The 65,049-nt window shown below is 42.8% G+C and overlaps 1 protein-coding gene across 1 annotated transcript; it reads right to left on the minus strand.

Moving 5' to 3' along the window:
* Nucleotides 1–23,392: 23,392 nt before the first annotated feature.
* LOC311126321 (zinc finger MYM-type protein 4-like) lies at nucleotides 23,393–58,271 on the minus strand. Its single transcript, XM_084158506.1, has 28 exons — nucleotides 57,857–58,271; nucleotides 55,799–57,527; nucleotides 55,379–55,528; nucleotides 55,118–55,179; nucleotides 54,710–54,871; nucleotides 52,704–52,755; nucleotides 51,646–51,910; nucleotides 51,311–51,500; nucleotides 50,835–51,038; nucleotides 50,422–50,572; nucleotides 50,129–50,244; nucleotides 49,743–49,919; nucleotides 49,404–49,554; nucleotides 46,867–47,039; nucleotides 46,331–46,481; nucleotides 42,227–42,361; nucleotides 41,899–41,936; nucleotides 36,089–36,224; nucleotides 35,191–35,303; nucleotides 32,464–32,665; nucleotides 29,903–30,112; nucleotides 29,425–29,549; nucleotides 29,085–29,262; nucleotides 28,676–28,827; nucleotides 28,497–28,611; nucleotides 28,008–28,265; nucleotides 25,327–25,456; nucleotides 23,393–25,127 (listed from the first exon to the last, which is right to left on the minus strand). The coding sequence occupies exons 1-28, from the start codon at nucleotides 57,887–57,889 to the stop codon at nucleotides 24,893–24,895; spliced, it is 5,793 nt and encodes a 1,930-aa protein (XP_084014632.1). The 5' UTR covers nucleotides 57,890–58,271; the 3' UTR covers nucleotides 23,393–24,892.
* Nucleotides 58,272–65,049: the final 6,778 nt, after the last annotated feature.

Below are 65,049 nucleotides of genomic sequence, written 5' to 3' on the forward strand. Positions count from 1 at the left end.
TCTTATGGCTTGGGGGTAGAAGCTGTTGAGAAGTCTTTTGGACCTAGACTTGGCACTCCGGTACCGCTTGCCGTGCGGTAGCAGAGAGAACAGTCTATGACTAGGGTGGCTGGAGTCTTTGACAATTTTGAGGGCCTTCCTCTGACACCGCCTGGTATAGAGGTCCTGGATGGCAGGAAGCTTGGCCCCAGTGATGTACTGGGCCGTACGCACTACCCTCTGTACATTATATTCTTAGATACAATAATACAAAATTGGGAAACAGGACCACCTATTTATTTTTATTTTTTTGTGTGACTATTTTTCGGGGGGCTTTCGATTCATTTCTGCAGCACAATTAACAACCATGGCTATAAATGTTAAAAAGCCCACCTTACTGAAGCACATATTCTTCCCATCACTCTCTCTTGATCTCTGCCTATTCACGGGAATGCTCTCAGGATCCCTCACCCTGTACCCATCTTCCTCTACCACTCTCTTCACTGCTTAGGCATACAACACTTTCTGTACTATTCTTTCCCTGGCAAACTCAATCTGCCTTTCTCTCACCGGACACCTCCGATCTCCAGCCCCATGATCACTCAAATAATGACCACCATTGATTTCAATAAATATTTCCTCATTTTTTACGTGGTTGAGTCATATTTCTTTGCATACTTTCTGTTGAAGCTTGCATCGATGTATGCTTCAAAATATGTACAAACGGAGTACGCATTTGAGAAGTGCCCTCCATGCTCCGTTTCGCATACTTTGATTTGGACTAATACTCTGACCCTCCCGTGCTCCAATTTGCATGCTCGGAGCACGGTAATATGCATTTTGAGAAACACCCTCAGTGTACGTTTTCTTCATGTTTTGATGATTTCATGTCTAACATACAATACAAATAAGTAGAAAGTCTTATAGGTTGTCAGTTTAATTAATTCCCTCTCTGTCTCCTCAGCTGGTGACCCTGATTCTAAGGAGGGGTCAAAGGTCAGAGCAGGTGGATGTGACCCTGTCAGAGTGGTTCTGGTGACTCTCTGTGTTCTTCTGATGGGTGCTGTCATTGGACTTGGGTTCCTGTGTGAGTGACCTAGATAGTGGAGGTGGCTAATCTAAAGCAGACTCTATAACGGAGACAGAGTCATAGAGGCTCTTGTCCAGAGCTATGAATATAGAGAAATATCTAGGCACATTTTTTGCACAAGAGCTGGAAAACCCCCAAAGTACTGCTTCAAATGGATAAATGTTTTATGCCAGGTCATTGTCTAATTTCTGTAACAATGTAATTGATAGAAGATCCCGTAGAAAAATTTTGGTGAATAAAATCAATAGCTATTTGTAATACTTTTCACAATCAACTAGTATTACATTATTAAGCAGAAGAATGTTGGGGTCAGATTCCTGCAGTTTAAAATGTATGTATTTTTGCAATCAGATATCACAACCCACAAACCAAAAACACAGAGCTCCAAATTCTGCAAGCGGCTTACGATTGAAATCTCACAGGTTTGGAGAAAGATTTGACAGCCGGTAAGTTTAAGTTGACACATAAAAAACGTTCACAGCGGTTTTCTAATTTAACTGTTGTTTATATGCAGATGGATGTAGGGAACTTGAGTCAGAGTTGTTATCTTTTGGCAACTAGCTTTAACGATCAAAAACAGAGAGCTTCAAGAACTGCAAGTCAAGAACAAAGATCTTCAGGAGAAGGAACGTGCAGGTGAGCGTTGACACATATACAGTGAGGGAAAAAAGTATTTGATCCCCTGCTGATTTTGTACATTTGCCCACTGACAAAGAAATGATCAGTCTATAATTTTAATGGTAGGTTTATTTGAACAGTGAGAGACAGAATAACAACAAAAAAATCCAGAAAAACGCAATTCAAAAATGTTATAAATGTATTTGCATTTTAATGAGGGAAATAAGCATTTGACCACCTCTCAATCAGAAAGATTTCTGGCTCCCAGGTGTCTTTTATACAGGTAACGAGCTGAGATTAGGAGCACACTCTTAAAGGGAGTGCTCCTAATCTCAGTTTGTTAGCTGTATAAAAGACACCTGGGAGCCAGAAATCTTTCTGATTGAGAGGTGGTCAAATACTTATTTCCCTCATTAAAATGCTAATCAATTTATAACATTTTTGACATGCGTTTATTTCTGGATTTTTTTGGTAACACACTACGCTGTGAAGGACTGAAATCCTGCAGCGCCCGCAAGGTCCCCCTGCTCAAGAAAGCACATATACATGCCCGTCTGAAGTTTGCCAATGAACATCTGAATGATTCAGAGGAGAACTGGGTGAAAGTGTTGTGGTCAGATGAGACCAAAATTGAGCTCTTTGGCATCAACTCAACTCGCAGTGTTTGGAGGAGGAGGAATGCTGCCTATGACCCCAAGAACACCATCCCCACCGTCAACAATGGAGGTGGAAACATTATGCTTTGGGGGTGTTTTTCTGCTAAGGGGACAGGACAACTTCACCGCATCAAAGGGACGATGGACGGGGCCATGTACCGTCAAATCTTGGGTGAGAACCTCCTTCCCTCAGCCAGGGCATTTAAAATGGGTCGTGGATGGGTATTCCAGCATGACAATGACCCAAAACACACGGCAAAGGCAACAAAGGAGTGGCTCAAGAAGAAGCACATCCAGTTTGATTTCTATTTTGCCATATATTTTTAACTGTGCTGTTTCACAAATGTTCTGAAACTACAGTATATACATTTTACGGACACAGTATATTTTACATTAGTTATCTTGTTGTTTTTAATCCCACCCTTCAGCTCCACTCAACCCCTCCCATCTATCGCTTAACACCATCCATTTTCTATTTCTATTCGCCATGTATTTTTCAACTGTGCTGTGATGTTTCACAATAGTTCTGAACCTTTCTATTCTCATAGTTTCTACAGATTGTAAATTAAAGATAAACCTTTTTGCTAAAAGTATTATTATATTATTGATCGATTGACTATGACTTTTCAAATCACCTAGTAGTGCTATTTGCAGAGTTAGCTCCAGGTAAATGTTGCACTTCTTCAACCATTCCTGGACCTGCGACCAAAAACAAGCTACATATGGACAGTACAAATACAAATTATCTAATTATTCTGTATCTTCGCGGCAAAATCTGCAGAGCTGGGATGGTTGTATCCCCCATATATATAACATTCTATTGGTTGCAAGAATTTTGTATAATAAGTTCAATTGAAAAACTTTGAACCGGGCGTTGTTTTGAGTATCAGCTCATAAATCATGTGCCATGGAATCGGTACATCGAAAATCTCTTTCCAACTATTTTGCAATCTATATTGCACAGCTGTCAATTGTTTGGTCCTTAAATGAAACTGGTATACTTTTTTATTTAGCAACATTTTCTTTAACCAATTTTGGTCTTTAATGCAGGGCCAACAGACAAGCTCCTTACTTTTCCCCCTTCCTCTTGCCTCTTCCATTTTTGCGGTAATGCTGCAATTAGTTGGTTGTAATTTTGGGTAGAGCAGACATTTCCATATATTTTTGTTAGCTGCATGTGTGACATAACTCCACCAGTCCTATTTATGATATCATTTACAAAGATTATACCTTTTTTTTCTTTTTTTTCTTCAAGAAATAATGGTTTTTAATCAATTAGCATATTTGAGTTTAACCACAATATTTGTTGTATTATTTGTTCTGTCTTTTCCTGGTGGAATATTCTGAAATTGCAATCAACTTTCTATGGCTTGTTTTAAAAATAGCAATATTTTGGAGATGATTTCATTTTCAAATAACCGAAAGTGAGAGGTTGTAATCTGAATAAAGGGAAAAAGCCATTCTTAAACATGGAGTGAGATATTATTACTAAACTGCTAGAGAACCAGTTCGGATTAAAATTTAACTTTTGTATGACTGACTCCTTTAGTAAGAGGTCTAATGCTTTAATATTTAATTATTTATGCCCTCTGAATATTCATTATATAAATAGGCCTTTTTAATTTTGTTTGGCTTGCCGTTCCAAATCAATTGGAATATTTTTTGCTCATATAATTTAAAAAACAGGTCGCTAGGTGTAGGCAAGACCAAAAGCAAATAGGTACAGTGCCTTGCAAAAGTATTCATCCCCCTTGGCGTTGTTCCTATTTTGTTGCATTATAACCTGTAATTTAAATGGATTTTTATTTGGATTTCATGTAATGGACATACACAAAATAGTCCAAATTGGTGAAGTGAAATGAAAAAAATAACTTGTTTCAAAAAATTCTAAAAGATAAATAACGGAAAACCCCTTTGCTATGAAGCCCCTAAATAAAATCTGGTGCAACCAATTACCTTCAGAAGTCACATAATTAGTTAAATAAAGTCCACCTGTGTGCAATCTAAGTGTCACATGATCTGTCACATGATCTCAGTATATATACACCTATTCTGAAAGGCCCCAGAGTCTGTAACACCACTAAACAAGGGGCACCACCAAGCAAGCGGCACCATGAAGACCAAGGAGCTCTCCAAACAGGTCAGGGACAAAGTTGTGGAGAAGTACAGATCAGGGTTGGGTTATAAAAAAATATCAGAAACTTTGAACATCCCACGGAGCACCATTAAATCCATTATTAAAAAATGGAAAGAATACGGCACCACATCAAAACTGCCATGAGAGGGCCGCCCACCAAAACACACGGACCAGGCAAGGAGGGCATTAATCAGAGAGGCAACAAAGAGACCAAAGATAACCCTGAAGGAGCTGCAAAGCTCCACAGCAGAGATTGGAGTATCTGTCCATAGGACCACTTTAAGCCGTACACTCCACAGAGCTGGGCTTTATGGAAGAGTGGCCAGAAAAAAGCCATTGCTTGAAGACGTTTGGTGTTCGCCAAAAGGCATGTGGGAGACTCCCCAAACATATGGAAGAAGGTACTCTGGTCAGATGAGACTAAAATTAAGCTTTTGGCCATCAAGGAAAACGCTATGTCTGGCGCAAATCCAACACCTCTCATCACCTCGAGAACACCATCCCCAAAGTGAAGCATGTTGGTGGCAGCGTCATGCTGTGGGGAAGTTTTTCCATCGGCAGGGACTGGGAAACTGGTCAGAATTGAAGAAATGATGGATGGTGCTAAATACAGGGAAATTCTTGTGGGAAACCTGTTTCAGTCTTCCAGAGATTTGAGACTGGGACGGAGGTTCACCTTCCAGCAGGACAATGACCCTAAGCATACTGCTAAAGCAACACTCGAGTGGTTTAAGGGGAAACATTTAAATGTCTCGGAATGGCCTAGTCAAAGCCCAGACCTCAATCCAATTGGGAATCTGTGGTATGACTTAAAGATTGCTGTACACCAGCGGAACCCATCCAACTTGAAGGAGCTGGAGCAGTTTTGCTTTGAAGAATGGGTAGAAGTCCCAGTGGCTAGATGTGCCAAGCTTATAGGGACATACCCCAAGAGACTTGCAGCTGTAATTGCTGCAAAAGGTGGCTCTACAAAGTATTGACGTTGGGGGGGTGAATAGTTATGCATGCTCAAGTTTCTTTTTTTCTTTTTTTTGGTCTTATTTCTTGTTTGTTTCACAATATAAAATATTTTGCATCTTCAAAGTGGTAGGCATGTTGTGTAAATCAAATGATACAAACCCCCAAAAAATCCATTTTAATTCCAGGTTGTAAGGCAACAGAATAGGAAAAATGCGAAGGGGGGTGAATAATTTCGCAAGCCACTGTAAACTGGGAAATGACTAAAGAGTTAATCAGGGTGATTTTTCCACAAAAAGACAGGTCTTTTCCTTTCCATGGTAGCAAAATCATATCTATTTTTGCTAACTTTCTATTAAAATGTATTGTAATAAGATCATTTCTTTATTTTGGGATATGTATACCAAGTATGTCCACATCACTGTCAGACCATTTTATTGGTAAACTCCACGGTAGTGTAAAAGTTGTATTTTTTAGAGGTTAGAAAAAGTATCTAGATCCTCAATGAGGCTGTGGAGGGATCCAAATTGTGGATTTAAAAGAAAGCATGAATCATCAGCGTACAATGATACCTTTGTTTTTAAGCCCTTGATTTCTAACCCCTTGATATTATTGTTGGATCTGATTTTAACAGCTAACATTTCGATAGCCATAATAAATACTGTAGATATACCGATAGTGGACAACCTTGTTTTACTCCACTTGACAGCTTAATACTTTCAGAGATGTAGCCATTATTTACTATTTTACACCTAGGGTTACTATACATAACTTTAACCCATTTTATAAGAGATTCTCCAAAATTGAAATATTCCATACATTTATATATAAATTCCAGTTGTACTTTATCAAAAGCCTTTTCAAAGTCAGCTATGAATACCAGGCCTGGTTTCCCAGATTTTTCATAGTGTTCTATTGTTTACGATCCTTGTCTTATATTATCTCCAATGTATCGTCCATGTAAAAAACCTGTCTGATTAGGAGGAATAATATCCGACAATACCTTTTTAATTCTATGCGCTATGCATTTTGCTAGAATATTTGCATCACAACACTGAAGTGTAAGGGGCCTCCAATTTTTTTAGTGGTCAGATCTTTATATTTACACTTGGATCCTGCTTCAGTAAAATGAAATCAGACCTTCTTGTTGAGTAGCTGATCATCTACCATTTTTGTAGGAGTGGTTAAAACATGCTAATAACGGTCCTCTGAGTATATAAAAAAATGTTTGGTATACCTCCACTGGTATGCCATCCAACCCTGGACTTTCCCCAGATTGAAATGCTTTTTAACTGCATCAAGAAGTTCCTCCTCTGTAATTTGGCCTTCACATGAGTCTTTCTGTACAGCTGTTAATTTTACATTATTAATAGAATAAAAATCCATACAGTTATCTTCGGTTAGTGGAGATGGAGGAGACTGAAATGAAAACATGTGCTTAAAGTACTTTGCTTCCTCTTTCCAAATATCGTTTGGTGAATCATGGGTGACTCCATCATTTGTCACAAGTTTCAGTAAATTATTTTTGGTAGCATTTGTATGTTGAAGATAAAGAAATAATTTGGTGCATTTTTCCCCATGTTCCATCCAGTTCTTTCTTGAATTAGTTCCTCCATTTCTTTTTGTTTTTCCTCTAACTTATTCTGTGCCTCTATGGTACAGTGTTTTATTGCTATCTATCTGTACTATTAGTCCTTCCATTTCTTTTGTTGATATGGACTCTTTTGACCTAAATGTATTTTGTATTAGAGATGAGTACTGAATAGCATGGCCTCTAAAGGCACATTTAAAAGTGTCCCATACAATAAGGGGATATGCTGTACCTATGTTATGTCGGGAAAAGTCCTTTATAAATTATTCTGTCCTAGTTAAAAACAAGTTATCATCCAATAGGCTTTGATAACATTTCCAAAATCCTCACCCACGTGGAAATTCTGTAAGAGTAATATACAGTGGGGAAAAAAAGTATTTAGTCAGCCACCAATTGTGCAAGTTCTCCCACTTAAAAAGATGAGAGAGGCCTGTAATTTTCATCATAGGTACACGTCAACTATGACAGACAAACTGAGAATTATTTTTCCAGAAAATCACATTGTAGGATTTTTTATGAATTTATTTGCAAAAAAGCTAGATTTCTGGCTCTGTAACACAGACCTGTAACTTCTTCTTTAAGAGGCTCCTCTGTCCTCCACTCGTTACTTGTATTAATGGCACCTGTTTGAACTTGTTATCAGTATAAAAGACACCTGTCCACAACCTCAAACAGTCACACTCCAAACTCCACTATGGCCAAGACCAAAGAGCTGTCAAAGGACACCAGAAACAAAATTGTAGACCTGCACCAGGCTGGGAAGACTGAATCTGCAATAGGTAAGCAGCTTGGTTTGAAGAAATCAACTGTGGGAGCAATTATTAGGAAATGGAAGACATACAAGACCACTGATAATCTCCCTCGATCTGGGGCGCCACGCAAGATCTCACCCCGTGGGGTCAAAATTATCACAAGAACGGTGAGCAAAAATCCCAGAACCACACGGGGGGACCTAGTGAATGACCTGCAGAGAGCTGGGACCAAAGTAACAAAGCCTACCATCAGTAACACACTACGCTGCCAGGGACTCAAATCCTTCAGTGCCAGACGTGTCCCCCTGCTTAAGCCAGTACATGTCCAGGCCCGTCTGAAGTTTGCTAGAGTGCATTTAGATGATCCAGAAGAGGATTGGGAGAATGTCATATGGTCAGATGAAACCAAAATATAACTTTTTGGTAAAAACTCAACTCGTTGTGTTTGGAGGACAAAGAATGCTGAGTTGCATCCAAAGAACACCATACCTACTGTGAAGCATGGGGTGGAAACATCATGCTTTGGGGCTGTTTTTCTGCAAAGGGACCAGGACGACTGATCCGTGTAAAGGAAAGAATGAATGGGGCCATGTATCGTGAGATTTTGAGTGAAAACCTCCTTCCATCAGCAAGGGCATTGAAGATGAAACGTGGCTGGGTCTTTCAGCATGACAATGATCCCAAACAAACCGCCCGGGCAACGAAGGAGTGGCTTCATAAGAAGCATTTCAAGGTCCTGGAGTGGCCTAGCCAGTCTCCAGATCTCAACCCCATAGAAAATCTTTGGAGGGAGTTGAAAGTCTGTGTTGCCCAGCGACAGCCCCAAAACATCACTGCTCTAGAGGAGATCTGCATGGAGGAATGGGCCAAAATACCAGCAACAGTGTGTGAAAACCTTGTGAAGACTTACAGAAAACATGTGACATGTGTCATTGCCAACAAAGGGTATATAACAAAGTATTGAGAAACGTTTGTTATTGACCAAATACTTATTTTCCACCATAATTTGCAAATAAATTCATTAAAAATCCTACAATGTGATTTTCTGGAACATTTTTTCTCATTTTTTCTGCCATAGTTGACGTGTACCTATGATGAAAATTACAGGCCTCTCTCATCTTTTTAAGTGGGAGAACTTGCACAATTGGTGGCTGACTAAATACTTTTTTTCCCCACTGTATATGCCAATTATCTGATCAACACTTTTTAAACTTTTGGTGCCAGCGAGAATGACATGAGAAAGTAGTCAAGACGACTCGCTTGATTGCTATCCTCAGCAATCTACACACAATACCCCATAATGACAAAGCATTTATTTATTTGTATTATTTAAAAAATAATTTTAAAAATACCTTATTTGCATAAGTATTCAGACCCTTTGCTATGAGACCCGAAATTCAGCTCAGGTGCATCCTTATTCCATTGATCATCCTTGAGCTGGTTCTACAACTTGATTGGAGTCCACCTGTGGTAAATTCAATTGATTGGACATGATTTGGAAAGGCACACACCTATCTATATAAGGTCCCACAGTTGACAGTGCATGTCAGAGCAAAAACCAAGCCATGAGGTCGAAGGAATTGCCCGTAGAGCTCAGAGACAGGATTGTGTCGAGGCACAGATCTGGGGAAAGGTACCATCATTCTTAAATGGAAGTAGTTTGGAACCACCAAGACTCTTCCTAGAGCTGGCCACCCAGCCAAACTGAGCAATCGGGGGAGAAGGGCCTTGGTCAGGGAGGTGACCAAGAACCCGATGGTCACTCTAACAGAGCTCTAGAGTCCCTCTGTAGAGATGGGAAAACCTTCCAGAAGGACAACCATCTCTGCAGCACTCCACCAAACAGGCTTTTATGGTAGAGTGGCCAGACGGAATCCACTCCTCAGTAAAAGGCACATGACAGCCCGCTTGGAGTTTGCCAAAAGGCACCTAAATAATCTCAGACCATGATAAACAAGATTCTCTGGTCTGATGAAAATCAAGATCGAACTCTTTGGCCTGAATGCCAAGCGTCATCTGGAGGAAACCTGGCACCATCCATACGGTGAAGCATGGTGGTGGCAGAATCATGCTGTGGGGATGTTTTTCAGCGGCAGACACTGGGAGACTAGTCAGGATTGAGGCAAAGTTGAACGGAGCAAAGTACAGAGAGATCCTTGATGATAACCTGCTCCACGGCACTCAGGACCTCAGACTGGGGCGAAGGTTCACCTTCCAACAGGACAACGCAGGAGTGGCTTCGGGACAAGTCTCTGAATCCTTGAGTGGCCCAGACAGAGCCCGGACTTGAACCCGATCAAACATCTCTGGAGAGACCTGAAAATAGCTGTGCAGCATCGCTCCCCATCCAACCTAACAGAGCTTGAGAGGATCTGCAGAGAAGAATGGGAGAAACTCCCCAAATACAGGTGTGCCAAGCTTGTAGCGTCATACCCAAGAATACTTGAGGCTGTAATCTCTGCCAAAGGTGCTTCAACAAAGTACTGAGTAAAGGGTCTGAATACATACAGTGGGGAAAAAAAGTATTTAGTCAGCCACCAATTGTGCAAGTTCTCCCACTTAAAAAGATGAGAGAGGCCTGTAATTTTCATCATAGGTACACGTCAACTATGACAGACAAAATGAGATTTTTTTTCTCCAGAATATCACATTGTAGGATTTTTAATGAATTTATTTGCAAATTATGGTGGAAAATAAGTATTTGGTCAATAACAAAAGTTTCTCAATACTTTGTTATATACCCTTTGTTGGCAATGACACAGGTCAAACGTTTTCTGTAAGTCTTCACAAGGTTTTCACACACTGTTGCTGGTATTTTGGCCCATTCCTCCATGCAGATCTCCTCTAGAGCAGTGATGTTTTGGGGCTGTTGCTGGGCAACACGGACTTTCAACTCCCTCCAAAGATTTTCTATGGGGTTGAGATCTGGAGACTGGCTAGGCCACTCCAGGACCTTGAAATGCTTCTTACGAAGCCACTCCTTCGTTGCCCGGGCGGTGTGTTTGGGATCATTGTCATGCTGAAAGACCCAGCCACGTTTCATCTTCAATGCCCTTAATGATGGAAGGAGGTTTTCACTCAAAATCTCACGATACATGGCCCCATTCATTCTTTCCTTTACACGGATCAGTCGTCCTGGTCCCTTTGCAGAAAAACAGCCGCAAAGCATGATGTTTCCACCCCCATGCTTCACAGTAGGTATGGTGTTCTTTGGATGCAACTCAGCATTCTTTGTCCTCCAAACACGACAAGTTGGGTTTTTACCAAAATGTTATATTTTGGTTTCATCTGACCATATGACATTCTCCCAATCCTCTTCTGGATCATCCAAATGCACTCTAGCAAACTTCAGACGGGCCTGGACATGTACTGGCTTAAGCAGGGGGACACGTCTGGCACTGCAGGATTTGAGTCCCTGGCGGCGTAGTGTGTTACTGATGGTAGGCTTTGTTACTTTGGTCCCAGCTCTCTGCAGGTCATTCACTAGGTCCCCCCTTGTGGTTCTGGGATTTTTGCTCACCGTTCTTGTGATAATTTTGACCCCACGGGGTGAGATCTTGCGTGGAGCCCCAGATCGAGGGAGATTATCAGTGGTCTTGTATGTCTTCCATTTCCTAATAATTGCTCCCACAGTTGATTTCTTCAAACCAAGCTGCTTACCTATTGCAGGTTCAGTCTTCCCAGCCTGGTGCAGGTCTACAATGTTGTTTCTGGTGTCCTTTGACAGCTCTTTGGTCTTGGCCATAGTGGAGTTTGGAGTGTGACTGTTTGAGGTTGTGGACAGGTGTCTTTTATACTGATAACAAGTTCAAACAGGTGCCATTAATACAGGTAACGAGTGGAGGACAGAGGAGCCTCTTAAAGAAGAAGTTACAGGTCTGTGAGAGCCAGAAATCTTGCTTGTTTGTAGGTGACCAAATACTTATTTTCCACCATAATTTGCAAATAAATTCATAAAAAATCCTACAATGTGATTTTCTGGATTTTCTTTTCTCAATTTGTCTGTCATAGTTGACGTGTACCTATGATGAAAATTACAGGCCTCTCTCATCTTTTTAAGTGGGAGAACTTGCACAATTGGTGGCTGACTAAATACTTTTTTTCCCCACTGTATGTAGATGTGATATTTCTGTTTTTTATTTTTTTTATAAATGAGCAAAAACCTGTTTTTGCTTTGTCATTATGGGGTATTGTGTTTAGATTGATGACGGAAAAAAAACAATTTAATCCGTTTTAGAATAAGCCTGTAACCTAACAGTCAAGGGGTCTGAATACTCTCCGAAGGCACTGTATCCACTAGTTCCAATATATCCATGGCATCTGTGATTTCCTTAAGTGCATGAGGGTGATAGTTTGTAGTGTGATTTCCTTTACGGTCCATTGAGGTATTTAAAACCGTAATAATATAGCCTTGTATTGCTTGTAGGTTTGATCAATTATTATATGTATTTTCAAAGAAGCATGGATCATCATTATTTGGACCGTATAGATTAATGAGCATATCTGTTTATGGTCCAATAACATACTTAAAATCATCCATCTACCTTGCAGATCTGTTTGGACAATTTGTACATTCGAATAAAAATTACTGTTAATTAATATCATCACCCCATTTTAGTTTCTTTGCCCATGGGAGAAGTATATTTCACCCCCCCCCCCCCCAGTCCTTTTTCCACACAATTTCATCTAAAATTGTTGAATCAGTTTCCTGTAAACAATATATATTATATTCCTTGTCTTTTAGCCAGGTAAACTCAAAACCACTTCAAATCAAGTTGTCAATTTAAGTGCCTTTCTATTTTGCCTTTAGTCGCAACTTATTTCGCAACAAAGCCTCCTTCACTCATGCTGCCAAACATGCCCTCGTAAAACTGACTATCCTACCGATCCTTGACTTCGGCGATGTCATTTACAAAATAGCCTCCAACACTCTACTCAGCAAATTGGATGTTGTCTATCACAGTGCCATCCGTTTTGTCTCCAAAGCCCCATATAATACCCACCACTGTGACCTGTACGCTCTTGTTGGCTGGTCCTCACTACATATTCGTCGCCAAACCCACTGGCTCCAGGCCATCTATAAATCACTGCTAGGCAAATCCCCACCTTATCTTAGCTCATTGGTCACCATAGCAACACCCACCCGTAGTCTGCGCTCCAGCGGGTATATCTCACTGGTCATCCCCAAAGCCAACACCTCCTTTGGCCGCAATTCCTTCCAGTTCTCTGCTGCCAATGACTGGAACAAATTGCAAAAATCTCTGAAGCTGGAGACACTTATCTCCCTCACTAACTTTAAGCATCAGTTGTCAGAGCACCTTACCGATCACTGCACCTGTACACAGCCCATCTGAAATTAGCCCGCCCAACTACCTCATCCCTATATTGTTATTTATTTTGCTCATCTGTACCCCAGTATCTCTATTTGCACATCATCTCTTGCACATCATTCCAGTGTTAATACTAAATTGTAATTATTTTGCACTATAGCCTATTTTATTGCCTTACCTCCATAACTTGCTAAATTTGCACACTGTATATTAATTGTATTTCTGTTGTATTTTTTTGATTTTTGTTTTGTTTTACCCCATATGTAACTCTGTGTTGTTATTTTTATCGCACTGCTTTGCTTTATCTTGGCCAGGTCGCAGTTGTAAATGAGAACTTGTTCTCAACTGGTTTACCTGGTTAAATAAAGGTGAAATAAATAAAATAAAAAAATAAAAAAAATAGTCCCTCAATATTCATTGATGCAACAATATAGCATACTTGAATAGTTGTGAGATAATCATACAGTATGTCTCATATCCATGTGGATTGTACACTATCAGTAACATAAAAAAAACAAAATGCATTTGACTATAGGTAGGCATAGAGATCAGTGTAATGTATGGGTCAATGAAAATGGCATTGGGTTATATCTGTTCATTCTCTCCACAGAGAATAAAGAGTGTCCTAAACCTAGAAACTGTGCTGAAGGCTGGGAGTATTATGGGGGGAAGTGCTATTACTTCTCCACTGATAAACTGACCTGGGCTCAGAGTCGGGATGCGTGTATCACCATCGGGGGACACCTTGTCATCATAGAGAGCCTCGAGGAGCAGGTATGACTCTATTATTGATTCTCTCAGTTGTTTTGAGGCACCTTTTTCCTTTCCTCTTCTAACATATAAATTACAATACATGTTGATATAATTCTTCAAACAATGTTTCTGGTGAAGATATTCTTAGATCAGCAAAGTGGTACAAAAATGCATATGGTGCCTAAAGACTAGTTCTGGATTGGGCTGACGGGTGGTATAAATGAGAATAAGTGGTTATGGGTGGACAATTCATCTCTAAGCACAAGGTTTGAATGTATGTTTAAATCAATATCATAATACACTCACCCTAGATGAAAACGTAGTATGATCATACCTCTTATTATGTATTATCATCCTTTAAACCCTAGATTCTGGTTTGGTGACCATGAGCCTGATGACTGGAAAGGAAAAGATGGAGAATATCCCGACGGTGAAGACTGTGCTAGAATGGGGGAACCAGGTGGTACTAAAGACGCTAACAGTTGGTTTGATGTCAACTGTAATTGGACTCACAGAAGACTATGTGAGACAAAATCCCACTTTTGAAACAGTACCTTTAAGAAACTCAAAAGTTCCTTAAATTTGTCTCTGAACAACACAAACGTATCTTTAAGTATTTTCTGCTGGCATTGATAAAAAGAAGTGAGGAGAAACTGTATTGTGAGTGGATTACAGTTGATTACTGCTGATATTCACATATCTTTTTTTGTACATACATTTTTTAAATGCTTTTCATGCTATGGTGTAAAACAAACCAAATCCCCAACTGAGTCTAATGAAAAACATGTCAGATATATTCAGTTCACGCCTCTTCACTTTTCAGTAGGCTTCAGGTATTGGATCTTAATTTGACCAGTATTGTCGCAGCAACAGGATTTGAACGTTTAGTCCATAATGTTGTGTAGTGTCTAAACAATTTATGACTTTGCTGACGTTTGCAAATGGTGTGTTAGAGGAAGTTGACTCAGCTTGCGGAAGCATCTGGAGAGCATTTCTATATGGGCACTCTAAAACAAAGGAAGTCTGTTATGTGGCGTCCTGGGATTGGTTTATGGGGAAACCACAAATATTATGTTACAGATTATAAATACCATGGTTGGGACAAAGGACGGGGAGGAAACAACATATTAGAGATTGGGTCAGTTGTTCTCCAGATGTCTGCAGAAGTCTGTAAATTGGCACTGAAATCTTCGATGTAATAAACTATTATAATCAAGGACGGTGTCAGCGGATTTCTTGTCCTCACAGCATAATTAGCATCGTTATTTAGATACCACAGTTGCTTGATTGGTGGTTAAGCTATTAGCTGGCCAAATTTAGGCTACATGAAAAGTGCAACACAAATCAAATCAAATCATATTTTATTGGTCACATGCGCCGAATACAACAGGTGCAGACATTACAGTGAAATGCTTACTTACAGCCCTTAACCAACAGTGCATTTATTTAAATAAAACAACAACAAAAAAAGTGTTGAGAAAAAAAAGAGCAGAAGTAAAATAAAGTGACAGTAGGGAGGCTATATATACAGGGGGGTACCGTTGCAGAGTCAATGTGCGGGGGCACCGGCTAGTTGAGGTAGTTGAGGTAATATGTACATGTGGGTAGAGTTAAAGTGACTATGCATAAATAATTAACAGAGTAGCAGCAGCGTAAAAAGGATGGGGTGGGGGGGCAGTGCAAATAGTCCGGGTAGCCATGATTAGCTGTTCAGGAGTCTTATGGCTTGGGGGTAGAAGCTGTTGAGAAGTCTTTTGGACCTAGACTTGGCACTCCGGTACCGCTTGCCATGCGGTAGCAGAGAGAACAGTCTATGACTAGGGTGGCTGGAGTCTTTGACAATTTTGAGGGCCTTCCTCTGACACCACCTGGTATAGAGGTCCTGGATGGCAGGAAGCTTGGCCCCAGTGATGTACTGGGCCGTACGCACTACCCTCTGTAGTGCCTTGCGGTCGGAGGCCAAGCAGTTGCCATACCAGGCGGTGATGCAACCAGTCAGGATGCTCTCGATGGTGCAGCTGTAGAATTTTTTGAGGATCTGAGGACCCATGCCAAATCTTTTCAGTCTCCTGAGGGGGAATAGGCTTTGTCGTGCCCTCTTCACGACTGTCTTGGTGTGTTTCGACCATGATAGTTCATTGGTGATGTGGACACCAAGGAACTTGAAGCTCTCAACCTGTTCCACTACAGCCCCGTCGATGAGAATGGGGGCGTGCTCAGTCCTCTTTTTTTTCCTGTAGTCCACAATCATCTCCTTTGTCTTGGTCACGTTGAGGGAGAGGTTGTTGTCCTGGCACCACACGGCCAGGTCTCTGACCTCCTCCCTATAGGCTGTCTCATCGTTGTCGGTGATCAGGCCTACCACTGTTGTGTCGTCGGCAAACTTAATGATGGTGTTGGAGTCGTGCCTGGCCATGCAGTCATGGGTGAACAGAGAGTACAGGAGGGGACTGAGCACGCACCCCTGAGGGGCCCCCGTGTTGAGGATCAGTGTGGCAGATGTGTTGTTACCTACCCTTACCACCTGGGGGCGGCCCGTCAGGAAGTCCAGGATCCAGTTGCAGAGGGAGGTGTTTAGTCCCAGGATCCTTATCTTAGTGATGAGCTTAGAGGGCACTATGGTGTTGAATGCTGAGCTGTAGTCAATGAATAGCATTCTCACGTAGGTGTTCCTCTTGTCCAGGTGGGAAAGGGCAGTGTGGAGTGCAATAGAGATTGCATCATCTGTGGATCTGTTGGGGCGGTATGCAAATTGGAGTGGGTCTAGGGTTTCTGGGATAATGCTGTTGATGTGAGCCATGACCAGCCTTTCAAAGCACTTCATGGCTACAGACGTCAGTGCTACGGGTCGGTAGTCATTTAGGCAGGTTATCTTAGAGTCCTTGGGCACGGGGACTATGGTGGTCTGCTTGAAACATGTTGGTATTACAGACTCAGTCAGGGACATGTTGAAAATGTCAGTGAAGACACTTGCCAGTTGGTCAGCACATGCTCGGAGTACACGTCCTGGTAATCCGTCTGGCTCTGCGGCCTTGTGAATGTTGACCTGCTTAAAAGTCTTACTCACATCGGCTACGGAGAGCGTGATCACATAGTCATCCGGAACAGCTGGTGCTCTCATGCATGCTTCAGTGTTGCTTGCCTCGAAGCGAGCATAGAAGTGGTTTAGCTCGTCTGGTAGGCTTGTGTCACTGGGCAGCTCGCGGCTGTGCTTCCCTTTGTAGTCTGTAATAGTTTTCAAGCCCTGCCACATCCGACGAGCGTCAGAGCCAGTGTAGTACGATTCAATCTTAGTCCTGTATTGACTCTTTGCCTGTTTGATGGTTCGTCGGAGGTCATAGCGGGATTTCTTATAAGCGTTAAACACTGTTAATTAACTGTGTGTTAGTGTGGGTTTTCAATGAATTTATGTAAATCATGAAGCATATCTGCATTTCCTGCGCGCAGAAATATTCTCAGCATCAAGAGTGATCAAATGAAGATCCTACACCTGTACATCATTTTCAGTGCTGTCTCTAGGCTAGTCATTTGAAAACAAAAATATTGTGTCAAAAGTAAAATTTGTTTTTTCAGCATTTTATTTATTAAGAAGATTTGTAATCTTACCTAGAGTAGTTCAAGGGCTAGAAAAAGTAGAGATGCCAGAATGCCTACAGTACACTTCTCTAGTGGTGTATCATGAATATTCAAAAGGTAGAACATAAAGAATTGTCTTGTGAGGTTTTACTCAAAGCTTTAAAGTGAGTGTATTAAAGGGATTTATTAGTGTCCCAATACCCACCACATGTTTACATGCTACTTTGCAGTAGTCTGATAGATCACTATTCATTATTAGATTACCAAGATCGTAAGATGGAGCCTCATACATGGTTAGCTCTAGCCTCTTGAATTGGAATCTAAAATCTAAAATCTTGTTCCAAAGATGGCATATAGTTCAGCACAGTGTCCCCATCAACCTAATACAGTGCTAGGGAGACCAGATGCCTAAATCACATGAAATGTTCTCTTTGAGTTGGTGCCAGTACAGTGCTTTTGTTTACCATTACACATTCAAGAGACAACACTGTGACACAGTTTAGCTGGACAAAAAAAGAAGACTCTTTTGAGGAACTGCTGTTTTACTTCTTCACACATCTTCAGTCCCATCATTCAGAGGAAGTTTTGAGGAGATGTAAGCTACTATAAGTGTCTCTATAATGAGTGTTTAGAACCAGTCACCATCTTGACTTACTGAAAGACAGAGAGAATCAACAACGTCTGAGACTGCAAGTATCTACATTAATACAATAAATCACCAAAGGACTGAGGGGGCAGATGAAGGTTAGTTTCAAACTCAGAACTTGATGGTAATGCTTATGTACAGTGCATTCAGAAAGTATTCAGACCCCTTGACTTTTTCCACATTTTGTTACATTACAGCCTTATTCTAAAATGGATAAAATTTGTTTTTTTCCTCTTCAATCTACACAATATACCCCATAATGACAAAGCAAAAACAGGTTTTTATAATAAATATTTCAAAAACAGAAATATCACATTTACATAGTGGGGAAAAAAAATATTTAGTCAGCCACCAATTGTGCAAGTTCTCCCACTTAAAAAGATGAGAGAGGCCTGTAATTTTCATCATAGGTACACGTCAACTATGACAGACAAATTGAGAATTTTTATTTCAGAAAATCACATTGTAGGATTTGTAATGAATTTATTTGCAAATTATGGTGGAAAATAAGTATTTGGTCACCTACAAACAAGCAAGATTTCTGGCTCTCACAGACCTGTAACTTCTTCTTTAAGAGGCTCCTCTGTCCTCCACTCGTTACCTGTATTAATGGCACCTGTTTGAACTTGTTATCAGTATAAAAGACACCTGTCCACAACCTCAAACAGTCACACTCCAAACTCCACTATGGCCAAGACCAAAGAGCTGTCAAAGGACACCAGAAACAAAATTGTAGACCTGCACCAGGCTGGGAAGACTGAATCTGCAATAGGTAAGCAGCTTGGTTTGAAGAAATCAACTGTGGGAGCAATTATTAGGAAATGGAAGACATACAAGACCACTGATAATCTCCCTCGATCTGGGGCGCCACGCAAGATCTCACCCCGTGGGGTCAAAATGATCACAAGAACGGTGAGCAAAAATCCCAGAACCACACGGGGGGACCTAGTGAATGACCTGCAGAGAGTTGGGACCAAAGTAACAAAGCCTACCATCAGTAACACACTACGCCGCCAGGGACTCAAATCCTGCAGTGCCAGACGTGTCCCCCTGCTTAAGCCAGTACATGTCCAGGCCCGTCTGAAGTTTGCTAGAGTGCATTTGGATGATCCAGAAGAGGATTGGGAGAATGTCATATGGTCAGATGAAACCAAAATATAACTTTCTGGTAAAAACTCAACTCGTCGTGTTTAGAGGACAAAGAATGCTCAGTTGCATCCAAAGAACACCATACCTACTGTGAAGCATGGGGGTGGAAACATCATGCTTTGGGGCTGTTTTTCTGCAAAGGGACCAGGACGACTGATCCGTGTAAAGGAAAGAATGAATGGGGCCATGTATCGTGAGATTTTGAGTGAAAAACTCCTTCCATCAGCAAGGGCATTGAAGATGAAACGTGGCTGGGTCTTTCAGTATGACAATGATCCCAGTGGCCTAGCCAGTCTCCAGATCTCAACCCCATAGCAAATCTTTGGAGGGAGTTGAAAGTCCGTGTTGCCCAGCGACAGCCCCAAAACATCACTGCTCTAGAGGAGATCTGCGTGGAGGAATGGGCCAAAATACCAGCAACAGTGTGTAAAAACCTTGTGAAGACTTACAGAAAACGTTTGACCTGTGTCATTGCCAACAAAGGGTATATAACAAAGTATTGAGAAACTTTTGTTATTGACCAAATACTTATTTTCCACCATAATTTGCAAATAAATTCATAACAAATCCTACAATGTGATTTTCTGGATTTTTTTTCCTAATTTTGTCTGTCATAGTTGACGTGTACCTATGATGAAAATTACAGGCCTCTCTCATCTTTTTAAGTGGGAGAACTTGCACAATTGGTGGCTGACTAAATACTTTTTTCCCCCACTGTAAGTATTCAGACCCTTTACTCAGTACTTAGTTGAAGCACCTTTGGCAGCGATTACAGCCTCGAGTCTTCTTGGGTATGACACTACAAGCTTGGCACACCTGTATTTGTGGAGTTTCTCCCATTCTTCTCTGCAAATCCTCTCAAGCTCTGTCAGGTTGGATGGGGAGCGTCGCTGCACAGCTATTTTCAGGTCTCTCCAGAGCTGTTCGATCAGGTTCAAGTCTGGGCTCTGGCTGGGCCACTCAAGGACATTCAGAGACTTGTCCCGAAGCCACTCCTGCATTGTCTTGGCAGTGTGCTTAGGATCATTGGAAGGTGAACCTTCGCCCCATTTTGAGGTTCTGAGCCCTCTGGAGCAGGTTTTCATCAAGGATCGCTCTGTACTTTGCTCTGTTCATCTTTCCCTCGATCCTGACTAGTCTCCCAGTCCCTGCCACTGAAAGACATCCCCACAGCATGATGCTGCCACCACCAAGCTTCACCATAGAGATGGTGTCAGGATTCCTCCAGAAGTGACGCTTGGCATTCAGGCCAAATAGTTCAATCTTGGTTTCATGAGACCAGAGAATCTTGTTTCTCATGGTTGCGTCCTTTAGGTGCCTTTTGGCAAACTCCAAGCGTTCTGTCATGTGCTTCTGTCTGGCCACTCTACCATAGAGGCCTGATTGGTGGAGTGCTGCAGAGATGGTTATTCTTCTGGAAGGTTCTCCCATCTCCACAGAGGAACTCTGACGCACTGTCAGAGTGACCATCGGGTTCTTGGTCACCTCCCTGACAAAGGCCCTTTTCCCCCGATTGCTCAGTTTGGCTGGGCGGCCAGCTCTAAGAAGAGTCTTGGTGGTTCCAAACGTCTTCCATTTAAGAATGATGGAGGCCACTGTTGTTCTTTGGGACCTTCAATGCTGCAGAAATTTGTTGGTACCCTTCCCCAGATCTGTGCCTCGACACAATACTGTATCGGAGCTCTACGGACAATGCCTTCGACTTCATGGCTTGGTTTTTGCTCTGACATGCACTGTCAACTGTGGGACCTTATATAGACAGGTGTGTGCCTTTCCAAATCATGGCCAATCAATTGAATTTACAACAGGTGGACTCCAATCAAGTTGTAGAAACATCTTAAGGATGATCAATGGAAACAGGATGCACCTGAGCTCAATTTTGGGTCTCATAGCAAAGGGTCTGAATACTAATGTAAATAAGGTATTTCTGTTTTTATTTTAAATACATTTGCAAAAATGACTAAAAACCTGTTTTCACCTTGTCATTATGGGGTATTGTGTGTAGATTGATGAGGATTTTTATTTATTTAATATGTTTTAGAATAAGGCTGTTAAGTAACAAAATGTGGAAAAAGTCAGGCAGTCTGAATACTTTCCGAATGTACTGTATATAGCAATACATATGATGAATGTTCAGGATCATTGTAAGAACTATTTTTGTTCAGAATGTAGGACTGAAGTGCAGTTAAGCACATTGATGAATTAGTTAAGCCATTAGTTAAGCCACTATGATTGGTAACACTTTACAATAAGGGTACATAAATTACAATTATTTAATGCATTAGTCAACATTAATTAACTTTGAATAATAATTGTATGCATGTTTACCCTGCCATCAGCAAATACAATAATCAATGATTTATTAAATCAGTTAAATGTAACTAAATGGAATCAAAAATGGAATCTACGTAATCCCCAAAAGTTATTATTTATCATGAGAGGGCCATAAACAATAACTAGAAATGCTGCATACTCCAAGAAAGGTTAAGATCTCACCTTTCTGGTAAAAATAGTTATAAATTGCTGAGGTGTAGCCACTTTTGAGGACACAAGCCCAAGTACACAGTACAAATATGATACAAATACGAAAATATGAAATATTGTAAATTACGTATTTCCTATTTAACAAAATTGGATGAATAAGGCTTGAAATGACTTATATGCTTTCTAAATATAGTATAATCAAATTATAAAATGACTAACTATAAGATTTCATCTTCCTTGTAATCGAACCCACAATTGCTGATGCTCCAGATACTCAAGTAGTCTCAAGAAGGCCAGTTTTATTGCTTCTTTAAATCAGCACAACAGTTTTCAGCTGTGCTAACATAATTGCAAAAGGGTTTTCTAATGATCAGTTAGCCTTTTAAAATGATAAACTTGTATTAGCAAATACAACGTGCCATTGGAACACAGGACTGATGGTTGCTGATAATGGACCTCTGTACGCCAATGTAGATATTCCATTAAAAATCAGCCGTTTCCAGCTACAATAGCCATTTACAACATTAACAATGTCTACACTGTATTTCTGATCAATTTGATGTTATTTTAATGGACTAAAAAAAATTGCTTTTCTTTCGAAAACAAGCATGATCATTCAGTTGCATATATTGCTTCTATTAAAGCATATTGTGTAGACTTTTCCATGACAGACCAACATTTTTGGGGGGGAATCAAAGGTTTATCCAAACAATGTAGTTTGAGTACAGGGAAAAGGGCCTTGGTCAGGGAGGTGACCAGGAACCCGATGGTCACTCTGACCAAGCTCCAGAGTTCCTCTGTGGAGATGGGAAAAACTTCCAGAAGGACAACCATCTCTGCAGCACTCCACCAATCAGGCCTTTATGCTAGAGTTGCCAGACGGAAGCCACTACTCAGTAAAAGGCACATGACAGCCCGCTTGGAGTTTGCCAATAGGCACCTAAAGGACTCTCAGACCATGAGAAACAAGATTCGCTGCTCTGATGAAACCAAGATTGAACTCTATGGCCTGAATGCCAAGCGTCACGTCTGGAGGAAACCTGGCACCATCCCTACTGTGAAGCATGGTGGTGGCAGCATTATGCTGTGGGGATGTTTTTCAGCAGCAGGGACTGGGAAACTTGTCAGGATCGAGGGAAAGATGAACAGAGCAAAGTACAGAGATTCGCTCCAGAGCACTCAGGACCTCAGACTGGGGTGAAGGTTCACCTTCCAACAGGACAACAGCCCTAAGAACACAGCCAAGACAACGCAGGAGTGGCTTCTTAAGGCCCAGCCAGAGCCCAGACTTGAACCCAGTCGAACAAATTTGCGCACATTTCTAAAACCCTGTTTTTGCTTTGTCATTATGGGGTATTGTGTGTAGATTGATGAGAGAAAAAAATGATTTTATCAATTTTAGAATAAGGCTGTAACGTAACAAAATGTGGAAAAGGTCAAGGGGACTGAATACTTTCCGAATGTACTGTATGTCTGAAGTTTTACTATCAATTACTGTTTTATACTCTGCTAGGGTGTAAATCTAGCCACCTTCTTAAAGTGGCTAACAGAATTGATCAGAGATCTTCACGCCTAAATCATATGACCGCAATAAATGTTGTACGTATTATTTTAAAACAATCTGGAATTAACTAGATAAATAAAGCTTCAAAAGCTAAACATTTGTTTTTCAGCATTTATTTAAAAATAATATTTGATACAAAAGTTTTCCTCAGAACAAAGTCGAAGAGACGCACCTCTATGAGCCAGTATGGGGAGCACTTACAATGTAAAAAGTGCTCGCCTTTCCAAATGAACTGTCAATATGGCCTCAAACTATAGCATATTCATTTCTAATTCCACTTTGAGGATTCAGGGTTCTCTCCTTGATATCACACCAAATCTCAAGTGTTTGAATGTTTAACATAAGGAAACAGAGAATGACAATTTTTTCCCCTAACAACATTATACATGCTTTCTTGTGTATGCATGTGGGAGCACTAATGTGAAAGCGTTTTAGCATGTTCAGATGACTCCAAATATAACTCAAGACAATTAATGGAATGCGTGTCATCAATTTTAGTAGGCAATGGACTTGGACAAACCTATTGACAGCTAGTTATATCCCTCAGTGTTTGTTCGATGTTCTCATTCCCAAAAACAACAGCTAATACCAGAAATATTGTCATAATATATCCTTTAACATACAAAATCACAAAAACAACTTTGCTGACATGACTGAATGACATCTGTAATAATAATTACCAACATTATTTTCAATGCGTCCTCATATTTGTAGTGATCCCATACAGAAAGATGAGACCAGAAATAAGAACTCTGCATTAGAAAGGACTTGGTCAGATGTAGCATCAGTCAATGGGATCGGCAACTTCTTAAAAGCGTCTTCCCAATCAGAGTCCATATTGAATAGGGCTGGAGAGCATTGTCTCATATTGTGAAGTAGTCCCCTTTAGCTCAGTTGGTAGAGCATGGCGCTTGCAACGCCAGGGTTGTGGGTTCGTTTCCTACGGGGGGCCAGTATGAAAATGTATGCACTCACTAACTGTAAGTCGCTCTGGATAAGAGCATCTGCTAAATGACTAAAATGTAAATGTGAAGTGAAAGAACTTGAAAAGAGCTTGTTAACCAGACTTGTTTTTCTCTATGACCACAATTATGCTCACCAAGGCTAGGGTCAATTCCATTTCAATTCAGGAAGTACACAAAAATTCCAATTATCTTTAATGCTTTTCAATTAGGAAAAATTTGAATTGGAGTTTGGTCCACTTTCTTAATTGACTGGAATTTAAATGGTATTGACCCCAACCATGCTCACAAATGCAGTATGGTGATTCTTCTTCAAGTGATTCCTCCTGCTGTTTCCTCCATTTTATTTTGAAAGACCAGACAGCATGAACAGTGTCTCTCTCTTTAGTCCCAGTCGTGCGGTTGAGCATCAGTTTATAATTGTGTTTACACTCTTCCCCTACACATTGTGTGTACACGACACATTCTCAGTCTATAGGTGTGCGAACACACTACTCTTCACACATGGCTGGAATCCTTACGGATCAACACGTAGTGTATGTGTGTGTGCGTGTGCGCATGTATGTATGCAAGCAAGAGCTTCCAACTGTGTGTGTGTGTGTGTGTGTGTGTGTGTGTGTGTGTGTGTCGGGGCACCACTCCTCATAGTCAATCAGAGTCGGCACTGTCTTGGTCGGGGGTCCACTCAGGGTCCTTGGACTGGGGCTCGTTCCTCTGGGGGTCTCCCAAATGGATCTCCCTGACGGTGAGGATGCGTGTCAGCATGGTGTCCAAGGTGTGGTCGTCCAGGCCCTGGGAGGAGAACCACATGGGGCTGTTGGGGACGCATGAGCGCTCCGGGAGCAGGAAGAACACGTTGGTGCGCTGCTTCACTGAGTCCGAGCTGGAGGAGAGAACAGGGTGAGGAGGAGAGCTCTGAGTGAGAGGGGGCTCGTTTTTAATGACATGAGGAAAGATCTCAGAAAAGCAGAGTTTTGAAAAGCAATTTCAAGAACAAGAATATTAGGTTACACTACTAGGTTAGATTGGTCTGTACAATGGGCAGATTAAAGGTATGTAGTATTTGTGTATGTGTCACTCACCACTTGGAGAGGTAGAACTCGTACAATCTGACAGGACAGCGGAGGGGATTCTCACTGTTCTCCATCATCTCCAGTACCTCCTCTTTCTCCTCGTCATCTCTCTTCCTCTTCACTGCCACACCGTCTGCATCTGCAACACACACAGATCCATGATTACAGATGAATGAAATCTGATCTATATCATTTTACTAAATGCATTAGTAAAAACAACAACCCACACTTAAATCTCCTAAAGAGTTAGCCAAGGCAACAGTCGCAAGGGAAGAACTCCCTAGGTAGGAAGAAACCTTGAGGACAACACACACATCTCTCACATGACAACAGAAACATAGGTCACAGTCCTATTGATAAAACAACCATAAAAGGTAGGCTCTCTCCCTCAGTTGCCTATGCACATTAACAACAAGATCAACAACTTATGCTAGCCAGAGCGAGATGAGCTAAAATCTAACGAGGGTAGATACTAGATAAACGCTCTAAAACTTTTTCAGCGAGTTGGCCGTCAAAATTGCACTGATAAATGATGGCAGAATAGTAGCCTGCTCGTCCTTCTGCAGCTTGCCTGCCAATGCATGCTTGTTCCAACCCATGTTGACAACTGAATGGGAACTTGCCTGCCTGCCAAATACAACTAAGAGATATGCTAACTGTGGATAATAGTCGTTCAAGATCAGCATAGCTAGCTAGCTAGCAACGTTAGGCTCTGTGTTTTTAACTTGCTAAATAAATAGCTACATAAATAGATTTCCCAGGGGTGTCAAACTCAATCAGCGCACGGGCGATATAAAAAAAAAAACGGATTTGCGGGCTACACATTACCTATTTGTTTTGACAAAAAAAACATGCAACTGCGACTAAAATTGGCCATTGTTTAATTTGAAAAAAATATGGCCTTTTATAATGTCCACTTACAGTGCATTCGGAAAGTAATCAGACCCCTTGACTCTTACCACATTGTTACGTTACATCCTTATTCTAAAATGGATTAAATCGTTTTTCCCCCCTCATCAATCTACACACAATACCCCATAATGACAAAGCAAAAACTGGTTTAGAAAATTTTGCAAATGTATTAAAAAAAACTGAAATGTAACATTTATATAAGTATTCAGACCCTTTACTCAGTACTTTGTTGAAGCACCTTTGGCAGCGATTACAGCCTCGAGTCTTCTTGGGTATGACGCTACAAGCTTGGCACACAAGTATTTGGGGAGTTTCTCCCATTCTTCTCTGTAGATCCTCTCAAGCTCTGTCAGGTTGGATGGGGAGCGTATCTGTGCAGCTATTTTCAGGTCTCTCCAGAGATGTTAGATTTGGTTCAAGTCCGGGCTCTGGCTGGGCCACTCAGACATTCAGAGACTTGTCCCGAAGCCTCTCCAGCTTTGTCTTTGCTGTGTGCTTAAGGTCGTTGTCCTATTGGAAGGTGAACCTTCACCCCAGTCTGAGGACCTGAGCAGGTTTTCATCAAGGATCTCTTTGTACTTCGCTCCGTTCATCTTTGCCTCAATCCTGACTAGTCTCCCTGTCCCTGCCACTGAAAAACATTCCCACAACATGATGCTGCCACCACCATGCTTCACCGTAGGGATGGTGCCAGGTTTCCTCCAGACGTGATGCTTGGCATTCAGGCCAAAGAGTTCAATCTTGGTTTCATCAGACCAGAGAATCTTGTTTCTCATTGTCTGAGAGTCCTTTAGGTGCCTTTAGGCAAACTCCAAGCGGGCTGTCATGTGCCTTTTACTGAGGAGTGGCTTCCATCTGGCCACTCAAGCATAAAGGCCTGATTGGTGGATTGCTGCAGAGATGGTTGTTCTTCTGGAAGGCTCTCCCATCTCCACAGAGGAACTCTGGAGCTCTTTCAGAATGACCATTGGGTTCTTGGTCACCTCCCTGACCAAGGCCCTTCTCCCCCGATTGCTCAGTTCGGCCGGGCGGCCAGCTCTAGGTAGAGTCTTGGTGGTTCCAAACTTCTTCCATTTAAGAATGATGGAGGCCACTGTGTTCTTGGGGACCTTCAATGCTGCAGAAATGTTTTGGTACCCTTCCCCAGATCTTTGCCTGGACACAATCCTGTCTCGGAGCACTACGGACAATTAGTTCGACCTCATGGCATGGTTTTTGCTCTGACATGCACTGTCAACTGTGGAACCTTACATAGACAGGTGTGTGCTTTCCAAATCATGTCCAATCAATAGAATCAAGTTGTAGAAACATCTCAAGGATGATCAATGGAAACAGGATGCACCGGAGGTCAATTTCGAGTCTCTCAGCAATGGGTCGGAATACTTATGTAAATAAGGTATTTTATTTTTAAAACATTTGCAAAAATTTCAAAAAGCAGTTTTTGCTTTGTCATTATAGGGTATTGGGTGTAGATTACATTTTTAAAATCCATTTTATAGTAATGCTGTAACGTAACAAAATGAGGAAAAAAGGGAAGTGGTCTGAATTCTTTCCGAATGCACTGTATAAATATTACATTAGAAAATTGAATTAAATATTAAAACTGAATGCACTATTCATCTAATTCAGTTTCAAATCATGAAATACAAGGTCAATTAATGGATTCAATGATTCAATTTGTGCATTACACATTTTTTTATCTTGAATTCAAATACAGTTTCTGTTGGCTCTGAAATCGCTCCAGAGTAAAGGAGGAGAAAACCAAATAGGCGAAGCACCTGCTGTCTCCGTTGCGAGGTCCTTCTTGGGGATGGGCGGGTAAAAGCGAAGGAAGTTGGACTTGGTGTTGTCGTGGATGGACTTGGTGCAGCGCATGACGTGGGCGAAGGAGAGCTGGCGGTGCTGGGCCACCGTCTTGAACTGGAAGAACTTGGTGCAGAAGAAGAGCAGCGTGTTGAGCAGCACGATGGGAGAGTAGGCTCCCAGCTGTTTACAGTCCCACAGGTACTCCTCCTCCACCCGCGAGTGCAGGTAGCCTGGGAGAGAGATTCCAACATTAAAGACCTTTAATAAGCATACTAATAACACATACCACAAACTCAACGCCCTCAAATACATGAAAGGAAAGCAAGAGAGGGAGAGAATGTGAGTGTTAAGGTGAAGGATGATAGATGGAATAAGAGAGAGGTCATTCACAACAGTGGAAGCCTTATTACAACTTTTGCGCTATAAACTGTGTTTACAAGTGTGTGTATGTGTTTTCTTACCACTGGCCGTTATGGTAGGTTTGAAGTCTTTCAGCAGCTTGGTGATCTCCAGTGTGAACTTGCCATAGAAGAGATCAGTGAATATGTTCTCCATGCGCCCATTCTGAAATAAGTACTGCAGAAAGATGGGCAATTAACAAAATGATATCATCAGAAGTGAGAGAGTGTGTGTGTCCTACCTGCTGGATGCCGAGGCAGAGATAGAACAGACTGTCCTGGCTGTAGGACTCTCCGTTGGGTCGTTTAACTTCACAGATAAACCGACAGAGACCGTAGCCCAGCTCTGCTGTAGTACACTTTAAAACATCCTCCTTTATCTCCATTGGCCGCGCTGTAACGGGGGGAACAGAACGTTATTCAGCGTACTGAGTTAAATGATTCCCATTGGCAATTAAGAGGTAGGTTTAATTCTATAAAGACGCAGTGAATAAGGAAGAAGCAAAGCAACAAAATGTGTGATATCAGGGTTTCAGGAAATGAATAAAAATTGATAGTTATAATAGTCATGTTTGTCTGTGTGTGAGCGTGATATGGTCAGGGCAGGGTGTGTGCACGTGCATGCACAAGTGTATCAGTGAGCAGACTCACAGCCAAATCGAGGCTTCTCCAGGTCAGGCTGGGTCTTGCTCCACTGGACCCATCTCTTCCAGGCGTCCACCCCGTACATGTGCTGCAGTTTGGGGGGCTCGCCGGGCACCACGTCACACTTGGCCGCACTCAGCGACGGCACCGCTGACGCAGTCTCTGCTGCTCTCGACTTACGCTTCTGTGGGGTCAACGGGGGAGAAACACGCACCCACAGACAAAATATTTACAAAGAATGAGGGAAATGTTAAGACATTTTAAAGAGGAGCACTGCTGGGAGTTGAAATATGGAAATAAAATCGCTGATGGCGCTTTTTGAAAGGGGTCTTATTTATCCTCTTACCTTTTTCTTCTGTGGTAAGCCATCCCGAGCTTTCCTTCTGGCTCTTCGTCGTGGAGGAGAAGGAGGTGGACTGGGACTTCTATCCCTCTCCTGATCCCTCCAATGGGCCATCAGCTCCAGGGTTTCTGACAAAACGATGCAGATATTTGAATACAACTGACTACTATGAGAATGAGGCCAGCTGAATTGTAGTGTGTTGTATCAAAGAAGCGTTTGACTTACTGATGCTTGTTACATGTTAAAAACATAACAGAACAATATAGAGCTAGAAGCCATTCACTATAAAGTCACAATATGTTTTGACCATATACTTTCCCTCAACAAAGATTGACAGTCTTCAACTAAGGTATAAGTATTCTACAAGTTATACTGGGAGATTTCAGAAAAAACATCTAAAACCTCTAACAGACCAGGTCCATTGCTCAAATCAGGAATCCCTGATAACTCTGGGGAGGTGTAGAAGTCGACCATCACTCACGGACTGGGAAGTCAGCCTCTATGTCCATGATGGGGGGTGGGGGGGTGGCGGGGACGTTGATGTCCACGATGGGTCGGAGCATCTCGTGGGCGTAGGGTCGACTGTGGCGCGAGGAGACGCCGGGGGTGGGGGGTGGCTCGTCATCCCAAGTGGTGAGGAAGTTGCTCAGTTCGTCTGTGTCCAGGTCTCCACTGTAGGTGCTGCCCTGGTCTGGTCCCCGGACAGAAAACACAAAAGCATTCAAGTTATGGGACAGCTCTCAAAATATTCATCGGTAACCCTCTATTTTACATCCCGTTATTTACTCGACAGTTAAGTAGGAAGTACTCGTTAAAATTGTGATATTAATTACATTTCAGTTTCTTTGAGATTCATTGATATCACCATGTACCAGGTAGTTACTATTGCGTTGAATTATTTGAGGTAAGTACCAGAAACTATTGTTACTACATAGTCCTTAAAGTCCCAACCTGTCCCACATACCATCATGGCCACCAAATCACCCCTAGCTGTCCAATTGGCTCATTCATCCCCTCCCCTCTCCCCTCCCCTGCAAGTATTCCCCAGGTTGTTGCTGCAAAGGAGAATATGTCCTCAGTGAAAATAACTGATATATTACCTGAAGTCATAATGCGGAATTCTAATTAAGAACAGCTTTTTAGACTGTCATTCAGCTGTAAATTGCTTTTAAAAGAGACTTGGTGGAAGTGCCAAGAAACCCCAGTTATAACAAGCTCTCACAGCTATACAGTGGGGAAAAAAAGTATTTAGTCAGCCACCAATTGTGCAAGTTCTCCCACTTAAAAAGATGAGAGAGGCCTGTAATTTTCATCATAGGTACACGTCAACTATGACAGACAAATTGAGATTTTTTTCCCAGAAAATCACATTGTAGGATTTTTAATGAATTTATTAGCAAATTATGGTGGAAAATAAGTATTTGGTCACCTACAAACAAGCAAGATTTCTGGCTCTCACAGACCTGTAACTTCTTCTTTAAGAGGCTCCTCTGTCCTCCACTCGTTACCTGTATTAATGGCACCTGTTTGAACTTGTTATCAGTATAAAAGACACCTGTCCACAACCTCAAACAGTCGCACTCCAAACTCCACTACGGCCAAGACCAAAGAGCTGTCAAAGGACACCAGAAACAAAATTGTAGACCTGCACCAGGCTGGGAAGACTGAATCTGCAATAGGTAAGCAGCTTGGTTTGAAGAAATCAACTGTGGGAGCAATTATTAGGAAATGGAAGACATACAAGACCACTGATAATCTCCCTCGATCTGTGGCTCCACGCAAGATCTCACCCCGTGGGGTCAAAATGATCACAAGACCACAAAATCCCAGAACCACACGGGGGGACCTAGTGAATGACCTGCAGAGAGCTGGGACCAAAGTAACAAAGCCTACCATCAGTAACACACTACGCTGCCAGGGACTCAAATCCTGCAGTGCCAGACGTGTCCCCCTGCTTAAGCCAGTACATGTCCAGGCCCGTCTGAAGTTTGCTAGAGTGCATTTGGATGATCCAGAAGAGGATTGGGAGAATGTCATATGGTCAGATGAAACCAAAATATAACTTTTTGGTAAAAACTCAACTCGTCGTGTTTGGAGGACAAAGAATGCTGAGTTGCATCCAAAGAACACCATACCTACTGTGAAGCATGGGGGTGGAAACATCATGCTTTGGGGCTGTTTTTCTGCAAAGGGACCAGGACGACTGATCCGTGTAAAGGAAAGAATGAATGGGGCCATGTATCGTGAGATTTTGAGTGAAAACCTCCTTCCATCAGCAAGGGCATTGAAGATGAAACGTGGCTGGGTCTTTCAGCATGACAATGATCCCAAACACACCGCCCGGGCAACGAAGGAGTGGCTTCGTAAGAAGCATTTCAAGGTCCTGGAGTGGCCTAGCCAGTCTCCAGATCTCAACCCCATAGAAAATCTTTGGAGGGAGTTGAAAGTCTGTGTTGCCCAGCGACAGCCCCAAAACATCACTGCTCTAGAGGAGATCTGCATGGAGGAATGGGCCAAAATACCAGCAACAGTGTGTGAAAACCTTGTGAAGACTTACAGAAAACGTTTGACCTGTGTCATTGCCAACAAAGGGTATATAACAAAGTATTGAGAAACTTTTGTTATTGACCAAATACTTATTTTCCACCATAATTTGCAAATAAATTCATAAAAAATCCTACAATGTGATTTTCTGGATTTTTTTCTCTCATTTTGTCTGTCATAGTTGACGTGTACCTATGATGAAAATTACAGGCCTCTCTCATCTTTTTAAGTGGGAGAACTTGCACAATTGGTGGCTGACTAAATACTTTTTTTCCCCACTGTAGCTTGGCCCTATGAAGCCATAGAGGGAGTCTCACAGGCTCAAAGACAGTAACCACTGTTTAACTCTGATTACCCAAATGTTCATTAGGCCACGCAACAGAACATGTTTAGCAAATCCAGGTAGTCCCTCCCCTTTTCAGTCTGTTTTCTTCCATTTGGTTCCTAATGAACATGACCCAGGTTTCATCCCACTCCCTGTCTCCCTCCCCTGGTTACCGTCTTGTACTGCTGGGGCTGGGGGTCTTTCAGGGGGTCGCTCCGGGGACTTCTCTCTCCCCTCCTCGGCCACCATCTCGGCCATGAGAATGAGGTCGGCCTCGAACGGGTCAGAGGGGATCTTCTCCTTGATGTCCTGGATGGTCTCCACAATGCTCTCTGCGTTATCCAGGGTCACCGGCAGGAACATGGGCACGGGCAGCTGGAAACAGGACAGATAAAGGGTTAGATGTGTGATATAGAAATTAAAATATATACAGGTTAAAAGTAATGACTAAATGTTCCACCCTTAAATATAGTTGTGAAATGTCCTTGTTTTAAGTATGATTAGCACTTTCTTAGTAGTGACTAATTATTACACTCTGAAACTGTGTGAGATGTGTTAGAATCTACTACCTGGTAATGTGTGAGTGTAGGACCAGTAAAGACTATGACATTGAGCTACTATTTAGCAATGTGAGTAAGAGTTAGACCAGACAACAAAGGGGAAGTGTCTACAGACAACTGAGAAACCAAGATAAAGAGGCCTCCCAATGTAGGGAGGAGAGAAACTGTTAGGCTTTTTAAGGAGTATGGGGACGGCAATAACTAAGGAATGCATGTGTGTGTGTGTGTGTGTGTGTGTATGTACAGTGGGGGAAAAAAGTATTTAGTCAGCCACCAATTGTGCAAGTTCTCCCACTTAAAAAGATGAGAGAGGCCTGTAATTTTCATCATAGGTACACGTCAACTATGACAGACAAAATGAGAAAAAAAATTCCAGAAAATCACATTGTAGGATTTTTAATGAATTTATTTGCAAATTATGGTGGAAAATAAGTATTTGGTCAATAACAAAAGTTTCTCAATACTTTGTTATATACCCTTTGTTGGCAATGACACAGGTCAAACGTTTTCTGTAAGTCTTCACAAGGTTTTCACACACTGTTGCTGGTATTTTGGCCCATTCCTCCATGCAGATCTCCTCTAGAGCAGTGATGTTTTGGGGCTGTCGCTGGGCAACACAGACTTTCAACTCCCTCCAAAGATTTTCTATGGGGTTGAGATCTGGAGACTGGCTAGGCCACTCCAGGACCTTGAAATGCTTCTTACGAAGCCACTCCTTCGTTGCCCGGGCGGTGTGTTTGGGGTCATTGTCATGCTGAAAGACCCAGCCACATTTCGTCTTCAATGCCCTTGCTGATGGAAGGAGGTTTTCACTCAAAATCTCACGATACATGGCCCCATTCATTCTTTCCTTTACACGGATCAGTCGTCCTGGTCCCTTTGCAGAAAAACAGCCCCAAAGCATGATGTTTCCACCCCCATGCTTCACAGTAGGTATGGTGTTCTTTGGATGCAACTCAGCATTCTTTGTCCTCCAAACACGATGAGTTGAGTTTTTACCAAAAAATTATATTTGGGTTTCATCTGACCATATGACATTCTCCCAATCCTCTTCTGGATCATCCAAATGCACTCTAGCAAACTTCAGACGGGCCTGGACATGTACTGGCTTAAGCAGGGGGACACGTCTGGCACTGCAGGATTTGAGTCCCTGGCGGCGTAGTGTGTTACTGATGGTGGGCTTTGTTACTTTGGTCCCAACTCTCTGCAGGTCATTCACTAGGTCCCCCGTGTGGTTCTGGGATTTTTGCTCACCGTTCTTGTGATCATTTTGACCCCACGGGGGGGTGAGATCTTGCGTGGAGCCCCAGATCGAGGGAGATTATCAGTGGTCTTGTATGTCTTCCATTTCTTAATAATTGCTCCCACAGTTGATTTCTTCAAAACAAGCTGCTTACCTATTGCAGATTCAGTCTTCCCAGCCTGGTGCAGGTCTACAATTTCGTTTCTGGTGTCCTTTGACAGCTCTTTGGTCTTGGCCATAGTGAAGTTTGGAGTGTGACTGTTTGAGGTTGTGGACAGGTGTCTTTTATACTGATAACAAGTTCAAACAGGTGCCATTAATACAGGTAACGAGTGGAGGACAGAGGAGCCTCTTAAAGAAGAAGTTACAGGTCTGTGAGAGCCAGAAATCTTGCTTGTTTGTAGGTGACCAAATACTTATTTCCCACCATAATTTGCAAATAAATTCATAAAAAATCCTACAATGTGATTTTCTGGAGAAAAAAAATCTCATTTTGTCTGTCATAGTTGACGTGTACCTATGATGAAAATTACAGGCCTCTCTCATCTTTTTAAGTGGGAGAACTTGCACAATTGGTGGCTGACTAAATACTTTTTTCCCCCACTGTATGTGTGTGTGTATGCATGTATGTATGTGTGTGTGTTTGTGTGTATGTGTGTGTGTGTGTACTGATGGTCAGGAGAGCAGTTTTAAAGTGGAAAACTACAGCCCACCTAAAGAGGGGAGGGATTTTTGTATGAGTATAAAAGATGGACTCTGAAATTGTGATGGCAGAATTCTCAATGAATAAACATCTCTGACTATGCAGACCGGGACTCTGTCCGTTTCTTGATTTTGGGAGACGCACAGAGACACTGAAATAGTTTGTTAAACAATTCACATAACAATCTAGAGGCTGCAATTCTTTGTTCATGTTGCTCTTCTGTTCTGCAAGCGCATGTATCACCCAACCTCCAACTACTATTCAATGGCAGTTGGTTTCAAATGAGTCCAGAGCACACAGCTCTTGTTTGAGAGAATTTGAGGAGAAATCTGTGTGACTATGTGACTGACTGAGGTGAAGGCTAGGTAGTGCTAGATGTGGGATGTTAACATACCGGTATGGGGAGTCCAACAGGCTGGGGGGTGTACTGGGTGTACAGGTTCATGGGGACTGGGACATACACTGGTACTGGGACAGGCACTATGATCACCTTGGGGAAATTATCATCTGTGGACCAACAAACAATTTCAAGATAAAAAGAAATACATGTGTGTGTCTTTGAATATGTATGTATTCAATGGCCTATACCATATAAGCCATTCATTTCACCATGTTTTCCTTTTTCTTTGTGCAAATATCCAATTATTTGTACATTGGTCTTAAACATTTGTTTTTTTTTGTTTTATAAATATTTGAAATGGGGGAAGTGCCTTAAAAGCCTAATTTGACCATTCCTAAACATGTTATTTTTGTTTACCTTTTAAACCATCATATTGTTTTGTATTTTCTTATAATAAATACAAACATTTAAGAAAAAACGTTGTTGTGATGAGTTTCTCAGGTATCAAAGAATCAAGGATGCAAGGATATACTTAGACATTCTGTGGAGATTTCATACCAAGTATTTATTGAATCACGAGCTCGTGGGTTCATCTAACAAACGGACATGGCTTTGCCGTTCGTCAGTTGAACTCTTAAACAAAGGAAACACTACCTTATATACCCTTCTATTACCATCTTCCTGACATACATCTGGCAAGTCTCCATGGGCACTCCCTGTCTTTGATGTTCATAACTTTTTACCCCATGTCAGTATCCTAAACATCACTCATGCTATCCTAAACATCACTAATCTACCTTGACATAATGGAATGTAGACTTCATGGCCCCAAACCACTCATCTCTTAACTCTTCCTCACAACGCTATGGCATGACATCATTATACCATAAAAACATAATATCAACCGTGTGTGGTATATAGGCTACGTGTGTGTGTGTGTATGGTGTTGTACCTGTCTGGCACCCTGTGGTGGTGAAGTTGGGTTTACACATGATGCCCTTGTTCTGGACCATGGGTTTGCAGAGCAGGGCCTTGTTCTTCTGAGCCCTGGGTGGAGGGGCCCGGGGGGGCTGTGTCTGTGTGCTGGCCTGAAACACAATGAAGACAGACTGTTAGTAACCATGGGCCAAACCTAACTTCTACTTGAATTTCACTTAGTCTCCCACTGACATAAATGCACAACATAGGCTGCAATTAGACAGGCAGCCCAATTCTGATCATTTGCCCAATTATTTTCTACAGAATAAGACTATAGTTGCCATGGCGTCCTAGTAGCAGCCAAAGCACAGAGCTCCTGTACATTTGTACATATTTCGTTATTTTTAGGAGTTTTTCATTATTATAAAAAAAAATTATCAGCTCTTTTGTTTTTGATAATAGTTTTAATTGCATACAGTACCAGTCAAAAGTTTGGACACCTACTCATTCCAGGGTTTTTCTTTATTTTTACTATTTTCTACATTGTAGAATAATAGTGAAGACATCAAAACTATGAAACAACACATATGGAATCATGTAGTAACCAAAAAATGTTAAACAAATCAAAATATATCTGAGATTCTTCAAATAGCCACCCTTTGCGCCTTGATGACAACTTTGCACTCTTGGCCTTCTCTCAGCCAACTTCACCTGGAATGCTTTTCCAACAGTCTTGAAGGAGTTCCCACATACGCTGAGCACTTGTTGGCTGCTTTTCCTTCACTCTGCGGTCCGACTCATCCTAAACCATCTCAATTCGGTTGATGTCGGGGGATTATGGAGGCAGGTCATCTGATGCAGCACTCCATCACTCTCCTTCTTGGTAAAATAGCCTTTACACAGCCTGGAGGTGTGTTGCGTCATTGTCCTGTTGAAAAACAAATGATAGTCCCACTAAGCCCAAACCAGATGGGATGGCGTATCGCTGCAGAATGCTGTGGTAGCCATGCTGGTTAAGTGTGCCTTGAATTCTAAATAAATCACAGACAGTGTCACCAGCAAAGCACCCCCACACCATAACACCTCCTCCTCCATGCTTCACGGTGGGAAATACACATGCAGAGATCATCCGTTCACCCACACCGCGTCTCACAAAGACACGGCGGTTGGAACCAAAAATCTCAAATTTGGACTCCAGACCAGAGGACACATTTCCACCGGTCTAAATGTCCATTGCTCGTGTTCTTGGCCCAAGCAGGTCTCTTCTTCTTATAGATGTCCTTTAGTAGTGGTTTCTTTGCAGCAATTCGACCATGAATACCTGATTCACACAGTCTCCTCTGAACAGTTGATGTTGAGATATGTCTGTTACTTGAACTCTGTGAAGCACTTATTTGGGCTGCAATTTCTGAGGCTGGTAACTCTAATGAACTCATCCTCTGCAGCAGAGTTAACTCTGGGTCTTCCATTCCTGTGGTGGTCCTCATGAGAGCCAGTTTCATCAAATTAACTTTTAAGAAGACATACCTGTTAATTGAAATGCATTCCAGGTGACTACCTCATGAAGCTGGTTGAGAGAATGCCAAGTGTGCAAAGCTGTCATCAAGGCAAATGGTGGCCTATGTTTGAAAAATGCATCTGGACACAGTACCATCTTTTTTGTTTCACATGGCTGCCAATCCCTGATCTTTTGAGAACATAATTTGAGGAGTCGCCTGAAGCGTGAGAGGAATGGGAGATAGAGGAATACAGCAGTGCTGAGGCAGAGGGCTCGTAGAGATGACGACTGGTTACTATGCTAAACTTTGTGTGGTGAGCTTTCTGGTGCCCAGAGTTGCTGAGGCATCAACCAAGTGGGTGCAACACAGAGTGGAAGAAGAGAAGTCCAGCGGCTTTAAGACCCACCATCATCTACCATCCGCTGTCGAGCTCCCTTCGCTCAAGCCATGACCTGACCCTCTCCATTTTCGGAGGATGCAGCTTTCAAAGACTTGGCCTCTATTGGTTGACCTGTCATTATATATTGCTTGTTTGTTTTTTTGCACTTTGAGATTCTATGAAAATAATTATAGAAATGTAATAAATTATTATTTGCAAAATATCTGATCTGATTGGTCAAAAGACCAATTAGTGGAAAAAGATCAGAATTAGGCTGCCTGTGTAAATGCAGATAAAGTGAATATTCGACTTCAAATCAAATTTTATTTGTCACATGCTTCGTAAACAACAGGTGTAGACTAACAGTGAAATGCTTACTTACGGCCTCTTCCCAACAATACAGAGAAAAAAATAGAAATAATAGAAAAATAATAACAATGAATAAATACACAATAAGTAACGATAACTTGGCTATATACACAGGGTACCAGTACCGAGTAGATGTGCAGGGGTACGAGGTAATTGAGGTAGATATGTACATATAGGTAGGGATAAAGTGACTAGGCAACAGGATAGATAATAAACAGCGTATGTGATGAGTCAAAAGAGTTAAGTGCAAAAAGGGTCAATGCAGATAGTTAAATAGTTAACCAATAGCTAGCCGGACTAACTATTTAGAAGTCTTATGGCTTGGGGAAGCTGTTCAGGGGCCTGTTGGTTCCGCTTGCCGTGCTGTAGCAGAGAGAACAGTCTATGACTTGGGTGTCTGGAGTCTGACAATTCTTAGGGCCTTCCTCTGACACCGCCTGGTATAGAGGTCCTGGATGGTAGGGAGCTCGGCCCTAGTGATGTACTGGGCCGTACACACAACCCTTTGTAGTGCCTTGCGGTCGGATGCCAAGCAGTTGCCATACCAAGCGGTGATGCAGCCAGTCAGGATGCTCTCAATGGGGCAGCTATAGAACTTTGAGGATCTGAGGGCCCATGACAAATCTTTTCGGCATTCTGAGGGCGAAGAGGCGTTGTCACGCCCTCTTCATGACTGGACTAGACCATGATAATTCCTTAGTGATGTGGACACCCAAGGAACCAGAAGCTCTCGACCTGTCCACTAGAGCCCTGTTGATGTGGATGGGGGTGTGCTCGGCCCTCTGTTTCCTGTAGTCCGCAATCAGCTCCTTTGACTTGCTGACGTTGAGGGAGAAGTTGTTGTCCTGGCACCACACTGCGAGGTCTCAGACACACGCTCTGCGTGTGAGTAGCCAAAGCACCTGCTCCGTTTGGCTGCTGCTCAGCGCTTACGAGACAGTTGCCTGCACAGTGCACACAGCTGATAACCATATTACAAGAATATGGCAATAAAGGCAGCCCTTCTACTTACCCAGAGTCTGATGAACTCATGATATGGACATTTGAGTATCTCCTGTGCATCTGAGGTAAAGTTAATGGGTAAAGTAGTGACTAGCTACAACTGGAGCAAGGCGCACAAGAGTGAGCTGTCTCATCGTCGTCAGTGATCAGGCCTACCACTGTCATGTCGTCCGAAAACTTAATGGTGTTGGAGTCGTGTGCGGCCACGCAGTCGTGCGTGAACAGAGTACAGGAGGGTGCTAAGCATGCACCCCTGAGGGGCCCCCGTGTTGAGCGTCAGCGTGGCGGACGTGTTGTTGCCTACCCTCACCACCTGGGGGCGGCCCATCAGGAAGACCAGGATCCAGTTGCAGAGGGAGGTTTTTAATCCCAGGATCCTTAGCTTAGTGATGAGCTTTGAGGGCACTATGGTGTTGAACGCTGAGCTGTAGTCAATTAACAGCATTCTCACGTAGCTGTTCCTTTTGTCCAGATGGGAAAGGGCAGTGTGGAGTGCAATAGAGATTGAGTCATCTGTGGATCTGTTGGGGCGGTATGTGAATTGGAGTGGGTCCAGGTTGTCTGGGATGATGGTGTTGATGACCAGCCTTTCAAAGCATTTCATGACAGGTTACCTTGGCGTTCTTGGGCACAGGGACTATGGTGGTCTGCTTGAAACATGTAGGTATTACAGACTGGGTCAGGGAGAGGTTGAAAATGTCAGTGAAGACACCTGTCAGCTGGTCAGCGCATGCTCGGAGTATGTGTCCTGGAAATCCATCTGGCCCTGCGGCCTTGTGAATGTTAACCTGTTTAAAGGTCTTACTCACATAGGCTACAGAGAGCGTGATCACACAGTTGTCCGGAACATCTGGTGCTCTCTTGCATGGTTCAGTGCTGCTAGCCTCGAAGCGAGCATAAAAAAAGGTATTTAGTTTGTCTGGTAGGCTCACATCACTGGACAGTTCGCGGCTGGGTTTCCCTTTGTAATCCGTGATAGTTTACAAGCCCTGCCACATCCGACGAGAGTCAGTTGGTTCGTCGGAGGGCGTAGCGTGATTTCTTATAAGTGTCCGGATTAGTGTCCCGCTCCTTGAAAACGGTAGCTCTATACTTTAGCTCAGTGCGGATGTCGCCTGTAATCCATGGCTTCTGGTTGGAATATGTACGTACGGTCACTGTGGGGCAAACATCGTCGATGCACTTATTAATGAAGCCAGTGACTGATATGGTAAACTCCTCAATGCCATCGGAATAATCCCGGAACGTCTTCTAGTCTGTTAGCGAAACAGTCCTGTAGCATCGGACCACTTCCGTATATAGCGTGTCACTGGTACTTCCTGTTTGAGTTTTTGCTTGTAAGCCGTAATCAGGAGGATAGAGTTAATGTCAGATTTGCCAAATGGACGGCGAGGTAGAGCTTTGTATGAGTCTCTGTGTGTGGAGTAGAGGTTGACACAGGCATGAAAAGTAATTCCTATACATTTTCTTCTCATTCTGTCCTGATCATGCAACAGTTCTATAACCCCGGAACTTTACTTTCCCGTCCCAATATATATCACTCACGTCCCGATCCATGCAAATATTTTCCTCTGAAATAACTTCCTCTGTTAGCTGCTAGTCTGTCTGTCCCCCGCTCTGCGTGCAGAACCGCATTAGTGGAAACCAAGACTGCTCTCATGGCAGGCCTGGTTGTAGCTAGATATGTTTGAGTCGCGTGGGGGACAATTTTTGCATTTTAGATAACCCTAACCTAATTCTCCTAACACGCCAAGTTAATTCATCCAACCTGCTGTGTAAGTTCACCTAACCTTTTACGAAAAGTCACTTCTGCTAGTCAAAACTGGCAGACCTGCCCTGAGAGCAGTGCGAGTATCCACTAACGCAATATTGCGCTCTGCGTGGGAGTAGCCAAAGCACCTGCTCCATTTGGCTGCTGCTCAGCGCTTACGAGACAGTTGCCTGCACAGTGCACACAGCTGATAACAACCATATTACAAGAATATGGCAATAAAGGCAGCCCTTCTACTTACCCAGAGTCTGATGAACTCATGATATGGACATTTGAGTATCTCCTGTGCATCTGAGGTAAAGTTAATGGGTAAAGTAGTGACTAGCTACAACTGGAGCAAGGCGCACAAGAGTGAGCCGACGGAAGGGGAGGGGGGAAATGACCATATATATATATATATATATTAAGTAAACTATATTAGCCTAGACAGTTATTTTTATGAAATGCTCCACACGTTCCATATTTCTACAACACCCCCCCGCCAAAGAAAACTATGTTTATAACTATTCCTGTAGTGCCCACTCCTGTGGACTGTCCTGAACTTGATTCTAGAACTTCACTCCCACTCCTGCCAGAATCCCGTGGGACCCGACAGACCGACGGAAGTCCTGTTCCTGTGTCAACCTCTAGTGTGGAGTAAAGGTGATCTAGAGTTTTTTCCGCCTCTAGTTGCAAAGGTGACATGCTGGTAGAAATTAGGTTAAATGGATTTCAGTTTTCCTGCATTAAAGTCACATTAAGTGGAAGTTACAATTCGCCCCCATATGTATAATACATAAACATATAGACAAATATAGACAAAAGAACGCATATGCACAACTTACATTTCCAACATACTTCACATGTCTGCTGGGAACAGTCCCTGTCATGAAGCAACAGAGCATGAGTCAGTATAAAAACACCACAGCCAGTCAGTCAGGCCTGCTAATAAGATAACTTATCAATCTAAATCAGCTGTAATTAACCTGCACCTTAATGGGTGTCAACAGGCTACACTACTAGCAATGACACCTTAAACCTATTCAAAGAGATGATAACAGATAGTTGAACACTCAGGTTGCACACTCTCCGGTTACACTTGATAGTGTATAACACCTCGTGTGTATCCCAGTGTGTATACAGTAACTGGTAACAGAGTGTGTGTGTGCATACCTTGCAGGGCAGTGTTGGAGTAGTTGGGCTGGCCAGTGGGGGAGCTGGCTAGTGAGACTACGTTGGCGATGACTGGATCAGACACACTCGTAGCAGTGGTAGTATTGGAGGGGGATGGAGCGATTGAGATGGCCACTGGAAGGATACGTGGAAGAGAGAGAGAGATAAATGTTGCAGTCATTATTATACAGTGCCTATAGAAAGTATACACCCCCTGTGGATTTCAGCACATTTTATTGCATTACAAAGTGGGATTAAAATTGATTTAATTGTCATTTTTTGTCAACAATCTACACAAAATACTCTAGTGTCAAAGTGAAAGAGAAATTCCCCCACAAAATTTAGATTAATGAAAAATAAAACTTGATCAGATAAGTATTCACCTCTCTGAGTCAATATACACTGCTCAAAAAAATTAAGGGAACACTTAAACAACACAATGTAACTCCAAGTCAATCACACTTCTGTGAAATCAAACCGTCCACTTAGGAAGCAACACTGATTGACTATAAATTTCACATGCTGTTGTGCAAATGGAATAGACAACAGGTGGAAATTATAGGCAATTAGCAAGACACCCCCCAATAAAGGACTGGTTTTGCAGGTGGTGACCACAGACCACTTCTCAGTTCCTATGCTTCCTGGCTGATGTTTTGGTCACTTTTGAATGCTGGCGGTGCTTTCACTCTAGTGGTAGCATGAGACGGAGTCTACAACCCACACAAGTGGCTCAGGTAGTGCAGCTCATCCAGGATGGCACATCAATGCGAGCTGTGGCAAGAAGGTTTGCTGTGTCTGTCAGCGTAGTGTCCAGAGCATGGAGGCGCTACCAGGAGACAGGCCAGTACATCAGGAGACGTGGAGGAGGCCATAGGAGGGCAACAACCCAGCAGCAGGACCGCTACCTCCGCCTTTGTGCAAGGAGGAGCAGGAGGAGCACTGCCAGAGCCCTGCAAAATGACCTCCAGCAGGCCACAAATGTGCATGTGTCTGCTCAAACGGTCAGAAACAGACTCCATGAGGGTGGTATGAGGGCCCGACGTCCACAGGTGGGGGTTGTGCTTACAGCCCAACACCGTGCAGGACATTTGGCATTTGCCAGAGAACACCAAGATTGGCAAATTCACCACTGGCGCCCTGTGCTCTTCACAGATGAAAGCAGGTTCACACTGAGCATGTGACAGAGTCTGGAGACACCGTGGAGAACGTTCTGCTGCCTGCAACATCCTCCAGCATGACCGGTTCGGCGGTGGGTCAGTCATGGTGTGGGGTGGCATTTCTTTGGGGGGCCGCACAGCCCTCCATGTGCTCGCCAGAGGTAGCCTGACTGCCATTAGGTACCGAGATGAGATCCTCAGACCCCTTGTGAGACCATATGCTGGTGCGGTTGGCCCTGGGTTCCTCCTAATGCAAGACAATGCTAGACCTCATGTGGCTGGAGTGTGTCAGCAGTTCCTGCAAGAGGAATGCATTGATGCTATGGACTGGCCCGCCCGTTCCCCAGACCTGAATCCAATTGAGCACATCTGGGGCATCATGTCTCGCTCCATCCACCAACGCCACGTTGCACCACAGACTGTCCAGGAGTTGGCGGATGCTTTAGTCCAGGTCTGGGAGGAGATCCCTCAGGAGACCATCCGCCACCTCATCAGGAGCATGCCAAGGCATTGTAGTGAGGTCATACAGGCACGTGGAGGCCACACACACTACTGAGCCTCATTTTGACTTGTTTTAAGGACATTACATCAAAGTTGGATCAGCCTGTAGTGTGGTTTTCCACTTTAATTTTGAGGGTGACTCCAAATCCAGACCTCCATGGGTTGATACATTTGATTTCCATTGACAATTTTTGTGTGATTTTGTTGTCAGCACATTCAACTATGTAAAGAAAAAAGTATTTAATAAGATTATTTCATTCATTCAGATCTAGGATGTGTTATTTTAGTGTTCCCTTTATTTTTTTGAGCAGTTTATGTTAGAAACACCTTTAGCAGCGACTACAGCTGTGAGTCTTCTTGGGTGAGTCTCTAAGAGCTTTGCACACCTGGATTGTGCAATATTTGTCCATTATTCTTTTCAAAATTCTTCAAGCTCTATCAAGGTGTTGGGGATCATTGCTCGACAGCAATAGTCAAGTCTTGCCATAGTAGTGCAAGCAGATTTAAGTCAAAACTGTAACTTGGCCACTCAGGAACATCCACTGTCTACTTGGTAAGCAACTCCAGTGTAGATTTGGCTTTGTGTTGTAGGTTATTGTCCTGCTGAAAGGTGAATTCCTCTTCCAGTGTCTGCTGTAAAGCCTGTGCTTAGCTCCATCCCGTTTCTTTTCATCCTGTCAAACATACCCAAACCATGCTTGGAAATAAGGAGGAAGTTACTCAGTGATGTGTTGGATTTGCCCCAAACATAAGGCTTTGCATTAGGCCAAAAAGGGTATTCCTTTGCGTTTTTTTTCTCTTCTCAGTATTACTTTAGTCTTCTTTTCACACTGTTATTTGGGTCATTATTGTGGAGACACTACAATGTTGTTGATCCGTCCTCAGTTTTCTCCCATTACAGCCATGAAACTCTGTAGCTGTTTTAAAATCACCAATGGCCTCATGTTGACATCCCTAAGCAGTTCAGAAGGACGACTTTGATGTGTCTGGGTGGTTTAATACATCATCCACATTATAATTATAAAAAAATGGACCATGCTTAAAATATATATTCAATGTCCGATTGGTTATTGTTACCCATCGACCAATCACTGCCCTTCTATATGAGGCTTTCGAAAAGCTCCCTGGCCTTTGTAGTTTAATCTGTGCTTGAAATTCAATACTTGACTGAGGGACCTTATAGATGTATGTATGGGGACAGAGGAAGGGGCAGTCATTCAAAAATCATGTCAACCCCTATAATTTCACAGAGTGAGTCCATATAACTTATGTGATTTGCTAAGCCAAATTTTACTTCTGAACAAATTTAGGCTTGCCTAAACAAAGAGGGTGAAAACTTATGCAACGACTACATTTTAGTTATTTAATGTTTATTCATTTGTAAAAATGTGTAGAATTTTCTTTTCACTTTGACATTATGGAGTATTTTGTGTAGATCAATGATAAAAAATTACAATTAATATTTAAATCCCACTTTAACGCAACAAAATGTTAAAAAAGTTCAAGGGGGTGTAGACTTTCTTTACAATGTCTTTACTGTGATATACAGGGGGATGAAGGCTAGTCAGAACAGAACAGGAAGTTGCAGTTAAGGTTTATTTGTTACTTAGAAATAGTTGTGATGATAAAACGAGGAACTTCTGACACACTCAAGTAATTCCCCCAAAACGTTAATAGGGGTGGGACTCCAAGTCTGTATGACAATTTGTGTACCTCTTTCAAAACATGAGCTGTGAACAGGCAACATAATGACATGTAAAAAAATAACTGACATGTAATATCCTATGATGACACATTACAATGTGCTATAGCATCCAGAAAATCACATTGTATGATTTTTAAGTAATTCATTTGCATTTTATTGCATGACATAAGTATTTGATCACCTACCAACCAGTAAGAATTCCGGCTCTCACAGACCTGTTAGTTTTTCTTTAAGAAGCCCTCCTGTTCTCCACTCATTACCTGTATTAACTGCACCTGTTTGAACTCATTACCTGTATAAAAGACACCTGTCCACACACTCAATCAAACAGACTCCAACCTCTCCACAATGGCCAAGACCAGAGAGCTGTGTAAGGACATCAGGGATAAAATTGTAGACCTGCACAAGGCTGGGATGGGCTACAGGACAATAGGCAAACCTGGTCAAGACCTACAGGAAACGTATGATCTCTGTAATTGCAAACAAAGGTGTCTGTACCAAATATTAAGTTCTGCTTTTCTGATGTATCAAATAATTATGTCACGCAATAAAATGCAAATTAATTACTTAAAAATCATACAATGTGATTTTCTGGATTTTTGTTTTAGATTCCGTCTCTCACAGTTGAAGTGTACCTATGATAAAAATTACAGACCTCTACATGCTTTGTAAGTAGGAAAACCTGCAAAATTGGCAGTGTATCAAATACTTGTTCTCCCCACTGTATTATATCAATCTTACCCTTTTGGCCTTGGGGCTTGCCCTGGTTCTGGGTCTGCAGGCTGCAGAACTGGAGCAGACACTGGAGGTTGCAGAAGTGCTTCACCTCGCCCAGCATCGGCAGGGTCTCAATCAGCTTCCCCTGGCGCTCGCACGCATCACACTTAGCCACCTGAGAGAGGAGACAATCATGATGTAGAAATAGCAGTTAGAGCGTACCTCATAGAATAAGAATTCATATAACTGCTATTCCACTTGCTATATTGGATGTACCATTTGACAAGTTCAATTAATTCACTCATCAAATGAATGTGGTTTCCTATCCCCACCTTTTTCTCTCCTCCTGCACTAATATGAGAGAACTGTACAGTAATCTAAGCAGAATGTCTGGTAGTATTTGCAGACAAGTCTTTTTTAGAAAAATTAGTATTTTCTAGTCTTTTCAGATCAGTGTTAAAGACAAGAAGGACACATGCACAGGAGACTACTTCTAATGATTGAGCCTCATTGAGCCCTAGGTGTCTTGTTCGGTTCCTTAGCGTGGTTCCTTCTCTTACCTGGCAGAAGAGCAAGGTGTAGTGGGACTTGCACTCGTCCGAGCAGAACTCCTCCATCTTTCCCCCGTACTGGCCCGTGACTGCCTTCTGCGCAGTGGAGGCGCAGTATGCACAGTTTCTGCAGTGTTTCCCCCAGCGCTTGGTCAGGTCGTGCTTGTACAGCAGCTTACAGCCTGGGTATGGAGGAAAGAGGGGAGAAAGACAGGGAAGTTAAGCTTTGTCCGCCAAGTCAGAATTCTTATCAGGTCGACTATGATGATCAGAATAGTCTTTCAAATAAAAAATAAATGCTTATTACGGATAGCCATGACATGACTAGAGCTGGGGAATTGCCAGGGACCTCCCGATCCGATATTATCACGATACTTAGGTGCCGATACAATACGCATTGTGATTCTCACGATTCTATATGTATTGCGATTCGATACTGTGATTTTATTGCGATTCGATACTGTGATTTTATTGCGATTCGATACTGTGATTTTATTGCGATTCGATACTGTGATTTTTTTGCGATTCGATGTGCCAAACATATGGCTCACTATACTGAATGTCTGCTGCAGAGAGACGAGAGAGAGCATGAGAAAATGAGTTTTGATCAGTCATGGAAATAAAAGTGCTGAAAACATGTTGGCTCACGATTGGAAGGAGGTTAATACAGCTATAAAGATGATACCAGGTGTGGTAGAGACAGGTCTGTTTGTGGGGATGACAGAGTGGGTGTACTTTGGGATGGAGGATGGTAGTGTTCGTATCAGAGACCCCCCAGTCAACTGACCAGAGCCCTGCTCCAGCACCACCTGGAACCAACCACCATCAACCATCTCATCTCAACCACAAGTGCCCTAATATTCTATCTCTGCCTGATCTGACGGACTCCGACTGTGATTGGTGTAAAAATAGTCACCTGTAGTTTTGCCTCACACAGACACAACGTCACCTCAACATCTGTCTCTCATCATGGCATGTACAGACTCTAAGTCCCAAATGGCACTCCCTTTGACCAAGGCATATAGACCCATGGGGCTCTGGTCAAAGGGAGTGTAGTATGTAGGGATTAGGGTGCCATTTGGGACTGTCTTAAAGAATGTCACTGTCATAAACATCCAACCTGTATTGACTCACTGTGGCTGTAGCTAGACCTGCATTGACTCACTGTGGCTGTAGTAACTAACAGGGTGTAGTAACATCAGTCAGTGGTGTGTTTTCTGTTCTCTTTAGATAAACAGAGAGCTCTGGTGGAGATGAACAAACCAGTCTGGCAACAGTGGTACAGTCCAAAGACTAAACCTCCTGAATGGTACCCTATCCCCTTTATAGCGCAATAGTTTTGACCCTATGGGGCACACTGACCCCAATGGGCCCTTGTCAAACGTAGTGCACTGAAATAGGGATTATGGTGCCATTTTGACCACTAGCCTGAACATCTGCTCTGTTTCTACTGAGAACTGTCTAACTGGTGTTGTCTGTGTCCCAGATCTGTCTCTAGTTGTCTATGTCCCAGATCTGTCTCTAGTTGTCTGTCCCAGATCTGTCTCTAGTTGCCTAGTCCCAGATCTGTCTGGATGGCCCAAACAGACTTTCTCTCAGGCTGTGTCTCTGTTTGTCTAGTTGTTGCACATCGTTTCCGTTCATTGCTCAAGCCAGCCTTGTGGCATTCTCTTACCTAATACCAAAGTTGTAGGGTCTGGATTCACAAAACATTTCTTAAGGTTTTCAAAATCCACACTCAATGCATGGCTCACCTATGAAAAAGAGGAGTTTTGGCGCAGGTACAGCCGACTAGCGCTAGCTAACACTAACTGTGAAAAATATAAATACATTTATACTATGATCTGTATGGTCTTTTTTGCCATCTGTCGGTGCTATCAACCACTCTAAGGTCCCACTGTTCTAGGTCCTCACTCTATGCTCGCCTTGTCACACTCCGCCCAGTATAACACAGGTTCAACAAAGACTGCAATGCCTCAAGGGGTACAGTATGATCTTCCAAATAAAGACTAAATACCTATTACTGATAGACATAAGTCATGACATGATGACAAAAGTAGAAGAAGTGACTTGTTGGGTGTGTCAATTTATTTAGTGTTATGATGAAAGGTAACCAAAATGTTTCAATAATACCTCAAGGCAGCAGACCTATTAAAACCCTTTCCTGCAGTCAAATTACCAAATCGCCCTCTAGTGGCCTCATGGGTAGAATGCTATTAATATTTGTCATAATTAATACACTTTTTGTTTTTGCAGAAAATCCGGTGTTCCTATGTCAAACGGGTTTGTTATATTTCAGTCTTTTCTGTGGCGTATATAAAGCGTAATATTGGGATGCAAACTCAAAATTGAATACATGATATCTGACATGGTCCGTGTATTCTTTTTTTAGCTGTATTCTTTTTTTAAGCTCATAACCATGTGTGTGAGGTGTATACTTTTGTTTCAAAGAAGATTTGTTTAAGACTACCAAGGAACACGGTGCGAACTTGATTCAGCCCACTGCAGCAAAAGGTTAAAGACCATGTATGTATCACCCTCCTAACCTTCGCTGCAGAAGATGTAGTCTCTCTTGTTGATTCGCTTGACCTCCTTGGCTGGCTTCTCAATCTTGCAGTACTCGCAGCGTGCCATCTCGTAGTTTATCTTTCTGTACTCCTCCGAGCAATTTACCGAACAGAGGAATACCATCTTATCCTGTAGGGTTGCACAGACACACACATTCAATCAATTCTATAGCAGCATTAAGAGGGAGGTTGTCAACCTAAATAGAGGTGTGTTTGTGAGAGGGAGTTCAACAAAATGGACAAAGAGGGAAAGGCAAAGAGAAGAGTCAGAATGAGAGATGGGATAGACGCAGAGAAAGGTAACACCATATAGGTAACCTTGAACTGAATGAGCTCGGGCTTAGAGGAGAAGAGGCGGTGGCACTGGAAACAGGGCAGTCTGGTCCCTTGGGATCCCTTGTCCCTGGTCTGGGCCGGGGCCTCGGGCGGAGCTGTGGACCCTGTGCTGGGGGCCACATTCATCTGGCTTTGGGTGTTGCTCTTATTGAACTGATCCTACAGGCCACAGAAACATAACATTGTGGTGTCAGCGCAGGACAGCAAAGAGTAGAGTGCAGGGTAAAAGAGGTGTAAAATATGAAAAGTAAGTGTTATCAGAGCCGCAATTAATAAAATTGAAGGACATTAAGTTGCCGTCTTTCAATATTTATATTCTAATTCAACGTTTCAACTGAGCTAATTAATTAATCCAGAGGAGGAGTTACCTGAAAGGTGACGACACAGTTCATGGTGCAGAAGTTCCGGATGGAGCCGTCCGACATGGCTAGGTGGAAGGAGGGCACCGTCTTCTGACCACAGGTGTTGCATTCTACCCGAGCACCTGGGTTGAAATGAAGGAATGAGTGTTATGAATGTATATGCATGAGTGCATGCTTTAAACAAAGTGTGTGTAAGTGAATGAATAAGTTAGTGAGAGAGAGGAGAGAGTGAGTGTGAATGAGTGCGTGTTTGTGACAGTGAGGTGTTTATGCTGCGGAGGTGGTTAGCCTAACTATACCTGAGGAGCTGACGGTCTGCACTTTGTGGGCTGTAACACAACCAGTAGAGCAGAACATCTCCAGCTTGCCGTCAGAGTCGGCGCTCTCAACCATCTCCACCGGTGCGCGGAAGTTGCGGCACATAGTACATGCCACAGGCTTCTTAGTTTTCTGAAAAACCAGACCGACCACAAAGGAGTGACTACTTTTGCTTGCTTGAACTTACAGGTAGATGGTTCTTACGTACTGGAGGAGAAGATCCAAGGTTCCTCCCTCAGACCTCCTCCTCCGAGAGCTTTGAGAGGAATTGAGAAAACAAGGGAGGCGGAAGCAAGGTTTTGACAGATCGTAACCGTTTTTAGAAAAAGCCCTAGTTACAATCCAACAGCTTCTCCTGACTGCGTGACCTGCATCTCAGGGATCCCATTCTTACCTGTTTGAAGGTGGAGACACAGCCGACGCTGCAGAAGGTCTTATTGACCCCCTGCACGACCAGCACGGTGACCTTGCCGTAGCAGTAGTTGTTGCAGCTCTGGCAGCTGTTCATGGACAGCTTGTTGGTGGAGCGGAAGCGCGTGAAGCACACCTCGCTGCACAGCTTGTGCATGCTGCCCTGGAAGATCACCTCATGTTTACTCTGTGTGGGAAGAGAACAAGGAGTAGATGTTGAGACTAGACGACAATGGAAGAGCTGCAGGAAAAAGGTTAAAGGCAAAAGCAGCCAAGGAAGTCCAGTTTTATACTTTATTATATCAAGTATATCTCTGTGGTGTCGGCCCACTATAAAAGTGTAATTAATCAAAATTGTTCACTTCCCTGTCAGCTCTGACATCACCACTTTTAGATTGCCAATTTTGTTACTTCAGGTGACTACCACACTGAAACGCTCAAAGACCTTAAGTCACTTACAATGCAGGCCTTCTTGCACATGCTGCACTTGACGGCCCCCGTCATGGTGGAAAGGGAGGAGGAGAGGGTGGATACGGCAGAGTTCCTCTTGAAGTTGAAGGAGGAGAGGCAGGTTTGGCTACAGAAGTCCTTCACCGTGCCCATGGTGTCCACAGGAGCTGTGATCACGTCCTTGGGGTTAGCAATCTCCCTGAGGGGGGATAATAAATTAATAAAAACATAATTTACCTTTGGAAATAGTTTAGCAATGTCAGAAGTCTTCTTATTTACATTCCTTTATATTTTCTTAATTCATTATCTACATACGCCATTGGCATGACAACAGCCGGACTCACTTGAGGCAGTAGTGGCAGGGTTTCTTGGCTGAGCCGGGGGCAGTCATCTTGACGACGGGCGGGGGGCTGTAGGAGGTGAGGCAGGACGTGGAGCAGAAGAGGTCCGAGGAGCCCTTCCTCTGGTAGGCTGTCTGGCCCTTCAGCAGCACTTTTTTACAAGCCGAGCAGGCGACCCGCATAGCCATGGGGATCAGCGGAGGGATGGAGGAGGAGGCCGGGGCAGGCATTACAGTCTTGGGGAGGGCGGCCACTGGCGTGGATGTGGCTGTGGATAATAGTGGAGAGAGGGATGGAGAGGATCGGTGGAGATTGAGGGAAGGGGGGATGAGAGAAAGGTATCATCTGTAAGGTGGGGTAGTCAGTCAAATGTTGCTCCTGGAGAGCTTGCGGTAGACTATAAAAATCAACTCCAAAGCCCAGGGACTTTTCTGCCATGGAAATACTTGGGCGGGCTTGCCTAACTCCAAACAGTGTAAAATGTTTTTGAAAATAAAGTTTATTTTTTTATCAATTTTGGGGATATTAAAAACACTTTCAGTGCAAATTTAAACGACTAAAACCAGATATAAAAGCATGTAGAAAAGATAAATGACCTGTATACTTTTTTATTACATAATCTTTGAGAACTAACAAATAAAAGCTAGACAGTGAAGGAGAATTTAAAATTCCAAATACAATTAATTTAGCAGTATTCATTTTGTTATTATGTTTGAGAAAAAGAGCACAGCATTAACCATGGCAAAATGCATAGAATTGCAGGAAATAAGCTTTAAACCTGCAAAGTTCTTTCTCAGATCCATGGCAGAATATGTATAATCACAGGAAATTTGCTTTAAAACTGCAAAAATGTATCTCAGATCCATGGAGGAAATCGTAGAATTGCAGGAAATTTGATAAAAAATTTTAACACTTTCTCTACACCGCCAAGATAAGGGCCTTTCTCCAAAATTCAGCTGCGCCTACAGGCCGACCACGCCCCCTGCCACGCCCACCACCTAAGCCCCTTCCTGATCCAGAAAAAACCTGCAGCCAGGTTAATATTAAAGTGCCCTGCTCACCGTTCGTAGTAGGGGCGCCGCCCACAGAGAAGACGTTACTGATTTTCAACTCCTGTAAATAACAAAGGTGACATACATTTAACATGCACACAGGATTTGGGTTCAAATACACACACAGCTTGAACTACAGTTGAAGTCGGAAGTTTACATACACCTTATCCAAATACATTAAACTCAGTTTTTCACAATTCCTGACATTTAATCCTAGTAAAAATTCCCTGTCTTAGGTCAGTTAGGATCACCACTTTATTTTAAGAATGTGAAATAATAATAGTAGAGAGAATTATTTATTTCAGCTATTATTTATTTCATCACATTCCCAGTGGGTCAGAAGTTTACATACACTCAATTAGTATTTGGTAGCATTGTCTTTAAATTGTTTAACTTGGTTCAAACGTTTTGGGTAGCCTTCCACAAGCTTCCCACAATAAGTTGGGTGAATTTTGTCCCATTCCTCTTGACAGAGCTGGTGTAACTGAGTCAGGTTTGTAGGCCTCATTGCGCGCACCCGCTTTTTCAGTTCTGCCCACACATTTTCTATAGAATTGAGGTCAGGGCTTTGTGATGGCCACTCCAATACCTTGACTTTTGTCCTTAAGCCAGTTTGCCACAACTTTGGAAGTCTGCTTGGGATCATTGTCCATTTGGAAGACCTATTTGCGACCAAGCTTTAACTTCCTGACTGATGTCTTGAGATGTTGCTTCAATATATCCACGTAATTTTCCTTCCTCATGATGCCATCTATTTTGAGAAGTGCACCAGTCCCTCCTGCAGCAAAGCACCCCCACAGCATGACGGGGATGTAGCTCAGTTGGTAGAGCATGGCGTTTGCAACGCCAGGGTTGTGGGTTTGATTCCCAAGGGGGGCCAGTATGAAAAATAAACTAACTGTAAGTCGCTCTGGATAAGAGCGTCTGCTAAATGACTAAAATGTAAATGTAATGCTGCCACCCCGTGCTTCACGTTGGGATGGTGTTCTTCAGCTTGCAAGCAACCCCCTTTTTCCTCCAAACATAACAATGGTCATTATAGCCAAACAGTTCTATTTTTTCTTTCATCAGACCAGAGGACATTTCTCCAAAAAGTACGATCTTTGTCCCCATGTGCAGTTGCAAACCGTAGTCTGGCTTTTTTATGGCGGTTTTGGAGCAGTTGCTTCTTCCTTGCTGAGCGGCCTTTCAGGTTATGTCGATATAGGACTCGTTTTACTGTGGATATAGATACTTTTGTACCCGTTTCCTCCAGCATCTTCACAAGGTCCTTTGCTGTTGTTCTGGGATTGATTTGCACTTTTCGCACCAAAGTACGTTCATCTCTAGGAGACAGAACGCATCTCCTTCCTGAGCGGTATGACGGCTGCGTGGTCCCATGGTGTTTATACTTGCGTACTATTGTTTGTATAGATGAACGTGGTACCTTCAGGCGTTTGGAAATTGCTCCCAAGGATGAACCAGACTTGTAGTGGTCTACAATTTTTGTTCTGTTCTTGGCTGATTTCTTTTGATTTTCCCATGATGTCAAGCAAAGAGGCACTGAGTTTGAAGGTAGGCCTTGAAATACATCCACAGGTACACCTCCAATTAACTCAAATGATGTCAATTATCCTATCAGAACCTTCTAAAGCCATGACATCATTTTCTGGAATTTTCCAAGCTGTTTAAAGGCACAGTCAACTTAGTGTATGTAAACTTCTGACCCACTGGAATTGTGATACAGTCAATTATAAGTGAAATAATCTGTCTGTAAACAATTGTTGGAAAAATTACTTGTGTCATGCACAAAGTAGATGTCCTAACCGACTTGCCAAAACTATAGTTTGTTAACAAGAAATTTGTGGAGTGGTTGAAAAACAAGTTTTAATGACTCCAACCTAAGTGTATGTAAACTTCCGACTTCAACTCTATATGCATTGATGTCAACGGATGACTTTGATGTAACTCACAACAGAAATGTCCAGTTAGGACTTGGCTGTTGCTGAGGACCAGTGAGTTTAGAGATGTCGTACCTCTGCTGCGTCTGGTTCATCCTTGACGCCCTCTGAGAGGACCGCTGGAGCCAGGGCCTGATCATACTCCTCGTCTACGGGCTCATCCTTCACCTTCACCATGGAGATGGTGTCAGCGCTGGTGGACACAGGCTCAGCTGCCGGCTGGGCAGACTGGGTCGACTGCAGAGAACATTCAACAACAGCATGTAACATTCAATAGGAGGATTGTAGATGGAATCATGTGAGTTAATGTGAATGGTTATAGGACATCTATTACACAGGTATTCTGACAAAGCCTTCGCAACACCTGAAAATCTTTAACACTCATAAGCAGTGACCAGATTTCTGCCACGCTTAAGCTTGTCTAGTCACTTGGGCGGAAATGAATTCCCTCTTCTATCGTTTGTGATGAGAGAGGATACTCACATCCACAACTTTGACTGGCTGTCCTGCGACTCCATTCTCCAGCCCTGCAGGACTGTCAGTGCCTGCAAAACAACAGGTCATTCAGCTTGTGAATTTTAAAAACCAAACAAACTGTAAAACCATTACTGAGGAATAGCAGTGCACTCATTAGCATCTGAATATTGTGAGGGACCACACTAACATTCAGGTATTCGGGTCATGTCGGAACATTATGCAGCCAAAGACCGTATATTCCAAAGACTGACCCTTGTGGCCTCTCACCTTTACTGTTCTGTGGGTGAATAGCTTCGCTAGAGGAGGTGGGACTGGGGTGAAACGGTTTGACATCTTCAGATTGGTCCTCCTCCATAGGCGGAGACGAGCCGCTAGCCTTCTCAAAGCTGGTCTGCTCAGCAGGTTGCTCGGTGTCTCCTGTCATGGAGACTTTATGTTTGAGAGGTGGGATAGTGTGTGTAAGGTAATGTGTTTGAACTCATAGGACTTTCAACACTGGGGCATTCCAGCAGCAATGGAGTACAGTGTCAAGCAAGATAGCAAAGTGTTTAGGGTAGCAACACACCCGTAAATCACAAACAAATACAATCTGAATAAATTAATTCAGCAAACTACGGAAACAATTGACAATCCTGATCCTAAGGTCATATAGACAACAAAAAGTTGCAGGCAACAGTCTCTTCTTACCTGTATCCATGATAGAAGGCATGGAATCAGTGTTGTCCACTGGCCCGGTCTTGCTGGGCTCCTCTACCTCATTCTCTGTCAGTGAGTCTGTCCCCGTGTCCATCTTCTCCACCTCATCCCCATGATCCAGGGAGTTGCTGCTAAAAGTGTCCACAGCAGTTATCGCAGCCATCCCCTCCAAGTTGTCTTCCTCCTGCATCTGGTCATCCTCCACTTTGATAGCATTGACCTCCATCTCATCGTCAGCATCCACTACTCCCATGTCCAGGGGTATGTCAGTTTCTCCATTAGTCTGTGAAGCATCGGCACTGGCTGTTTCTCTTTCAGTCTGTGAAGCGTCTGCACTGGCTGTTTCTCTTTCAGTCTGTGAAACATCTACACTGGCTGTTTCTCTTTCCGTCTGTGAAGCATCTGCACTGGCTGTTTCCATCTGTGAAGCATCTGCACTAGCTGTTTCTCTTTCCGTCTGTGAAGCATCTACACTGGCTGTTACTCTTTCCGTCTGTAAAGTATCTGCACTGGCTGTTTCCGTCTGTGAAGCATCTACACTGACTGTTTCTCTTTCTGTCTGTGAAGCATCTACACTGGCTGTTTCCGTCTGTGAAGCATCTGCACTGGCTGTTTCCGTCTGTGAAGCATCTGCACTGGCTGTTTCCGTCTGTGAAGCATCTGCACTGGCTGTTTCCATCTGTGAAGCATCTACACTGGCTGTTTCTCTTTCCGTCTGTGAAGCATCTACACTGGCTGTTTCTCTTTCCGTCTGTGAAGCATCTGCACTGGCTGTTTCCGTCTGCGAAGCATCTGCACTGGCTGTTTCCGTCTGTGAAGCATCTGCACTGGCTGTTTCTCTTTCCGTCTGTGAAGCATCTGCACTGGCTGTTTCTCTTTCCGTCTGTGAAGCATCTGCACTGGCTGTTTCCGTCTGTGAAGCATCTGCACTGGCTGTTTCCATCTGTGAAGCATCTGCACTGGCTGTTTCCGTCTGTGAAGCATCTGCACTGGCTGTTTCCGCCTGTGAAGCATCTACACTGGCTGTTTCCATATGTGAAGCATCTACACTGGCTGTTTCTCTTTCCGTCTGTGAAGCATCTGCACTGGCTGTTTCTGTCTGTGAAGCATCTGCACTGGCTGTTTCCGTCTGTGAAGCATCTGCACTGGCTGTTTCCGTCTGTGAAGCATCTGCACTGGCTGTTTCTCTTTCCGCCTGTGAAGCATCTGCACTGGCTATTTCCGTCCGTGAAGAATCTGCACTGGCTGTTTCCATCTGTGAAGTATCTGCACTGGCTATTTCCATCTGTGAAGCATCAGCACTGGCTGTTTCTCTTTCCGTCTGTGAAGTGTCTACACTGGCTGTTTCCATCTGTGAAGCATCTGCACTGGCTGTTTCCATCTGTGAAGCATCTGCACTGGCTGTTTCTCTTTCCGTCTGTGCATCCTCTTTACTGTCCGTTTCTCCCACAGTCAGCGAGGCATCTGTTTTTACAGTTTCGTCCACCATCTGTGAATCCTCTGCATCTGTTTCCCTCACAGTTTCTGAATTACCAGCATCCCCTGCCCTATCTATAATTGAGGAGGAACTTGCACTGACTGCATTGGTAGCATCATCCCCACTGTTTCCATCTGCCAAGGCTGTGGGTGCATTGCTGTGTGAGGCTCCAGGGTCCACGGAATCCATTGATACTCCAGCCTGAGATGGCTGCTCTGTCTCTTTGTCTGGCTCACCTGTATGCTGAGGAAAAACAACATTCTATTAGTAATGGTCCTATAAAGTAATGCCCTGAGTTTTCCCTTACTACATGACCTGACCAGGAAAATGTCAAGAACCCAGTTTACAGATTGATCAAGTGTCATGGCTATTGAGGGAAAATTGTAACTCGTGCTTGCAATCAAATACCAACTTGGGGAGAATCAAATAGAACCAAGTTGGAGCGTGCAGTGTTTGTTTTAGATTGTTGATTCGATAACAACATCTGCGCGGGAAATGATGGAGCGGGTCAACATAACTAGCTAGCAGAAGAGATCATAGCTAGCTGGTATTCATTCAAAAACGTAAATCACCTCTGAATGGTCTGCTTTCTGTGATTCAGCCATGGCTTGCGGCGAAAGTCGGCTAGCTCTTATTGTCACTCACTCACAATATAGGTTAACCAACGTCCACCAAAATATACTAAAAACGGAACAGAGGCTTACTAGCTAGCTAACATGCATTAGCTACTTCCGCCCGCCTCCTTGTTGTGGAGAAAGCTAGCTAGCTAACGTTAGCCAGCTGCTAGCTAGCAACGATATGTAGCCAGCTAAAACGAGACTTAATTTGAATTACCGAATAAGGTTCTTAAGCTTTGCCATGCATAAGATATTAATTTCGATTATAGCAATGCCGGTGAGTTATAACTTTACAGAAGTGAAATCCTTTGCATTTTCACTCTGCACAGCTCCTCAAAGACACACACACCTGCGTAAACATGGAAGACCTAGATATGTCATTTCCTGTTTCACAACAAGCTACTTCTCCTTCTTCTTCTTCAGTGGGGTTTATCGGCGGTTGGCATCCAACGTTATGGTGCATTACCGCCACCTACTGTACTGGAGTGTGGGCCAGAGACAGGGAGAAACTCAAACCTACCTCCCAGCCCCGTTGCTCTTAAAAAATAAAACAAAATATTTGAGACTATATCTAATGAGGTTCTACTCAATATACTCTTTAAACTAGTTTCCTGTATCCCCTTCTCCCTCATACTAGATCTCATCCTCTCTATTTCCCTCTGATACCGCCCACACTGTAGCAATACATGCTCCAGGGTCTCTGTTTCCTGACAATAATCACACTTTCCTGTTGGATGCTTTCCTATCACATTTAATGTCTTATTCAACTGGCTGTGTCCCACCTTTAATCTTGTAAAAATAGCCTCCTCTCTGTCCCTTTCTGCCGTCCTCCCCTCCCCGACTTTCCTCTGTACTTGAAATAAATGCCTTCCCTTATTATCTATATTCCACTGCTCCTGCCATCTCTGCACCATCACTGTATATATCAGTCTTTTTGCCTCTGCCTTGCTCATTGAAACTTCAACATCCCCACTATTAAGTGCTTGTTTAGCCTGTTCATCTACTGCCTCGTTCCCCTCCACCCCCACATGGGCTGGGACCCAAGTAAATTGTATCTGAATACCCATCTGTTTAATCCTGCCATGGGTTTGTAGCACCTCATAAAGCAGGTCTTGTCTGCTACGTGAGCTAAAGGACTGGAGACTCATTAACACTGCACATGAATCAGAGCAAATAACTACTCTGTCTTCTTTGACTTCCTCCACCCACTGCAAGGCCAACAGTATGGCCATCAGCTCTGCTGTATATACAGCCAGATGATCTGTAATACGTTTCCTGACTTCCACCCCACATTCCTGCACTACAAATGCTGACCCAGTACGTCCTGTCCTTGGATCTTTTGAACCATCTGTGTAAATGGCCACAAAATCCTGATACACAGTTTCCAGACGTCTCTCAAAGAAACCAGGTGGATCAACACCCTCCCTATCTTTCTGTAGTCTCTCCAACACTTCTAGATCAACTACTGGAGGCGGGTGTACTCATCTAGCTAGCTAGCTACCACAGAGTTTCTAAACCATACTGTACTGCAGGGCTATTCAACTGGTGGCCCTCGGGCCAGATTCGGCCCGTTTATCAATTTAGAGTGGCTCGTTGATCACTTCTGAACATTCTTTTTTTATCAGAAAAAAGGAGCTCTTGTTCAATATTCTCCAATGGGATAATCTGTTTTCCTGTAGTCCCTCCCATTAAGTGCCCTCAATCAATATCACCCAACATCCCAGTTACAGCCAGTCAGAGCTGCTAACAGGAGTACAGGGACTGTTTGCCCGCCTATCGGCTCTTTCACAGCAGATGAGATCGCTACACTGCCAGATACACCAGAATGTGCTTTGCGTTTATAAGGCTTTGCATGGTCAATTCTAAATCTGAAGTGGCCATACAGCATTGACTGCTGATGCAGCCTCAGCAGACGTCAGGGCTTTCATACTTCTTGCGCTTAGCGGAGCAGGCCAGAGCTATTGTGAAGGAAGTTGTCAAGGAAGTGAGTTTGTGTTTATACCGCCAATCATGTCAATGCTGAGCGATATGGAGCCCTCCACATAATTACAAAATTTGAGAGGAGCACTGCGATGTGGTATGGAGCTGATTTGGCCTCTGCGTACCTCTGGAGGCTTCGCAATTGCGTCACACCCTCCATATGAAGCCTCCGACCACATTTTCAGATCAAGCTTAAATTGGCTTTAACTCAGCAGCCAGTTAAAAAACACAATTTACTCAGTTATGGCTATCATAAACTTGATCAGATCAACATCTAGCCTGCAACATGGTTTGTTTGGTAGTCTGCTGAGCATCATGATCTAGGGGAGACCGGGGATTGTTGTAACACTTTTCACCTTTTCGTAAGTTTATCAGAGATAGTTTATGGTAGTGTATTCAAAACTTGATACAATCAACATACATCTGTCCTTAACAAATTGGTGTGGTTATTTATATGTAAATCAAACTGCAAATGCATGGTGTTTCGCGACCTCATGTGTTTGTACTGTGGTTCTTCCTGTCTCATCAACATTCAATATGTCATTGTCATCAAAGCTGTATTTATTTATCACCTCTCTAAGTTTGCTGAAAAACTCTGCCACATTTGTTCTGTTGTTCTGGCCCGTGACAGACTAGTTGCTTCAGCACTCCTAATGGAGAGAGTAGGGTGCCGCTTTAGGTAAGACAAGAGCCAGTCTGCTCCCGCAATAGCTCTCATCCCATGACTGAGGATGCTTGCAACCGTATTGTACAGCGAGTTGGTAGGCACATTTCCTGACTTGTAACAATAGAATAAAATATGTTCAATACTTCCCTCAATTAATACTTTACATTAATAATTTACATTAGTACTCCCTCCCTTGACCTTAATTGCCACCAACATTAACTGCTAACTTTGCCCTGACTTACTCCTCAATAATTCCTCTCAAGTGCTTACCTCACGGGGAGACAATCCATAATATAAATCAGCTGCCCTCAAGAGATACTCTGACAACTTCTGCTCCTGCTCATCCATGAAGACCCTGTTTCCACTACAGTAGGCTACATCAGGAAGCTCTCTCGACCCCTTCTCCAGTAGAATCTTTCTCTCTTTGTAGAATCTGTACAGTATCACATGACATATGCCATACAACCGATCTGATTGACTTCCCCTGCTCTGCTACATCATTTGACGCTCTTTTCAAAGTGTGGAGAGGTACTCCCCTGTCTGTCTTTCTTTTCCATGATCTCTGCATGCTGAAAGTAAAAGAAAACATGTACCAAAAACATTCAGTTTTACTCAGGGTTAGTTGTAACATTTTCTCACAAGTTGTTACAACTAACCCTGACCCTTGCAGCCATTAGCCGGCTTCCATTTTAGCTAGATGTTAAAACTTTAGCATTGCTAACTTGCATCAAATCTGCAGAGTTTATCACAGGGACTTACTTTTTCACATGAGCGTTCAGGACTAAACTGAGCATGTGCACAGTAAATCACATGATTCCACCTCACTCCTGATTGGAAGAATTTGCAAGTGTTACAACTATCCCATGTTACAACCATCCCCGGTCTCCCCTGTTATTTATTTGGCATTGGGGAGAGCACAGTGCATGGAAGAAAACGCTACAGGAAGTGCTGCTGGAAGTGCTGCAGATAAATTGAAATACATTTGCCAACTTATATAAGTACTCATGTCTCTATAAAAATAAATGAAATCATTGCAAATACTACACCAGCATAATTTAGCCACATATTTTTAAAAATTGCTGTAGATTGTGTTTTGTCACATTATTAGCGCATAGGCCTAGTCTACAGTCGGGAATCCCGCAATTGGGCAGCCCGCGAGGCAAATATAAAACAGCTGATTGTTGAGTTGTGGCTGTAAATTAACAGCAGGCAGCAGCTAGAAGGTATTTTGCAATATTTCAAAATACAATTGCGGGAAAAATCTTTCTGAATAGGTGAGTTCCACTGGAAAGTTGGTGGACTATAATTTCCTCCTCATATTGTAAGTCTAAAATCTGTGTATCCACTCTTTTCATTGGCCTATGCTATTGGTTGCATTTAAGACATGGGTCGTTCGTTTAATTGATCTCAGTATGTAAATGTCAGAGTAGCTTGTCAGTTTGATCATTTGTATGGTATACATACACCCGTCTACCTTATCCTCTCTAAGCTCCACATGAGGCATTCACAGTGCCTATAGAAAGTCTACACCCCCTTTTCAAATTTTTCTGCTTTAAAATTAAATCTACAGTGCATTCGGAAAGTATTCAGACCCCTTGACATTTTGTTATGTTACAGCCTTATTCTAAAATTGATTAAATTATCTTTTCCCCCTCAACAATCTACACACAATACCCCATAATGACAAAGCGAAAAACAGATTGTTAGACATTTTTGCACATTTATAAAAGATAAAACAAATACGTATTTCCATAAGTATTCAGACCCTTTGCTATGGGACTCGAAATTGAGCTCAGGTGCATCCTGTTTCCATTGATCATCCTTGAAATGTTTCTACAACTTGATTGGAGTCCACCTGTGGTAAATTCAATTGATTGGACATGATTTGGAATGGCACGCACCTGTCTATATAAGGTTCCACAGTTGACAGTGCATGTCAGAGCAAAAACGAAGCCATGAGTTCGAAGGAATTGTCCATTGAGCTCATAGACAGGATTGTGTCAAGGCACAGATCTGGGGAAGTGTACCAAAAAATGTCTGCAGCATTGAAGGTCCCCAAGAACACAGTGGCCTCCATCATTCTTAAATGGAAGAATTTTAGAACCACCAAGACTCTTCCTAGAACTGGCCACCCGGCCAAACTGAGCAATCGGGGGAGAAGGGCCTTGGTCAGGGAGGTGACCAAGAACCCGATGTCACTCTGACAGAGCTCCAGAGTTCCTCTGTGGGGATGGGAGAACCTTCCAGAAGGACAACCATCTCTGCAGCACTCCACCAATCAGGCCTTTATGATAGAAAGGCCAGACGGAAGCCACTCCTCATTAAAAGGCACCTAAAGGACTAGGATCATGAGAAACCAAGATAGAATTCTTTGGCCTGAATGCAAAGCGTCACGTCTGGAGGAAACCAGACACCGCTCATCACCTGGCCAATGCCATCCCCATGGTGAAGCATGGTGGTGGCAGCATCATACTGTGGGGATGTTTTTCAGCGGCAGGGACTGGGAGACTAGTCAGGATCGAGGGAAAGATGAACGGAGCAAAGTCAGGAGAGATCCTTGATGAAAACCTGCTCCAGAGCACTCAGGACCTCAGACTGGGGCGACGGTTCACCTTCCAACAGGACAACGCAGGAGTGGCTTCGGGACAAGTCTCTGAATGTCCTTGAGTGGCCCAGCCAGAGCCCAGACTTAAAACCGATCGAACATCTCTGGAGCGACCCGAAAATAGCTGTGCAGTAAAGCTCCCCATCCAACCTGACAGAGCTTGAGAGTATCTGCAGAGAAGAATTGGAGAAACTCCCCAAATACAGGTGTGTAGCGTCATACCCAAGAAGACGAGGCATTATTTGCTGCCAAAGGGGCTTCAACAAAGCACTGAGTAAAGGGTCTGAATACTTATGTAAATGTATATTTTTGTTTTTTATATGTAATAATTTAGCAAACATTTCTAAAAAACTGTTTTTGCTTTGTCATTATGGGGTATTGTGTGTAGATTGAGGGGGGAAAACTATATTATCAATTTTAGAATAAGGATGTAATGTAACAAAATGTGGAAAAAGTGAAGGGTCTGAATACTTTCCGAATGCACTGTAGAAGATAAAAAGGGATTCAATTAGATTTTTTCCCCTACAGATCTACACATCCTCCACATTTTTATAGAACATTTTCAAAATTAAGAAAATAATTAAATAATGGAAATGTCATAATTTGATAAATATCCATCCCCCTGAGTTAATTATTGGAGGAAGCACCTTTGAATCATTTTCATTAAGATTCTACCAACTTTGCACAACTTATCCATTGTTTTTGTCAAAATTGCTCAAGCTCATTGAATTTAGTTAGGAATCATTGATGGACAGCAATATTCAAACCTTGTCTCTGATTTTCAAGGAAATTCAAGTCAGGACTGAGACTAGACCACTCAGGAACACTCAACATCTCTCGGAAAGCCATTCTGGTGTGTCCTTGGCATTCAAATTTTGCAATTGTCCCGCTGAAAAATATCCCAGGGTTAGGTTTTCAGAAGACTTGAGGCGGATTTACCTCTAACATTTTACCTGATCCTGACAGATTTTTTTTTCTATAACTTTCTTTCACTTTGAAAATGTGGAGTAGGTTGTGTAGATGTGTAGGAAAAACATTGAATTAAATCCCCTTTTAGATTTAATTTTAAGGCAGCAAAATGTTTTTTTTAAAGTTCAGTGGGGTGTCGACTTTCTACAGGCACTGTATGTTATATTCTCTAAGAACAAATGGGTATATCATTTATTGAAACGGCCATTGAACATCAGGAAATCTTACATATTGAAGGAATATGCAGAATTAACAAGTATTTACAGGTACTGCACATAAAAAAACGTAGAAGTGGTTGGATTTATTTATTCTTCTGTGACAAAATACCAGTGGAGGGCTTCATGCACTTTTAGAACCCCTCTATTCTGAGCCTACAAATACAATTTCACAAAAAAAGGACTAGTGATCCCATCACACTAATTTGGAGCCTTTTAAACCTACAGTATTATCAGGGTAAGAAGATTTGTAACACACCATACAAAGTGGCTTGCATAACTGAGAAGTCCTCAATTATGACCTGTTCCTAAACATGAAACGCAGTCAACTTGCTTAGTTGGTCGTGGAAAATCACTTTATTTTTCAAGAGGCCTAATCAGGTTGTGTGAATCTTGGCCTTCCTCTGCTGGAATTTTAGGGAAGTGATCTTACTATCCAGCTCGTCCATAAACCCTTCATCCACAGATTCACTGTCCCCCTCCTCCCTCACTCCAACTCCTTCCGTGGGCAAGAATATGTGAAGCTGTGTGCGTGCTGGCATAAAAGCGGCGGGAGGCAAAGGTTGGCTGGGGAGGCTCAGGCAGGGCTTTCCTCTCACTGTTAGACCCTCTCTGTGTGACGACTGGCAGTGCTGCATCACCGGAGGACGGAGCTTGCCTTGCTCTGTGGTCAGGGTCAGGCTTTGTGATCTGGGCTTCCCCAGCTTTGGGT

The sequence above is a fragment of the Coregonus lavaretus genome (assembly GCF_964263955.1).
Source record: "Coregonus lavaretus genome assembly, chromosome: 3".
In the NCBI taxonomy this organism is placed as follows: Eukaryota; Metazoa; Chordata; class Actinopteri; order Salmoniformes; family Salmonidae; genus Coregonus; species Coregonus lavaretus.

What these genes read in the sequence shown, in the direction of transcription:
- LOC311126321 (XM_084158506.1), bottom strand. Translation starts at nt 57,889, where the DNA reads ATGGCTGAATCACAGAAAGCAGACCATTCAGAG. An exon ending in AGCCAGTCAAAGTTGTGGAT is followed by an intron (nt 54,872 to 55,117) that starts GTGAGTATCCTC and finishes TGTTCTCTGCAG; the next exon opens with TCGACCCAGTCTGCCCAGCC. An exon ending in GTGTCTCCACCTTCAAACAG is followed by an intron (nt 50,573 to 50,834) that starts GTAAGAATGGGA and finishes CTGGTTTTTCAG; the next exon opens with AAAACTAAGAAGCCTGTGGC.